We start from the raw sequence: 61,162 nt of genomic DNA on the forward strand, positions 1-61,162 counted from the left end.
ACGGCTTATAGTCCGGAATTTACGGTAAATAAGATATGTTTTTAATTTTAAAAACTTGCAAAAATGTCTAAAAACCTGTTTTCACTTTGTCATTGTGGGGTATTGTGTGTAGATGATAAGGAATTATTTGTATTTAATCCATTTTAGAATAAGGCTGTAACAAAATGAGGAAAAAGGGAAGGGGTCTGAATACTCTACCAAAGGTGCTTCAATAAAGTACTGAGTAATGGGTCTGAATACTTCTTTAAATGCAAAATGTATGTAAATGCAAAATGTATACATTTGTAAAAATGTATAAAAAATTGTTTTTGCTTTGTCATTATAGGGTATTGTGTGTAGATTGATGAGAGAGAAAAAAAACTATTCAATCCATTTTCGAATAAGGCTGTAACGTAACAAAATGTGGAGAAACTCAAGTGGTCTGAATACTTTACGAATTTACTGTATGTAGCTAGCTTGTTTAGCATGACCCAGCTCAGCAGAACCTCCGATGGTAATTATATTATCGGAGTATAAAGCCTCTTCACAAATGGTTTCTATCAAGTCAAAGCTATCACATCACTGGCACTGTTCTCTGATGAGGAGATTTTTAATTGCTATTCCAGTGAAACAACAGACACTAACTTGAACAGCAGCAAGTAAGGTGTGTGTGTGAGATACTACCAAAGTTACTTTTTTTGTCCAGTATAGCTTGTTGGCTTGAAATCATTTCTGATTTTATTGATCAAGTTCATTTAACACATAAACATTTACATTTCAATATTTCTTCATGTACACGGAAAATCATTGGGTAAAATTCTAAACAATTGTTGTGATTCATAGCATTTTTATGGAATCACAAACATAACATTAATGATAAAATAATGTTTCAGTATCTTTGTCCTTTAGTTAAAGTGATGTGTACTATATAGCATTGCTAAATGATTGTCCTTGGTATGTCCTTAGATTCTCCTTGAACATGTTGAGAGAAAATAAGCGTTTTTTTGCAAACATGTTCATATATTTTACAAATAATAAAATAAAAAGCATATGACAGTGATACGACTTTGAAAGTATTGCTACGGTGGCAATTACAGTTAATTTTTTACCAGAAGCACAAACTGCTTGCACAGTTGTGGACACTAGATTTGGCAATGATGATTATATGGTTTATTTACAAAAAAGTGCTAATATCGTTGCTGTGTAATCTTGTGCATAAAAACAGCTTAAATATTTCTATAGAGCAGATATATTTAATAGGTCAATAACTACAACAGTCCAATGTTCTCCATTCCTTTTTGAGTTCCTCTGTTATTCTGGTGCCATTTCATAAATAGCATTGATTTTCTCCTGGAACATTTTGACAACAACCCCCCTCTTTAGCTTCATGGTAGGTCCTGGAGAGAAGATGGAAGAAAGAAAGGATATTCAATCAGACTTACTGTGCTCTCAAAATGAGTGTCCCCTCTTTCCTGTGCTCCAATCACATTTGATGTACTCAACAGCTTGGAAGAAAGATTATATCATGCAATGGTATCCAGAGGAATGTTGTTTAGTTTGAAATAGTCACAAGACTGCCTCGTCAGATACTGTACGTGATGAACATTACTGGCAAAACATTTATTTCAGATACCGTACGTGATTAACTTCAGATATTGTGCGCGATAAACATTAGTGGCAAAACATTTACTTCTCTCTCGGCATCTTTGTAAAAGTGTGTTAAATTCTGAAAAAGCTAATTATGTATTGAAAATTACATACAGTAACGTCACAAGACTAGCTTTAGTTTAACAATCTAAGTTTGTTTAATATACAGTACCAGTCAAAAGTTTGGACACACCTACTGATTCAAGGGTTTCTCTTTATTTGTACTATTTTCTACATTGTAGAATAATAGTGAAGACATCAACACTATGAAATAACACATATGAAATCATGTAGTAACCAAAAAAGTGTTAGACAAATCAAAATATATTTTATATTTGAAATACTTCAAAGTAGCCAGCCGTTGCCTTGATTACAGCTTTGCACACTCGGCATTCTCTCAACCAGCTTCATGAGGTGGTCACCTGGAATGCATTTAAATTAACAAGTGGCCTTGTTAAAAGTTAATCTTAATGCATTTGAGCCAATCAGTTGTGTTGTGACAAGGTAGGGGTGGTATACAGAATAGCCCTATTTGGTAAAAGACCAAATCCATATAATGCCAAGAACAGCTCAAATAAGCAAAGGGAAATGACAGTCCATTATTACTTTAAGACATGAAGGTCAGTCAATTTGGAGCATTTCAAGAACTTTGAAAGTTTCTTCAAGTGCAGTAGCAAAAACAATCAAGCGCTATGATGAAACTGGCTCTCATGAGGACCGCCAGTCTCATGAGGACCGCCAGAAGACCCAGAGTTACCTCTGCTGCAGAGGATAAGTTCATTAGAGTTAACTGCACCTCAGATTGCGGCCCAAATAAATGCTTCAGAGTTCAAGTAACAGACACATCTCAACATCAACTGTTCAGAGGAGACTGCGTGAATCAGACCTTTATTTAATTAACCTTCATTTAACCTCTTAGGGCTAGGGGGCAGTATTTACACCGCCGGATAAAAAACGTACCCGATTTAATCTGGTTACTACTCCTACCCAGTAACTAGAATATGCATATACTTATTAGATATGGATAGAAAACACCCTAAAGTTTCTAAAACTGTTTGAATGGTGTCTGTGAGTATAACAGAACTCATATGGCAGGGAAATATTCTATATGTGTAGGGAAGTATTTAAACACTTGCTTAGGTCCAACCTCTGATCTTTCCAAGCATTTTTTATATGCTAAAACAGGATAAAAATTAAGAAAAATAAGAAAACATATCAAATCATACTACTGTATGTAAACGTTTCCCTGAGAGATTCCTTTACAGGAAGTGGCCTGTCTGACCATTTATTGGCTTTCTTTGACATCTCTTTCCAAAACAAAGGATCTCTGCGGTAACGTGACACTTCCCACGGCTCCCATAGGCTCTCAGAGCCCGGGGAAAAGCTGAATGTCGTCATTCCAGCCCCAGGCTGAAACACATTATCGCCTTTGTCAAGTGGCCGATCAGGGGACAGTGGGCTTAGGCGCGTGCTCTGGTCACCCCCGTCTTTCTTTTTTTTCCCTCTATTTACCGAAATGCAGATTCCCGGTCGGAATATTATCGCTTTTTTTACGAGATAAATTGCATAAAAATTGATTTTAAACAGCGGTTGACATGCTTCGAAGTAGGGTAATGGAATATTTAGAATTTTTTGGTCACGAAATGCGCCATGCTCATAACCCTGATTTACCATTTCGGATAGTGTCTAGAACGTACGAACAAAACGCCGCTGTTTGGATATAACGATGGATTATTTGGGACCAAACCAACATTTGTTATTGAAGTAGAAGTCCTGGGAGTGCATTCTGACGAAGAACAGCAAAGGTAATAACATTTTTGTTATAGTAAATCTGATTTTGGTGAAGGCTAAACTTGCTGGGTGTCTAAATAGCTAGCCCGTGATGGCTGGGCTATGTACTTAGAATATTGCAAAATGTGCTTTCACCAAAAAGCTATTTTAAAATCGGACATATCGAGTGCATAGAGGAGTTCTGTATCTATAATTCTTAAAATAATTGTTATGCTTTTTGTGAACGTTTATCGTGAGTAATTTAGTAAATTGTTAGTAAATTCCCCGGAAGTTTGCGGGGGGTATGCTAGTTCTGAACGTCACATGCTAATGTAAAAAGCTGGTTTTTGATATAAATATGAACTTGATTGAACAAAACATGCATGTATTGTATAACATAATGTCCTAGGGTTGTCATCTGATGAAGATCATCAAAGGTTAGTGCTGCATTTAGCTGTGGTTTGGGTTTATGTGACATTATATGCTAGCTTGAAAAATGGGTGTCTGATTATTTCTGGCTGGGTACTCCGCTGACATAATCTAATGTTTTGCTTTCGTTGTAAAGCCTTTTTGAAATCGGACAGTGTGGTTAGATTAACGAGAGTCTTGTCTTTAAATAGCTGTAAAATAGTCATATGTTTGAGAAATTGAAGTAATAGCATTTCTAAGGTATTTGAAAATCGCGCCACTGGATTCAACTGGCTGTTACGTAGGTGGGACGTTTGGTGCCACCTAGCCCAGAGAGGTTAACTAGGCAAGTCAGATAAGAGCAAATCCGTATTTACAATGATGGCCTACCCAGGCCAAACCCTAACCAGGACAATGCTGGGCCTATGGGACTCTCAATGACAGCCGGATGCAAAACAGCCTGGAATCAAACCAGGGTCTGTAGTGACGCCTCTAGCACTAAGATGCAGTGCCTTAGACCACTGCCCACTCGGGAGCCCGATGGTCAAATTGCTGCAAAGAAACCACTACTAAAGGACACCAATAAGAAGAAGAGACTCGCTTGGGCCAAGAAACACGAGCAATGGACATTAGACCGGTGGAAATCAGTCCTTTGGTCGGATGAGTACAAATTTGAGATTTTTGCTTCCAACCATAGTGTCTTTGTGAGACGCAGAATAGGTGAACGGATGATCTCCGCATGTGTGGTTCCCCCAGTGAAACATGGAGGAGGTGTGATGGTGTGGGGGTGCTTTGCTGGCGACACTGTCAGTGATTTATTTAGAATTCAAGGCACACTTAACCAGCATGGCTACCACAGCATTCTGCAGCAATACGCCATCCCAGCTTGTTTGCGCTTAGCGGGACTATCATTCGTTTTTCCACAGGACATTCAGCCAAAACACACCTCCAGGCTGTGTAAGGGCTATTTGACCAAGAAGGAGAGTGATGGAGTGCTGCATCAGATGACCTGGCCTCCACAATCACCCGACCTCAACCCAATTGAGATGGTTTGGAATGAGTTGGACCTTCAGTGAAGGAAAAGCAACCAACAAGTGCTCAGCATATGTGGAACTACAAGACTGTTGGAAAAGCATTCTTCATGAAGCTAGTTGAGAGAATGTCAAGAGTGTCCAAAGCTGTCATCAAGGCAAACGGTGGATACTTTGAAGAATCTAAAATATAAAGTGATTTGTTTAACAATTTTTGGTTACTACATGATTCTATATGTGTGATTTCATAGTTTTGATGTCTTCACTATTATTCTACAATGTAGAAAATAGTCCAAATAAAGAAAAATCCTTGAATGAGTGGATGTGTCCCAACTTTTGACTGGTACTGTTTATCTTACATCTTCCAGAAAACAGTTGCTTTCAAAATATTGATTTAATTGCTAATTGAGGTAAGACAGAATACAATATGGAATTTTATTGAATAGTTTGAGGTAAACCTCATCCCCGAGGAATGCTGGCTGTATATATGCTGTATATATTTCTCACACTGACTGACTCACCCAGTTCTCCCCCGGATATGGAGAAGTCTCTGTCCAAAATGATCCACTTCTGGACCCTCTGGGCGTTGGAGTTGGCCTTAGCATTTACGCGCTCTATGCCCTCCTGGATGGCCTTGTAAATAGCTGGCTCCTTACTGGCTATAATCTCAGAGGCCTTGGTTGCCATGACACCACGCTGCTGGCAGAACGCCAAGGCCTCTGGGGTCAACTCGTCCGTTGGATCGCCGTTGTCGTCGACTACACACTACGGAAGGAGAGTGGGGTCAAAGGTTAGGAGTGATCCAGGAATCTTTCTGACAGAGCCTGGTTCCAGATCTGTTTGTGCTGTATAATTCTATTTGAATTGCTTAATAATACTTAAGCAATAATTCTAATGCATGTCAATGAACATAGGAGTTGGCAATACTGTCCACATCTAATGTTTGAGGCCTTACTTTGAGTGTGAGCATCATAGAGAGGAATTTGAGCTTGTCTCCGAGCAACATTGCGTTGCTGATGATTGCGGTCTCTGCTTTCACTGCATCCTCAATGGGCACAGGTGGAATATTCTCTCCTCCTGCTGTTATGATCAGCTCTGCAGGACAAGATATGGCATACTTAGCTAGATATTTAGATCATAGATCTACATGATGTTCAACGATGATTATCTTGTATATCCAGGCTCAAGGTAGGAGTTACCCTTAGGCACAGACTTATGATCAGGGGAAGGTACACAAAATTGACCTTAGATCAGTGACTTGAGGAAAGAGCATCTTACTCACATCAAAACCCAACAATGGCAAGCCATGTTGTGTAATGGCTATATACAGTACATCTGGAAAATAAACGTTTTTCTTATTTTTTATTTCACCTTTATTTAACCAGGTAGGCCAGTTGAGAACAAGTTCTCATTTACAACCGCGACCTGGCCAAGATAAAGCAAAGCAGTGCGACAAAAACAGCAACACAGAGTTACACATGGGATAAACAAACATACAGTCAATAACACAATAGAACATCTGTATACAGTGTGTGCAAAGGAAGTAAGGAGGTAAGGCAATAACTAGGCCATAGTGGTGAAGTAATTACAATTTAGCAATTAACACTGGATGTGCAGATGAGGATGTGCAAGTAGAAATACTGGTGTGCAAAAGAGCAGAAAAAATAAAATATGAGGATGAGGTAGGTAGTTGGTTGGATGGGCTATTTACAGATGGGCTGTGTACAGCTGCAGTGATTGGTAAGCTGCTATGACAGCTGATGCTTGAAGTTAGTGAGGGAGATATAAGTCTCCAACTTCAGTGATTTTTGCAATTCGTTCCAGTCATTGTTAGCGGAGAACTGGAAGGAAAGGCGGCCAAAAGAGGTGTTGGCTTTGGGGATGACCAGTGAAATATACTTGCTTGAGCGCGTGCTAAGGGTGGTTGTTGCTATGGTGACCAGGGAGCTGAGATAAGGCGGAGCTTTACCTAGCATAGACTTATAGATGCCCTGGAGCCTGTGGGTTTGGCAACGAATACGAAGCGAGGACCAGCCAACGAGAGCATACAGGTCGCAATGGTGGATAGTACGTATATGGGGCTTTGGTGACAAAACGGATGGCACTGTGATAGACTGCTTCCAATTTGCTGAGTAGAGTGTTGGAGGCTATTTTGTAAATGACATCGCCGAAGTCAAGGATCGGCAGGATAGTCAGTTTTACGAGGGTATGTTAGGCAGCATTAGTGAAGGAGGCTTTGTTGCGAAATAGGAAGCCGATTCTAGATTTAATTTTGGATTGGAGATGCTTAATATGAGTCTGGAAGGAGAGTTTACAGTCTAGCCAGACACCTAGGTATTTATAGTTGTCCACATATTCTAAGTCAGAACCATCCAGAGTAGTGATTCTAGGCAGGCGGGCAGCACCCGCCTGCCTAGCATCACTACTCTAAGTACTATACCCTTTATCCTCCCTGTAATGAACAGGAAGTTGTCCTTGTCGTGCTTTCCCAGGTCTCCAGAGTGCAGCCAGCCCTCCTGGTCCAGGGCCTCCTCAGTCTTTTCTGGCTCATTCAGGTAGCCCATGAACACATGACGCCCCCAGAAACAGATCTCACCATTCCCATCCTCATCTGGCTTGTCCAACTTTGTCTGGCAGCCATTCACCACCTTTCCACAGCTGAGGACAACATCAAGATATTCTTTGTTGTTGACAGTTTTCTGTCAGCTCTTTATACGGTGAGACCGCAAAGCAAGAACGTATTAAATGTCACTTTTATATCTGATGGCTTATTGGTATCAATTCATGTTTTGCTATCACAATGCTAGCTTTGTCAACTACAAATTAATGAATGTAAACAGTCATTAAAAATGGCAGTGGACATCCTAGTTTTCCAGTTGCTGACCTCATGATCTTGAAGTTATTCTCCCAGGAGATGGTGTGAGGGCCGGTGCTTTCACTCATCCCATACAGCTCATACAAGGGGAGGCGAAGGCTCATGAAATACTCCAGGGTCTCCTTAGTGATGGGTGCGGCCCCTGTTAAGCAGTTCCTGCAGCGGTCCAGGCCCAGGGCCCAGTGAACCTTCTTAAAAACCAGGTTGTTTGCCAGCATGAAGCCCCAGGGCAACAGGTTCTCACTGGAATCCACAACAAACAAGGAGGAATACCACACATGGTGTAAAAGATTAAAGAGATTCTCTGTTACCTTTGTATACTTTTTAAGCAGTAGTTCTGAAAGTGGCACTCACGAGTCAAAAGCGGTCCCCGAAAATTGCGTACTACATCACTTATGTGCAGATATGTGCACCACGTCATTGCTCGCTGTCTCTCGTTTTGCTGTGTGTGCATCTTGCTAGCTGTCTCTCAAATGGTGAGGGGCTGATTGGCTAAAACTCAAATTGCTAAGGGCCTGGCCCACGTGGTGGAAAATGTAGGGAAAATGGCGCTGGAAAGCTTCCAGTGAACAAACTAGGGGTTTGCTGGCTAATTGAGGTAAGACAGTAATTCTGCTCATAGATTATGCATGTATGAACAAAACAAATTGACATATCCAGCCCAAAGCGGGAGGTTTAAAAAGTACTTACTAGTCGCCAAACTTGGCTGGAATTTAATCTAGTTTAGAATACAAAAAATGCTATTTGGGCATGAGTGAGGATGTATGTTTTTTTATTGTTATTGATAAGATCATGTCTATGGGTGAAATTTGACGCACTGAAAATCTGCATTATTTCTGAAGTACGGGTTTGATTGAACAACAAGAACCTGAGCTAAATCCTTACCCATTCATGGCACTGTAGCTGGCTTGCAATCCGATGGATTTAGCCCAGTCTGCCACTCTTTTCCTCATACCAGAGGACTTGGCACCAATGGCTTTCATCTTCTCCTGCATCTTCTCCCACACACGGGGAACTCCCAGGAAACTGGTGGGGCGCACCTCTTTCAGAGTAGTCCCCAAAGAGCCCTATGAAATCATATTGTTACTGGTTATCAAGTCATATCAAGTTACTCCAGTCCAAGTTACTCCAGTCCCACCCTTCCCAACCAAGTCAAAACCAAACCACCACAATTCAATCAATTGTTCCCAATGTAAATAGCATTTTGAAAGGAAAGTAATGCATATCATCCATTTCTGTAGTATACTAGTTATGGATTCTGACCTTCAGGGCGTCTGGTTCTGCGAAATACGTCACTGCTGCAAATCTCATGGCGATCCACATGTCGTTGACCTGGGCAGCTATATGGCTCAGGGGCAGGTAGCTCACCACCACCTCCTCACCATGTTTCAGATCTGGCGTTTTGCCTGCCGCATTTGAAGTCCAGGTGATCTGAGGAGAGAGTCGGTCACCACTTAGAGGAAAAACTATACACTACGTTTTTGTTTGTCCGTGGCATGAACAATACATGGACAAAATTGTGACTTTTTCACATACTGTATCCAGTGCTCAGCGGCCCCAGAGCTATCTCCACCATATAGTACTACTGTAATGTGTCTGAGGGAGCCACCACATTCTGTGAGGATGAAGGGGAGGCCAGCTGGATACTGTAGTACAGTAAATATACATGTAAATATAGAGGTTTTTCCTCAATAGAATTACTCACATTGTCATGACTCAGCATGACCCCTTTGGGGTTGCCTGTGGTTCCAGAGGTGTAGATGAGCGTACAACACTGGTTAGCCCTCTGACTGTCCACCACAGCATCCAGCTGTTCATCAGACACCTCCTCACTCAGCTTCATAAACTCAGCCCACTGTAGGAGGACAGAGGTTGAGTCAGAAACACCTGATTCACATTATAGAGCCAATCCGAATCGTACTGGCTTAGATATTTTCTATTCACATTATCCTTTTCAGAAGGGTTCCAACAACTATGGTGGATGTGTAACAAAGCCAGCCCAGGGCAGCTCGACTTGGCTCTGTTTGCTCAGTAATGTGAATGGATTAACAGTCTCACAGTTACAGTGTAGGAAAGGAAATGTTCGAGGAAATAATGTGTGCTACTAACACTGCTATCTATTAGGCAAATAAATCATGTTTTTTTTCAGCTGGCTAAACTTGATCTTGCTTATAGATATTCTTTCGATGCAAACTTACAGTGTACAAGTTTGGCAGCTTCTGTTGCAGTTCATCCTTGTACTGAACAATAGCTTTCAAGTGTGGAAGCTTGTCCTTAATCTGAAAGGTATGGACAAAGTAGGAATTTTAGAATTAATCATTTTGGCACAAAAACAAAAAACATTTTCACTTGATCTACTTACAAATAAAACAGCACAGTATTGGATTAATATTTTTTTTAAATGTTATATTATTTGCATAATTCTGTGCATATGGCTATTGCTATTTTTCAGTTTTCTCTGTATATTATTGTATACAAAATGATTGACGCATTTGTCTCACCCGTTTTTAAAATCTATTGCACACCTACTGTATATTACTTGACATGGATAAACAAACCAAAATGTATTCATGTTTTTCCTTATGTCTACTGTGTAATTTATTGTGATGTTAATGTGTCATATGTATTCAACTGACCGGATATACATGCCTCTCAAGGTTATTTAAGTAGGTGTGTTTCACAGTGGTGTATCACCTGACGAAGATCCAACTCAGATCGAAACATATTTTTTCTGCGTCTTATTAAATCACAATGGGAGTATACCAGAGTTGTGGACATTTTTATTTTTTATTTTATTGGCAGACACAACCAGGGGAACCGTGTAGTTCAGTATGTGCTATGGGGTCTCACCTGGAGGATTTTGAGGAGCTGGTTGTGGTTCTCCACTACCAGGACGTTAGCCTCACAGTTGTCTGCTACATACTGACACGCCTCGGGGGAGTTGGTGGTGTAGATGCCTGCAGCAAAACCCCTGGCACACAACACACATCAAACAACTTTCTTATTGAGGTGGTTTAGACTGTGATTGCTGTGTGTGATCAATACTTTCTATGAGGAAGCAGCAGGTTGTCCAAGTCACACAGCATTTACAGTATGAACAATAGTGCAGGGTAGTGCATGGTAAGATAGTGCATGCTAGATGTACACTGTTCCAAAAAAATAAAGGGAACACTAAAATAACACATCCTAGATCTGAATGAATGAAATAATCTTATTAAATACTTTTTTCTTTACATAGTTGAATGTGCTGACAACAAAATCACACAAAAATAATCAATGGAAATCCAATTTATCAACCCATGGAGGTCTGGATTTGGAGACACACTTAAAATTAAAGTGGAAAACCACACTACAGGCTGATCCAACTTTGATGTAATGTCCTTAAAACAAGTCAAAATGAGGCTCAGTAGTGTGTGTGGCCTCCACGTGCCTGTATGACCTCCCTACAACGCCTGGGCATGCTCCTGATGAGGTGGCGGATGGTCTCCTGAGGGATCTCCTCCCAGACCTGGACTAAAGAATCCGCCAACTCCTGGACAGTCTGTGGTGCAACGTGGGGTTGGTGGATGGAGCGAGACATGATGTCACAGATGTGCTCAATTGGATTCAGGTCTGGGGAACGGGCGGGCCAGTCCATAGCATCAATTCCTTCCTCTTGCAGGAACTGCTGACACACTCCAGCCACATGAGGTCTAGCATTGTCTTGCATTAGGAGGAACCCAGGGCCAACCGCACCAGCATATGGTCTCACAAGGGGTCTGAGGATCTCATCTCGGTACCTAATGGCAGTCAGGCTACCTCTGGCGAGCACATGGAGGGCTGTGCGGCCCCCCAAAGAAATGCCACCCCACCCCACACCATGACTGACCCACCACCAAACCGGTCATGCTGGAGGATGTTGCAGGCAGCAGAAGGTTCTCCACGGCATCTCCAGACTCTGTCACGTCTGTCACATGTGCTCAGTGTGAACCTGCTTTCATCTGTGAAGAGCACAGGGCGCCAGTGGCGAATTTGCCAATCTTGGTGTTCTCTGGCAAATGCCAAACATCCTGCACGGTGTTGGGCTGTAAGCCCAACCCCCACCTGTGGACGTCGGGCCCTCATACCACCCTCATGGAGTCTGTTTCGGACCGTTTGAGCAGACACATGCACATTTGTGGCCTGCTGGAGGTCATTTTGCAGGGCTCTGGCAGTGCTTGTCCTGCTCCTCCTTGCACAAAGGCGGAGGTAGCGGTCCTGCTGCTGGGTTGTTGCCCTCCTACGGCCTCCTCCACGTCTCCTGATGTACTGGCCTGTCTCCTGGTAGCGCCTCCATGCTCTGGACATTACGCTGACAGACACAGTAAACCTTCTTGCCACAGCTCGCATTGATGTGCCATCCTGGATGAGCTGCACTACCTGAGCCACTTGTGTGGGTTGTAGACTCCATCTCATGCTACCACTAGAGTGAAAGCACCGCCAGTATTCAAAAGTGACCAAAACATCAGCCAGGAAGCATAGGAACTGAGAAGTGGTCTGTGGTCACCACCTGCAGAACCACTCCTTTATTGGGGGTGTCTTGCTAATTGCCTATAATTTCCACCTGTTGTCTATTCCATTTGCACAACAGCATGTGAAATGTATTGTCAATCAGTGTTGCTTCCTAAGTGGACAGTTTGACTTCACAGAAGTGTGATTGACTTGGAGTTACATTGTGTTGTTTAAATTTTCCCTTTATTTTTTTGAGCAGTGTATAATGATAGGGGTGGCAGGTAGTGTAGCGGTTAGAGAGGTGAGCCAGTAACTGGAGGGTTGCCAGTTCGAATTCTGGGTCTGACAGGAAAAAATCTGCCGTTGTTCCCTTGAGCAAGGCACTTACCCCCCCCCCCCCCACAACAACATCTCCCCGGGCACCCAGTGTGTCAGCCCCTCCGCACCTCTCCAAAAACCTGTGTATGTATGTGTGTCTTTCAGAGGGGTTAAAAGCAGAAGTCAAATGTTGTTATTATTACCCAGCCAGGATACAGCCAATGTCTGAGATGAACCACTCTGGAGAGTTAAAGCCCAGAATACCGACACCATGGTAACGCTCCAGCCCCAACTACAGTAGAGGGAGGAAGAGATAGAGTCTGAAATAAACATTTATAATCAATAAGAATGTGGCACACTGCCTCATTTACTGTTGTCCTACATGATGCTTTGAAAACTACTCCAGTTCATTGCCTCTCCTTGACATTGGAGACGTACAGTAACTTAAGCATTGAATCTAACAGACCCAAGTGTTGGTTTTCACCAGCACCATTCTTACAAGGAGACAGACATGGCAATGGGAGAAAATGGAAATTATTTGTGCTGTGTAAACATTCATAATCCCCTTTCTCTGGAGGTAAAATTCTAAATAGTCCATAGCCCAGGGATCATCAACTAGATTCAGCCTTGAACCATTTTTTAAAATTAAGCAATAAGGCCCTTAGGCGTGGTATATTGGACTTATAAAATAAACCCCTGAAGTGCCTTATGGCTATCATAAACTGGTTACCAACGTAATTAGAGCAGTAAAAATACATATTTTGTCATACCTGTGATATACCCTGACTGTCAGCCAATCAGCATTCAGAGCTCAAACCACCCAGCTTATAATGAAAAGTATGAAAATGTATGCACTCACTAATGTAAGTTGCTCTGGATAAGAGTGTCTGCTAAATGACAAAAATGTCAAATGTAAAAAAAATTCTATTATAAATAATTTGTAGACCGCAGATTGACTGCTAGAAGCCCAAACAGATATGTTTGACTAAAACATAACAATTTCTTACATTTGTATACGATCACGCGTCTCTCTATTATCTGTGGGAGTACTTGGGAACAGTTTTCTTAAGTTAATTTCACTTAGCGCTCATTTCCTGGAGTTTTTACAGCCTTTTTTCCAACAATGAAAAAAAGACATATAGTTCTAAAGTACATATATTTTTTTTAGTTTAGAAAATTTGGGGGAACAAATAAAACCACCCGCTGGCCAAATTTGGCTCTCGTGGCTGCCAGTTTTCAGTGATGTTAACATATCTTCATTAGAATTCACTGGCAAAGTTCAGAAATACTCCTACGCCTCTGTATAGATACAGCCACTAAAAAATGCAGAACACACACATCCTGGTAAAAGTACATTATAACATAGAACTTTGAGAGATCCTTTTCCATTAAATTCCACGCAAGCATAGAACAGAGAGCAACTAAAGAGCACCGACACTGACACAACAACTACATCAATAAACAGACCTTGAGGAAGCTCTTGGCCGCCACTCGGCACTGCTGGTAATACTCTCTCCAGGTCAGGGTGACCCACTGCCCCTCTTTCTTAGATGCCATTGCAGGCAGGTCTCCATAGCTCTCCACCGTCTCCAGGAACATCTGGTGGACGGTCATGGGGGCCTTGCAGCCCAGCCCTGTCTCGGTCATCCTCAGCTTGACCGATTGATCCCTAAAGGAGCACCAGAGCTGCTCCGCTGGGGCCAGGTACACATCCGACAGCTTCAGGGGCACCGAGGCACCTGTAGTGAAATCAAATCGAATCAAACGTAATTTGTCACATGCGTCGAATACAGCAAGTGTAGACCTTAGCGTGAAAGGCTTACTTACAAGCCCTTAAGCAACAGTACAGTTCAAGAAGAGTTAAGAAAATATTTACCAAATAAACTAAAGTAAAAAATTATAAAAAGTAACACAATAACATAACAATAATGAGGCTATATACAAGGGGTACCAGTACCGAGTCAGTGTGCAAGGGTACAGGTTAGAGGTAATTTGTACATATAGGTAGGGGTGAAGTGACTATGCATAGACAATAAACAGCGAGTAGCAGCAGTATACAAAACAAATGGAGGAGGGGCGGGGGGTCAATGTAATAGTCCAGTGGCCATTTGATTAATTGTTCAGCAGTCTTATGGCTTGGGGGTAGAAGCTGTTAAGGAGCCTTTTGGTCCTAGACTTGGCGCTCCAGTACCGCTTGCCGTGCGGTAGCAGAGAAAACAGTCTATGACTTGGGTGACTGGAGGCTCTGACAATTTTATGGGCTTTCCTCTGACACCACCTATTATATAGGTCCTGGACTGCAGGAAGCTTAGTCCCCTCTGTAGTACCTTATGGTCAGATGCCGAGCAGTGCCATATCAAGTGGTGATGCAATTGGTCAAGATGCTCTCGATGGTGCAGCTGTAGAACTTTTTGAGGATCTGGGGACCCATGTCAAATCTTTTCAGTCTCCTGAGGGGGAAAAGGTTTTGTCGTGCCCTCTTTACAACTGTCTTGGTGTGTTCGGACCATAATAGATCTTTGGTAATGTTGTCACCAAGGAACTTGAAACTTTCGACCCACTCCACTACAGCCCCGTTGATGTTAATAAGAGCCTGTTTGGCCCGCCTTTTCCTGTAGTCCATGATCAGCTCCTTTGTCTTGCTCACATTGAGGGAGAAGTTGTTGTCCTGGCACCACCCTGCCAGTTCTCTGACCTCTTCCCTATAGGCTGTCTCATCATTGTCGGTGATCAGGCCTACCACTGTTGTGTCATCAGCAAACTTAATGATGGTGTTGGAGTATTGTTTGCCACACAGTCGTGGGTGAACAGGGAGTACAGGAGGGGACTAAGTACACACCCCTGAGGGGCCCCCATGTTGAGGATCAGCGTGGCAGACATGTTGTTGCCTACCCTTACCACCTGGGGGTGGCCCATCAGGAAGTCCAGGATCCTGTTGCAGAGGGAGGTGTTTAGTTCCAGGGTCCTTAGCTTAGTGATGAGCTTCGTGGGCACTATGGTGTTGAACGCTGAGCTGTAGTCAATGAATAGCATTCTCACATAGGTGTTCCTTTTGTCCAGGTGGGAAAGGGCAATGTGGAGTGCGATTGAGATTGCGTCATCTGTGGATCTGTTGGGGCGGTATACGAATTGGAGTGGATCTAGGATATCCGGGAGGATTCTGTTGATGTGAGCCATGACCAGCCTTTCAAAGAACTTCCTGGATACCGACGTGAGTGCTACGGGGAGGTAATCATTTAGGCAAGTTACTTTTTTTTTCTTTCTTTAAAAAAAAACTTTTGCTTCCTTGGGCACAGGCACAATGGTGGTCTGTTTGAAACATGTAGGTATTACAGACTCGGTCAGGGAGAGGTTGAAAATATCAGTGAAGACACCAGTCAGTTGGTCCACGCATGCTTTGAGTACACGTCCTGGTAATCCATCTGGCCCTGCGGCTTTGTGAATGTTGACCTGTTTAACGGTCTTGCTAACATCGGCTACCGAGAGCGTTATCACACAGTCATCCAGAACAGCTGGTGCTCTCGTGCATGCTTCAGTGTTGCTTGCCTCGAAGAAAGCATAAAAGGCATTTAGCTCGTCTGGTAGGCTCGCGTCACTGGGCAGCTCGCATCTGGGTTTCCCTTTGTAGTCCGTAATAGTTTTCAAGCCCTGACACATCCGATGAGCGTTAGAGCCGGTGTAGTAGGATTCAATCTCAATCCTGTATTGACGCTTCGCTTGTTTGATGGATTGTCTGAGGGCATAGCGGGATTTCTTATAGGCATCCGGATTAGTGTCCCACTCCTTGAAAAAGGCAGCTCTAGCCTTTAGCTTGATGCGGATGTTGCCTGTAATCCATGGCTTCTGGTTGGGATATGTACGTACGGTCACTGTGGGGATGACGTTGTCGATGCACTTATTGATGAAGCCAATGACTGAGGTGGTATACTCCTCAATGCCATTGGATATATCCCGGAACATTTTCCAGTCTTTGCTAGTATAACAGTCCTGTAGCGTAGCATCCGTGTCATCTGACCACTTGTAGTATGGGGACAGCAGGGGCAGCAGTTTCCTGCCATCAGTGGTAGTTTATGAAGTAATCTCAAAGACTAGTATTCCCCTGCCCTGTCCCCACAAGATGGACCTCAGGCAGGTACAGAATGAGAATGTGTTCTCAGTGAACTTACCTTGTAAAATAAGGGTTAAATAAAACAGAAGTCAGGGTGTGTGGCTATTTCTGAGAATCAGACTGGACTATCTCTATCCCACCCTCCTTCGCTGTCTCAGTGTGAAGCATAACCATTTGAACCCTCTTAACTAGAGCTGGGCTGCCTGTATCATATTGATTCAGAGAATAGAGGAAGCTATGGAATGTCCCTGCCTACCCACCAATCAGGTTTGAGTGGTGAAACTGGCTCTGATTAAATAGAAAAGATTGATTGCATGATTTTGATCAATGGGGGACAGGTAAATCATTTTCTTCCTCAAGAGATTAAATAACACATTTCCTCGATGGTCAGAATAACTGTATCCTTGAACTGATTATGCTTTTAGGCACATTTCTGTCAACCTGTTCCACAAGTTTCTTTATAACTGCTGTATTATGAACTACAAAACATAATCATGTTCCTCTTATAGGTGATAAACATCTGATCTGCTTCAGTTAAGTTGAGTCCATATCCTATTGAAAAAAACTCTAAGCTCTACCTATGATCACCATAAACAGCTATTACCTGAGAGAGGATCCCATTGAGGTCCCTCTAGTCCAGGTGATCTGGGTGGTTTGGCTGGTGCTTCAGGTATGCTTGCTGGGGTTATCATTGCAGGTTCTACAGCAGCTGTCTCCTGGCTGTCTTTGCCCTCTCCGTCAGAGTTTGGTTGTGGATGGTCTACTACTCCTCCATTGACGAGGGGACTGGAATGGTTTCTGTTCTGTTGGAGTTTGGCAATTGGTGGTAACGGTTCGGTTTCGCCAAGAGGAATGTCACTCACACAACTAGAATGAACCACATGAAAATAAAATATGCTTTAAAGAAACACTCAGTCATAAAATACTGTACCATTGTTTGGTGAATATTTAGCAATTATAAACTGGTACTTCAACTGTCCTGACAGAATTTGTTCTCCAGCATAGAAGATTACTATAACTCCACGTACCTCTCAGAACTCTTCTCTACGACAGGAACCCCATTGAGGACAATGGAATCCTCTTGTTCAGACATCTTGTAATTGCTTAAATAAAAGACGGAAATGATCTACATTAGATGTGCAGAAACCACTAGATCATGATGAACAAGCTTTAAATATCAAATGAATAAAATCTCTAAATAGTTTGTGCAAAGGCTCCTGATCTTCTACAGATTCAAGAGAAAAAGTGTAACCTCCTGGATCTTTATATGAGTGGGTATTGCAACATGACAGCGACAGGGGTAGTGTGTCAATAGCCGCTTAGTTCGATTGATAACGAATGGCGAAATTAAAGGGTTTGTACCAAAAACGTGTAACCATTTGCAGAGCTTTCTCCAATCTTTCACTTAAATATAGTAGGTTACACCAAGACGGTTGATTTTTAAATTAGAAAGTGACTGAGAAAGAGCGGATATCTCTGCTGAAAACCCCTTTTTTGTCTTATCTTCAAAGGCAGATCTCAGTCAAGGTCCTGTACAGTAGTTATCTCCACAGGCACACATAGTAAATGTATTTTTTTTTTTTTTACATATCTCAAATACAACATAGGCACAAAGCATGTAGTGCACATAGAGTAACATGTTGGGTTACTTGACCATGATACCTCATCATTATCTCTGACATGATGTCAATCAGCCTATGATGAAAAATGTCAGTGAAATTATGCCATCTTGTGTTTTATCTTGAAATTGAAGACAATTTTCACACATATCTGCTCAGGTTTAGCTATGACATTCATAATGATGACATGCCTTGAGTATACCATATTGCCAAGAAGCTGCTAAACATGTATGGAGAGAGAAAAATGGATGCTGTCACTTCAGATTCCAAACAAGTAGTTAAAATATTGAGACAAAGCTCATAACAGTGATATAACATTTTTATCTGGTTGATGAGGACATTGTTTTGTTTCACCACTTCAACAAGAAAAGAACAGAAGATCCGTCCAGATAGATCAGATAACTATGGTCAAAATATCTCTCGGCAAAAGTTAATCATAATTGCAAAACAATTGCCTAAGTTATGTGCCAAAGTAAACACTGAACTTTTGCACAGAATGCTGCAAACATTAGTGCTTACTGACGTTTCTGCAATAAAACAATGAACTGTAATAGATAAATTGGATAGAATCTCTATGCGCTCTTAAAGGATCAATGCACACGTTTTTATCTCATTATCAAAATAATTCTGGGTAACAATTAAGTACCTTAATGTGATTGTTTTAAATAAAAAATGGTTAAAAAAAAGAACAAAAATAGCTTCTTAGCAAGAGCAATTTCTCAAGCAAGAAATTTGATAGGACTGTCTGTGAGTGGTCTAAGTGGGAGGGGAAAACTAAAAACTAGCTGTTATTAGCAGAGAGGATTGGAACTCTTTCTTATTGGTCTATTTACTGCCTGGTGATGTCAGCACCAAAACTCTATCCCACCAAAACAGGCTGTAATTCCAGGCGGTCTTTTCAAACACTAAAAGGGCATAGCATCAATTTCACAATTTCACTGTATTATTCCAAACTCATAGAGTGTAAATATATATAAAACACAGATTAATCAAGTTTTTGACTGCACTGGGCATTTAACAGATTACCTATAAACAGGTAGCAAATTGACACAAAAATATACAATTCTGTATCTATGTTCCTACATGAGCAAGGCCTCAACCCATCAAGTAATGAGCTGTCCATTTCAAACAATGAAATATATTTTAGTATGTGTGTATCTCTCCAGCAGCATCAGCTCTAGAGTGACCCAGGCTAGCACTGTTTGTGTTGGCTTTAACAAGACAATAAAGAATAAGCCTGAGCCTGTGGGCAAAACAATAAAACCAGAGGAACCTGCTTGGTTAAGTTAAGTTCAAACATGTTTTTTACATGTATGTCCTGAGATGTAGGCCAGGTCATGTTTGTTTGTTTGCTTTGAACACATGTATATATTTATATATAGATTAGGCATCCAACGCATGCAGCTATTATAGGTTACTGGTCAAATCTTTTCACTCTGAACATGCCTCTGCCCCTGAAATTCAAACATTATATTGGATTTATACCGTGAAGGCTACTGTATCAGTACCAGAAAGCAATCTAAAAGTCAAAATCACAGTTACTCTTGGTTTTAATGGTTAGACAATTACATGCAATTATAGGCAACTTAACACCTCCCAGTATCAGTCAATGCTTTGCTGTAGATGCTGAATAAATAATCCTAAATATTCACCAAGGTTTATAATGCAATAACTGTCCAATTGCTTCAAACTGATTTCACAAACCAATACAGATGGACAAATGTATACCAAGCCAGCCAGCCAGCCAGCCAGCCAGACAGACAGACAGACAGGCAGACAGACAGGCAGACAGGCAGGCAGGCAGGCAGACAGACAGACAGTTCCCCACTCTGACATGTGAGCAAGGACTATAGGAACATGTTGCAAGAGCTGTCTGTGATTTGTAGATTGACTTGGTGGTCTGGCACATGAAAAAAGTAGCCTATCGTGAAAGAATTGAAAGCACACATAATAAAATGTATTAATTAATTCCAGAGTAGTAATATTCAGCAGAATATTATAATACCTTTCTATTGAATAAAGACAGAGCAGATATCCTACCTTGTTCAGAGACTTTGTTCAGACAGGGATAGACAGAGGCAGGTGCTATATGACATCACCTTGGCAGGAGAGAGTGCAGGGAAAACTTGGATGGACCTCGATGGGATGTGCACAACGTGGGACTGTCACCCAGGACAGCAGCTGATAAGCCTGTAGAGGTATTGTATGGGGGACAGTACTATCCAACTCAGGTCTGTATGCACTCTTACGTAATTTCCCCCCACACCTGAGGGTCAAATAGCTAGTTAACAATCCACCAGTAGACTTGAACAAAGGTTACCTTCTGCAGCAGTAGGTGCTGGAAACTCACAAGGACGCTGTGTGTGGGGGGGTAGCAGACTACATTACAGCCTATAGATCTAAGTTAAGCCTGTGTTGACATTGCTGTGCCTGTTTACGTGAATGTTAAACCGTTTAAAGACACATTTCATGAGAAATATTTCTGATTCTAAGAATATGAATTAAAACCATCACTTTAGCTCAAGACACTGGTCATTTTGACAGGACTAAAGCAAGTTATTGTGTCAGCCCTTATCAGTTCTAAATCATGGGGATGTAACATTAATTGATATAGCAAGATAGCTTTTGAAAGTTTATGAGAAAAGAGGAGACTTTGACCCACAATGCACAGATCTTTAATCGGAGGAACAAACATTGTGCAACAACAACTTGTTGTAATGTGAAACACCTCTGCATTGAAATAAGTGTAACAAATGAATGTCAACTAAGTTGTTTTCTAAGATTAATATATATTGTTATTGACCCGTATTTAATTTCCAGTGGTTAAATTCTGTATTTTAGATCAAAGTATCAGTCTTACGTTATGTCTTGAGGGGTGTTGGATTGTATGAGGTGAGAACGGCAATAATCTGAACCTGGACATGGTGTTTTAGTAAATGCAGGTGAGAGTTCAACCACGCGCTCCAGATATTCTGGGCACCAAGGTCATTTAGTCATACCACCAGTCACACCACACCTGCCCTCACTTATCATTGCCGCAGCAAGTCTGGCAGCAAGTCTGGAGATATGACAGAAATATTAACAAGGCTACAATATCAAAATAGCACATAGCAACAACAATATATACTTGTTGGGTCCTGCTTGTGACATCTCAAAAAACATTTGCTTTAATTTAAAAAAAAATAACATTGAAAATATTTTTGTTTATTTAAAAAAAAAAATTACATACAGGAAAACTGTACAATTGCATCAATCAACATATCAAATATAGCAGACTGAGCACAGCAGTGCAGATCACCTCAAGATAAAAACGAAATATTCAATATCTTTAAGTTAGACTAAATATTAGCACTTCACATACTGGTGGGTAATAACCTTCAATCTGGATAACGACACAAAACAAATCATATGACTAGAGAAATGTATCGACAAATATTACGAAAACAAGCAAAAGCCAAACATGACGGAGAGTAAACAAGGAGAACCAATCTCCAAAAGAAAACGTGACTCCTCGATGGATACAGACGACTTAAGCTTTTCACCACCGGGAATCTGTTAAAATCGATAAATGACAAACTGGGAATACTTGAACTAGTCAGTAAAGATATATAAGAATTGTAGGCGAGCCTCGAGATGAGTGACGAAAAAGATGCAACAATAGAGAAACAAACAAATAAGCTAAAAGGGACAGTCAATAAGATTGAAATGGACGTTAATGAACTTAAAAAGGAGAAAATCTTTCTGAGAAAAGCCTAACGGCTCATGTTCACTAGCAAGCGGTAAATTTCCCAGAGTGGCTCGATTGTGGGCGTGCTGGCAGCATATGGCAGCATATAGCAGCACGTTTGATTGTGCGTCAAGAATTCAGCATAGCAAGTTTGTATGAAGGTCTGGTTATTAAATGGGTAAATAGCTTAATCCATTCTCCATTTCAGGAATTTATTCACAGGTAAATAGTAATATGCTTTAAAACGCTCAGGTGACAAACACACTTTGTTGCTCTGTTTCCAGTCGTCCACATGGCTGGGAGAACCTATTGAAGTAAGTAAATACATTTTGAAAATGTAAAAAAAACGATGTATTAAATATCACCAGCTGCCTAACTTCATATTAGCTAGGTATCTTGATGTATTTATCACTGTAAAAAAACTAACTCCAAATGCATTTGTAGGTAGCTAGCTGACAGCAATGGAGGAGGGTGAAAGGATATCAGCCCCAACTGTCAAAGTGAGAGAGTAGGCTATTCTGGATAGGGCAGGTACTTTGTGTAGTTCCAGTCCATAGACGTGATGACGGCGATAATAGTAACATAATATTCAGTGCAGTCTAATTTGAGTATGAGGAAGTCATAAGTCATATGTTTCTTGTGAGGTTTTTGGTCCTCAGATTCAGAGAGCTGTGAAAGCCTGTTTGCAGATGAAGAGGTCCCAATGAAGAGCAGTGGTGCACATTTTTTTTGTGCCTTAGCACAACACAGCTGATTCAAATGATCAACTCATCTTCAAGCGGTATTTATGTATTCATTTGTGATGCTATCCTTGATATGATCCTGCTATTGTCACACGCTACCAGTGGCGATGTTAGCATGTAAATCTTGGTGGGGCAAACCAAAAAAAAGTGTGATGCATGCCAGCAAAGCCACTACACATAAAAACATAGCTGATATGACAGACTTGCTTAAACAAATGTGGTTTCTAATGACAATTGAGATGTACAAACTATGGCATAAAGGGACGACAAGCGAATAAGAGGCAATCCATCATTTCGGTTAAGACATTAATCAGCAAGCGGCAACGGACGTAGTCAATATAACTATTTGTTCAGCACTTTTGAAATGTACAGCATGTAATGAACAGGAGGGGAGACAAAGAGCTGGTTTCAAGTGCAGGGCGCAGCAGGTGTTTATTTGTAAAGGACCACAGGAGGAGGCAGGTAGCTGGATCCAGGGGCAGGCAGAAGGTCATACACAGGAGGTCCAACAAGGCAACAGTACAGGCAGGGAAAAGGCTAGTAATGTCGTCCGTGAGATCAGGAAATAGGTAGATAACAGGAAATCCAATAGGCTAAAGTACAGGCAGGGAATAGGCGTCGTTAGTGAGGCAGGCAAAAATGATCATGCGCGGGAGGATTAAATTACAGAAAAGCCAGCGGTCCGACTAGAAGTGTGTCACAAAACAAACAATACCTCACAATGATGGGGTGCAAAGAACTGAACTAAATAGTGTGTGATAATGACATACAGCTGTGTGAACAGGTGATCAGAATTCAGGTGATTGGGATCTGGAGAGTGAGCTGTGTTCAGGGGATCTATGTCTTTGAGAGTGTGAGCTGAAAAGTGGGCTGGAAAGTGAGTTGCGTTCAGGGAATCTACGTGTTTGAGAGTGTGAGTTGGAAGCAGACGTTACAGCAACAGAATTCAGAACATTGGCCTTACAGTGTTCTCCCTGTACAACAAGTCAAAATAAATGGGGCATATAAACAGACAATGAAAACTCTTACAATATTCGATGATTACATTTCTGTAAAACAGGTTATAGGCTATTTGTGCACCACCAAGTTAGAACAGTAGGCGAATTGAGAGGGGAAAATACACCAAATGATTAGGGTGAGACACATTGAACGCCGTTTGGGTCTTTGCGTGTCAAAAAAGATAACATCATGTAACACTATTTGACGCATTAAATAAGCTTTTTAATAACACAATTATATTACAGAATGTTGTGTTCTGAATTTGCACGTGCAAGCCAAGCGCCACAACTACTATCAGTAGCACTGTCAAAGCTGTACAAAAAAAAGTTGCCAAACAAGCACACCATGGGCCACGAACAATGTTAAAATAGATCAAATTATTAGGGTGAGGCACGTGGGCTACTAACACCTTACTACACAACATACACTTAGTATTACTTTCTTAGCTACCGTATACATTTCTCCCTTGCATATTATATCATTTATGCAGCAGCATACAATACATTTTTGGACTCACCTTGTGAAGGTGGTGCAGCGGTCCTTTGCTGGCACATTTTGTCATCAAAGTCTGGCATTCTCTGGATTTATGGTGGGAACTCTGAAAAAAAACACTCCATTGAATAGCAGACTAACGTTAGTGGTTTCTTTGCAACGCTTGCAGTTAGCCACTGATCCCTTCCAAACGACTCATTGTTGAATTTGCGACTTCCAACTTGTTGTGTAATCTTTATGTACAATGGCCGATGAGCATCGATACATTTTACCTAGAATTTCTCTCCATTATTTCTCTTCATATGACAAGGATTAAAAAGGATGTGCCAGTAGATTGTCGTCTTCATGACAACTGATGATGACTGCTAGCTAAGACTTTGAAAGTAAGATGTTGACATGATCAGTTCAATCAAAGCTACTGTAGATATAACGTGATTCGATGTCATTCTGTGGCCAATGACCTTGAGCCTTCTTGGATGGGCACTTCTAATATAACTCTATGGCAGAACCCAAGGGGAACATTTTTTCGAGCTCTAACCTTAGAATTGGGGATGACGTACTGTCCCATGAGTGACAGAAAACTGAGTCAATCATGACAGAAAACTGAGCCAGTCATTCACAATGCTCTGTATTTTCTGCTGGCTAGCCCCACCACCACAGAAAGCACTGAGCTATGCTGAAATACCTGCATTTTGGAGCTGCCTTACTCAAGAAAACAAAAAAGAGACCATGTTTGTATGCGGCTAAATTAACTCAGTTAAAATATATATTTATTATATTTTTTTTACCTAAAAGTGTGGTGCTCAAAACAGGTGGGGCTCCCCACCTGCCCTGAATGACGGGTCGCCACTGCATGCTACACATGCACATGTGTGTGCACATTCATCTATCTATCCAATGTTATCATGATTTGTTATAAGGGATATTATACTTTAGTAATCCACAATGACCTGGGGATGTAAAAGTCTAATAATGACATTATCTTCCATATTCCTACATATACCTTTTAACTGGAGATTCCTTCAAAAAGATTGCTTACAGTTACCGTGTAGGTCACTGCCAGGTTGGGTGACCAGGGCCATCTCGGACTGCCTCCTGGGGGAATTCAGGCGTGTGAAGGGTACCTGTGTCCTGCATAACTTCATGAGGATGGACACGAGGACCAGGAGGGGATCTGCAGCTCACCGCCGTGTGCCAGAGGAGAAGTCTGCTGCTCTGCAGGATGTTTCAAGGATGGAGTCCAACAATGCAGCAAGAGAGGCAATCAATGTGCGGGAGATCTTCACCTCCTACTTCTTTGAAGAGGGTGCTGTTCCCTGGCAACACCATAGACTACACTATGCACAAACAAAGGCTCTGCCATTTACTTAGCTATGTCAACTGCAGTTATACAATTCCCAGTTTCTTTCCCTTTGATTTCTACTTCTCAGGTGAGGGTGCTGGTTAGGTAATAGTGTGATGTCTGTACAAAAACAAAACAGGCTATTTTAAGTCACTGTTGGGGTTCGTTTCCTTGTTCCTTGTCAATCATTGGCTCATTGGTGAGTGTCCGGCACTGTTGCCGGACACTCTGGACGGGGCACTGTTGCCGGACACTCTGGACAGGGCACTGTCGTTGGAAGCTCTAGACGGGGACTGCACACTGAAGGCCTGATGCGTGGGGCTGGCTTAGGAGGTGCCAGACTAGGGCTAGTGCGAGGAGCAGGACGAGCTGGACTGGGCTCACGCACTGGAGGCCTGGTGCGTGGGGCTGGTACTGGAGGTACCAGACTGGAGACACGCACCCCAAGGCTAGTGCGAGGAGTGGGAACAGGACGTACTAGACTGGGCTGACGCACTGGAGGTCTGGTGCGTGGTTCTGGCTTTGGAGGCGCCAGACTAGAGACACGCACCTCAGGGCTAGTGCGAGGAGCAGGAACTGGATACACCGGGCCATGAGTAGGCAGTGGAGGTCTGGAGCGCACCTCCTGCACAACCTGTCCTGGCTGGATGGTAATAGTAGCCCTGCATGAGCGGAGTGCTGGCACAGGGCAAACTGGGCTGTGCAGAGGCCTGATGGCTGCCGTGCATAGAGCAGGCGTAGGGTAGCCTGGGCCTAGGAGGCGCACTGGTGGCCAGATGTGCTGCGCAGGCATCCTCCTTCCAGGCTGGATGCCCACTCTAGCACGGCACTTGCGAGGGGCTGGGATCGCTCGCACCGGACTGTGCGTGCGCATGGGCGAGATCTTGCGCACTTCCGCATACACCGGCGCTCTCCACTCCACACGCTCCCCATAATAAGCACGGGGAGTTGGCTTAGGGCTCACCCTTGGCCCAGCCAAACTACCCGTGTGCCACCCCCAAAAAAAAAATCTTGGGGGTGCCTCTCAGGCTTCCTTGCCAGCCGTGTTCCCGCATAGCGTCCCCAGTCCTCTTCAGCCTTCCTCCATGGTCCTTCTCCCGCTAGTATCTGCTCCCAAGTCCAAAACTCCTTATAGCTCTGCTGCTGCTCCTTCCTCCGCTGCTTGGTCCGTTAGTGGTGGGTAGTTCTGTCACGGGCGTTGTAGGGATTGGACTAAAACGCAGCGGGAATATGTATACTCATCTTTTTTTATTGAAGAAGGAAAACAAAAATAAACACGTATACAAAAACAACGACGAAACAGTCCTGTAAGGCTACTAGGCTATACAAGGAACAACTACCCACAAATCCCATAGAAAAACACCCCTACTAAATAGGACCTTCAATTAGAGGCAACGAGGAACAGCTGCCTCCAATTGAAGGTCAAAACAATAAACTAGACATAGAAATAGAAAAACTAGAAAATAGAACATAGAAATACAAAACAAAGAACACAACCCAAAAACCCCAACAACACAAAACAAACACACCCCTGCCACGCCTTGACCAAACTACAATAACAAATAACCTCTTTTACTGGTCAGGACGTGACAGATTTGTATCAGCTTTTCTTATAACCCCTCCCCTTCTATTAATACAACATAAGCATATTCAATTATTATAATACATCAAACATTTGGTACAGCCCCTATCATGACCCCTAGGTGAACCCCTTTCATCATCCATATTGAAAAAAATGTAGAACAATTAGACACCTTATAACCCACACCTACACAGTCATGTATCAATCTGATTGATGGATTGTGTTGTGCAGTAAGCAGGCTCAGGTGTATAATAGGCAAGAGAGCCAACCATGGAGAATATAAGATCCTTAATTATTTCTATAACTACTCTATATTGTTTGTCTTTATCTGTGTGCATGTTTTTCAGCACAAAGTACTCTGCAGCCACTTAGTGTAGACACCAGGTGAGGCCAAACACATAGATTCCTGTTGAACAATGTCTCTTTAACTACCTTTTTTTCTCAATAAGTGTCACGTCCTGACCAGTATAAGAGGTTATTTGTTATTGTAGTTTGGTCAGGACGTGGCAGGGGTGTGTTTGTTTAGAGTGTTTCGGGGTTTGTTGCGTTATGTTCTTGTTAATCTATTCCTATGTTAGTTCTAGTATGGGTTGACCTTCAATTGGAAGCAGCTGCTCCTAGTTGCTTCTAATTGAAGGTCCTATTTAAGAGGGGTGTTTTTCTATGGGATTTTGTGGGTAGTTGTTCTTTGTATAGCTGTAAGCCTTACAGGACTGTTTATCGTCGTTGTTTTTGTATACGTGTGTTTTGTTTTGTTTTTCCTTCTTTCTACCTAATAAAAAGATGAGTATACACACTCCTGCTGCGTTTTGGTCCAATCCATACGACACTCGTGACAATAAGTCTATCTCCTTCACTTCATCCCTCTCTCCTCTTCTCCCAAAATCCTCTAGGTGAACCCCTCCCGCATCTGAACTGGCTACATAGAGGGCACAGTATGATCAGAGGTGAGAGGTCACTTGGTCGGGTCAACAGGAAGTATTATTAAAGAGATGCTTTTAAGATAACCTTTGGGCCGACTGGGAGCCAAAGGCTGGTTAGGAGACACCACTAGAGACACTATTATGTAATTGTGATGAACTGAGAGAATATTAGGGTAGCACTGTGATTCATTAATCATATGCTGCCTTCCCTGCTCCTCTGTTCATACCTCTTTCTGTCTTTTACACCTCTATCGCCACATCCTCTTTCTTCCTCTGTTTTTATAATGCAGACCAGATGTGCATTGAAGTACAGATTGAACTTGTATTTATAATTTTACAATTATAATATTTATAATGCATGTATTATGTATTTATAACACTTGGATAATTAAATTCTTTCAATAAAGTGTTTCACATTCTCTACTGATTGAAATTAAGTCTCTCTTTTGATGAAATACTACACCTATTGTAACGGATTTTCTTAGAGAAGTGGAGGAGTCAGGCGCAGGACACAGGGATGAAGGTAAACAAAACGTGTTTACTAAAATGTATCAATCCATCTTCTCATAAAAAAATACATAGTTAGGAGAAACACCTCCAACTACACAAAACAGACAAACAATCACCGACAAGACAAACAGGAAATGCAGAGGTTTAAATAATGAACATAATTAGGGAAACTCAAAACAGGTGTACACAATAAAGACAAAACCAAACGAACAGTGAAACATCGATCGGTGGCAACTAGTAAGCCGGTGACGTCGACCGCCGAACGTCGCCCGAACAAGGAGAGGGGTCGACTTCGGCTGGAGTCGTGACAGTACCCCCGTGACAGACACCGGCCTCGGGGACGACCCGTAGGACGGGGAGCAGGGCGATCCGGACGGAAGCGATGAAAATCCTGGATTAACGATGGATCAAGGATGTCTTCCGCCGGTACCCAGCTTCGCTCCTCCGGGCCATACCCCTCCCACTCCACGAGGTACTGAAGGCCCCTCGCCCGACGCCTGGAGTCCATAATGGCTCGTACGGTATATGCCGGGGCCCCCTCGATGTCCAGAGGGGGCGGAGGAACCTCCCGTACCTCCGACTGCTGGAGCGGACCAGTTACCACCGGCCTGAGGAGAGACACATGGAACGAGGGGTTAATATGATAATCAGGGGGAAGTTGTAACCTATAACAAACCTCGTTCAATCTCCTCAGGACTTTAAATGGCCCCACAAACCGCGGACCCAGCTTCCGGCAGGGCAGGTGAAGGGACAGGTTTCGGGTTGAGAGCCAGACCCGATCCCCCGGTGCATAAACCGGGGCCTCACTGCGGTGGCTGTCGGCACTCGCCTTTTGCCGCCTGATGGCTCGTTGAAGACGTACATGGGCAGCGTTCCATGTCTCCTCCGAGTGCCGAAACCCTTCATCCACCGCAGGAGCCTCGATCTGGCTCTGATGCCATGGTGCCAGGACCGGCTGATACCCTAGCACACACTGAAAAGGGGTAAGGTTAGTGGAAGAGTGGCGTAAGGAATTTTGGGCCATCTCCGCTCAAGGGATAAATGATGCCCACTCTCCCGGCCGGTCCTGGCAATAGGACCGCAGAAACCTACCCACCTCTTGGTTGACTCTTTCCACCTGCCCGTTACTCTCGGGGTGGAACCCTGAGGTAAGACTGACCGAGACCCCCAGGCGTACCATAAACGCCCTCCAGACTCTAGACGTATATTGGGGACCCCGATCAGAGACTATATCCTCAGGCACCCCGTAGTGCCGGAATACATGGGTAAATAGGGCCTCCGCAGTCTGTAGGGCCGTAGGGAGACCGGGCAAAGGAAGGAGACGGCAGGACTTAGAAAACCGATCCACAACGACCAGGATCATGGTGTTCCCCCGTGACGGTGGAAGATCCGTCACGAAATCCACCGATAGGTGTGACCACGGTCGTTGCGGAACAGGAAGGGGTTGTAATTTCCCTCTGGGCAGATGTCTAGGTGCCTTGCACTGTGCGCATACCGAACAGGAGGAGACATAAACCCTCACGTCCTTGGCTAACGTGGGCCACGAGTACTTCCCCGTAAGGCAACGCACCGTCCGACCTATACCAGGATGACCAGAGGAGGGTGATGTGTGGGCCCAACAGATCAAACGATCGCGAACATCAAACGGCACGTACACGCACCCAACGGGACACTGGGAGGGAGTGGGTTCTGCACGTGACGCCCGTTCGATGTCCGCGTCAACCTCCCATACCACTGGTGCCACCAGGCATGAGGCTGGAATTATGGGAGTGGGCTCTGTGGACCGCTCCTCTGTATCATACAGCCGGGACAGTGCGTCTGCCTTGACGTTCTGGGAACCTGGTTTATAAGAAAGAGTGAAAGAAAAGCGTGTGAAAAACATAGCCCACCTAGCCTGGCGAGGGTTCAGTCTCCTCGCTGCCCGAATATACTCCAGATTTCGGTGGTCAGTCCAAATGAGGAAAGGGTGTCTAGCCCCCTCAAGCCAATGTCTCCACGCTTTCAGAGCCCCGACAACAGCTAACAACTCCCTATCCCCCACGTCATAGTTTCGCTCCGCCGGGCTGAGCTTTTTCGAAAAGAAAGCACAGGGGCGGAGTTTTGGTGGGTTACCCGAACGCTGAGATAGCACAGCCCCTATTCCAGCCTCGGATGCATCCACCTCAACTATGAACGCTAAGGAGGGATCAGGATGCGCCAGCACTGGAGCCATGGTAAACAGAGCCTTCAGGTTACCAAAAGCTCTGTCCGCCTCAGCCGACCACTGCAACCGCACCGGTCCCCCCTTCAGTAAGGAGGTAATGGGAGCCGCCACCTGGCCAAAGCCCCGGATAAACCTCCGGTAGTAGTTGGCAAACCCTAAAAACCGCTGCACCTCCTTTACCGTGGTTGGAGTCGGCCAATTACGCACGGCTGAAATGCAGTCAGTCTCCATCTCCACCCCTGACGCGGACAAATGGTACCCAAGGAAGGAGACGGATTGTTGAAAGAACAGACATTTCTCCGCCTTGACGTAAAGGTCATGCTCCAACAGTCGACCAAGCACCGTACGCACAAGGGACACATGCTCAGCGCGGGTGGTGGAGTATATGAGAATATCATCTATATACACCACTACACCCCGCCCGTGCAGGTCCCTGAAGATCTCATCCACAAATGATTGGAAGACGGATGGAGCATTCATTAACCCATACGGCATGACGAGGTACTCATAGTGCCCAGATGTAGTGCTAAATGCCGTCTTCCACTCATCCCCCCCCTGATACGCACCAGATTGTACGCGCTCCTGAGGTCCAATTTTGTGAAGAAGCGCGCCCCGAGCAATGACTCTGTCATACTGGCGATCAGAGGTAGCGGGTAACTGTATTTCACAGTAATCTGGTTCAAACCTCGATAGTCAATGCACGGGCGTAAACCTCCATCCTTCTTCTTCACAAAAAAGAAGCTCGAGGAGACAGGTGAAATGGAGGGGCCGAATGTATCCCTGTCCCAGAGATTCAGCGACATATGTTTCCATAGCCGCCGTCTCCTCCTGTGACAGAGGATACACGTGACTCCTGGGAAGTGCAGCACCCTCCAGGAGATTTATCGCACAATCCCCTGGTCGATGGGGTGGTAATTGAGTCGCCTTCCTTTTACAGAAGGCGATTGCCAAATCGGCATATTCGGGGGGAATGTGCATGGTGGAAACCTGGTTTGGACTCTCCACCGTAGTGGCACCTAAGGAAACACCTAAACACCTCCCTGAACACTGACAGGACCATCCCTTGAGAACCCTCTGTTGCCACGAAATAAGAGGATCATGAGAAGCCAACCAGGGAAGCCCCAATACAACGGGAAACGCAGGAGCGTCAATCAGAAAGAGACTAATACTCTCTTCATGACTCTCCTGCGTCACCATAGCAATGGGAACTGTGACCTCCCTAATCAGCCCAGACCCCAAAGGACGACTATCTAGGGCATGTATAGGGAAGGGAACATCAACGGGAACAATAGGAATCTATTGGCCAAAGACCGATCTATAAAGTTCCCAGCTGCGCCTGAATCTACTAGCGCCTTATGCTGGGAATGCGGGGAAAACCCCGGAAATCTTATAGATAACCACATGTGAGCAACAGGGGAGTCTGGGTGAGTCGTGTGCCTACTCACCTGAGATGAACCACCAGTGTTCCGCCTACCACCTCGACTACCAGGAAAACCTCCCCAGCACCGACCAGCAGTGTGTCCTCTGCGGTCACCTCTGGTGCATGGAACGGTTTTCCTTCCGGTCTCCCTAGTACCAGCCCCGCCCAACTCCATAGGTGTTGGGTCTAAGGGACTGGAGGATGGAACCAACGGACCCGATCCGGACGTCCGCGGGAGGCCAGCAGGTTATCCAGCTGGATAGATAAGTCCATCAGCTGGTCCAGGTGGATGGTGGTGCCCCTGCAGGCTAGCTCCCTACGAACGTCCTCTCGCAAACCACACCTGTAGTAATCGATCAGGGCCCGCTCATTCCATCCTGCACCAGCCGCCAGAGTTCTAAAATCCAGTGCAAACTCCCGAGCGCTACTCATCTCCTGCTTTAAATGGAACAAGCGCTCTCCCGCCGCTTTTCCTTCTGGTGGATGATCAAACACTGCCCGAAAGCGGCGGGAGAAGTCCTCGTAATTTTCCCGAGTCGGGTCTTCCACCTCCCAGATAGCGTTGGCCCACTCTAGGGCTTTACCAGTCAAACAGGAGATGAGGGCGCTCACTCTCTCGCGTCCCGAGGGCGGCGGCTGGACAGCCACCAGGTAGAGCTCTAGCTGGAGTAGGAACCCCTGACACGCGGCAGCTGCTCCGTCCTACGCTCCCGGGAGCGAGAGCCGAATCCCACCGGATCCAGACGGCGGTTGGATAGGATCCAGAGTTGTGCTGGGTGGTGGTGTGGCTGGGTCGACGGGACAGCCTTTCCTCTCCACTCTCTCCATGGTCAGCAGCATGCAATCCATGGCCGTCATTAGATCCTGGATCATTTTAGCCTGCTGCTGAACGTGCTCCTCTAGATGACTAGGAGAACTGGCTGCTCCTGCTGACTCCATTTGTGGTCGGTGATTCTGTAACGGATTTTCTTAGAGAAGTGGAGGAGTCAGGCGCAGGACACAGGGATGAAGGTAAACAAAACGTGTTTACTAAAATGTATCAATCCATCTTCTCATAAAAAAATACATAGTTAGGAGAAACACCTCCAACTACACAAAACAGACAAACAATCACCGACAAGACAACAGGAAATGCAGAGGTTTAAATAATGAACATAATTAGGGAAACTCAAAACAGGTGTACACAATAAAGACAAAACCAAACGAACAGTGAAACATCGATCGGTGGCAACTAGTAAGCCGGTGACGTCGACCGCCGAACGTCGCCCGAACAAGGAGAGGGGTCGACTTCAGAGTCGTGACACCTATCCTGTGTTTATCAGATCAATGCAAATGGAGGAAATTAGATACTGAGATAAACCCGTTTTAGGGTATTTATATGATGCATAGGAAGTGTGGTGTACTGTTTTTTAAATTCTATTTCTGTATATATGAGTTCCAAATCAGCCTTAACTAGTTAAATCATGTTTCTAGTCTATTGAATAGTTACAATGTGTAACCATTGATGTCCCAGGGCCAGGATTGGTAAACACTGTTGAAGTGTATAATATCAATACATACATGCAGACACAGCATCATTCAAAGACTGGAATTTGATACTCCTGGTATTGGATATGACTGAAAAATAATCTCACGTACATTCATACCTGAACGGCACATTTATTTGCCAAGGTAGAGTACATGATCAGTGAATATACTAAATGTACAGGCTACAATGTGGGGATCTCATGCATGGTAATAACTACATGTGTATATGACTTGTATGCTTGGCACAAAGTTATATTGTATTCTACTCAATCCATAGGCTTCATTAATGTCATTCAGACTGTTTTGAAGTTGATACAACTGGCTATGATAGCTGAGGTTCATAGCTAGGTTCTGAACTAATATGTATACCAAATGTTTTAGGGTCCATACACAGATCGGCTACATAGCTAGCTACACATCCATAGGCATACAGGTATTGTTATCCTCCACTGCACAATAAGCAAGAAAATAGTTAGCTAGCTACGTTACTTCATCTGCATTGCATGGAAAATATCAGCAAGGCAAGCTTACAAAATTGTACATTCAATGTTTGCGCCGCCCAACGGTCCCCCGCCCTCTCCGCTTTCCTTCCATTGAAAATTAATGGGAAGCAGTGTTTCACCACGTGTTAGTGAACACGGGGCACAGTGACCGTACGTACATACCCCAACCAGAAGCCATGGATTACAGGCACCATCCGCACTGAGCTAAAGGGTAGAGCTGCCACTTTCAAAGAGTGGGACTCTAACTTATAAGAAATCCCACTATGGCCTTCAACAAACCATCAAACAGGCAAAGCGTCAATACAGGACCAAGACTGAATCGTACTACACTGGCTCCGACGCTCATCGGATGTGGCAGGGCTTGCAAACTATTACAGACTACAAAGGGAAGGATAGCCCGAGCTGCCCAGTGACACAAGCCTACCAGACTGTGTGATCACACACTCCGTAGCCGATGTGAGTAAGACCTTTAAACAGGTCAACATTCACAAAGCTGCAGGGCAAGATGGACTACCAGGACATTTACTCCAAGCATGCGCTGACCAACTGGCAAGTGTCTTCACTGACATTTTCAACCTATCCCTGACAGACCACCATTGTCCCTGTGCCCAAGAACACCAAGGTAACCTGCCTAAATGACCACCGACCCAAAGCATTCACGTCTGTAGCCATGAAGTGCTTTGAAAGGCTTGTCATGGCTCACATCAACACCATTATCCCAGAAACCCTAGACCCACTCCAATTTGCATACCGCCCCAACAGATCCACAGATGACGCAATCTCTATGGACTCCACACTGCCCTTTCCCACCTGGACAAAAGGAACACCTACGTGAGAATGCTATTCATTGACTACAGCTCAGCATTCAACACCATAGGGCCCTCAAAGCAAGAAGTTCTACTGCAAAATCGAGAGCATCCTGACTGGTTGCATCACCGCCTGGTATGGCAACTGCTCGGCCTCCGACCGCAAGGCACTACAGAGGGTAGTGCATACGGCCCAGTACATCACTGGGGCCAGGCTTCCTGCCATCCAGGACCTCTATACCAGGCGGTGTCAGAGGAAGGTCCAAAAAATTGCCAAAAACTCCAGCCACCCAAGTCATAGACTGTTCTCTCTGCTACCGCATGACAAGCAGTACCGGAGCGCCAAGTCTAGGTCCAAAAGGCTTCTTAATAGCTTTTACCCCAAAGCTATAAGACTCCTGAAAAGCTAATCAAATGGCTAAACAGACTATTTGCATTGTCCCAACCCCACCCCCCATTTTACACTGCTACTACTCTCTGTTTATTATCCATGCATAGTCACTTTACCTCAACCTACATGTACATATTACCTCAATTACCTCAACTAACCGGTGTCCCTGCACATTGACTCTGTACCAGTGCCCCCTGTATATAGCTTCGCTACTGTTATTTTATTGTTGCTTCTTAATTATTTGTTATTTGACTATTTTTCTTATTTTTTACTTCAGTTTATTTTAGTAAATACTTTCTTAACACTTTTTTCCTTAAAACTGCATTGTTGGTTAAAGTCTTGTAAGTAAGCATTTCATTGTATTCGGCGCATGTGACAAATACAATTTGATTTGATATATTTGATTTGACATATAGCTTCATACTAGCTTTATGAGAGAAAATCTGGGACTTACTGTTATCTAAGAGAAAGAAGTAAAAGTTCCTGAGGGTGTAGTGAGGGAGTTCCTCCTAGAACGCTTCAGATCCCACACGAAGCTATCGACAAAATACAACTCAAACGAGTACACCGTTTCGGACAGAGATCTGAGCGACCAATCGTTGCCAAATTAGCTTTCTTTGAAGATAAAATAATGGTTAAAAGCTTTGGTAAAAGACTTGCTGGCATGACAATAGGCATGAATGATTGGTTCCCGAAGGAATTTGCAGAACGGCGCAAAGTTCTGTACCCAATTTTCAAGGAGAATAGATTAAAAGGGAAACGTGTAGCTCTCGTAGTCGATAAACTGTATATTGATAACCAAATGTTCTGAGACACAAAGACTTCTCCATGGCTAGTTTAAATATTACAAAGTTCCCATAGAGGAGTAGAATATTGAAACACCCAATATTGTAATAAAAAAATATTTAGAAAAGCAATAAAATACAACAATTGTTAAAGAAAAAAACTTCAACTACACTATACCATTCTAGATAGGGAATGTTGTTAAATAATTAGTATTAGACTTTCCATTATAGTATTTGATCATTTGATAAGACAGCATTAGAAGAAAGGATAATTAGCAAAAAAATTATTCTTCAAATATAAGGAACTGGAACACAAAAATACTCAATCAACATGATAGAGATAAAACACAGCAAACAGAGGACATAGAAGTCACAGTATGTGGTTATGTGCAGATGTATTGGGATGGAAGGGGTGTGTGTTTGGAAAAGTGTGGAGTTAAGTGAGTGAAAAAGGATAATGGTTGCAAATCCCAGAGCCCATGTGTGTCTGTGAGCAGGGGTTGTGAGAGAGAGTTTTCAATGTTGTGCAGATATGGGATATACTGTACATTTTAAAAGAAATTATAAATATAGTTTATTTATTGTCCTATCATGATGGAATGGCCTATACCCTAGACACGCACCTGAGCGACCCATACACTAAGGAGAAGTCCTTATCTGTTTTATGGGCCTACTGTAAGTAGCCTATACGCAGCCAAAACAGAAAGATGAATGCGGTCAGAGACTTACTAAAGCAGCAAGTTTGGTCCTACAAAGCCAAAGCCCCCTGATGGGAGAGTATTATATACAAGGAAATTCTCAAAGCTGCTAATGAGAACCTTGATGACCTTGTACCTAGCCGGTGGGGATTCCGGTGGGGTGTCCCCACCCAGGTAGTGGCAGTGCTGGCAACACTAGCTGCATTAACCCATGGGGAGGGGGTCACACTCGGACATTCATAGAGGGGGCATATTATTGTGGCTCTGCAGGCACAGAATAATCAAAGGTCTGACTGCACAGAGACGCTTGGGAAAATGGTCACAACGGGGGACCAGCGTGTGTGTATTTCAAGGGAAGGGGGTGTATCTGATCTCCATTACCTAGGACTTGACAATGGTTAATCAAATCTCCCCATTTTTGCCTGTTTTTGCTCAAATTTGCATGCGTTCTCAAACAGCTGCAACTGTATATGCATTCGTAAATCAAGTCCTTTCTTGAGTTGGGCTCTGGGATAGAACAACTGTTGAGCATTTGAGTTTATGGTTGTTTGTGGGGGAAAGGGGTTGAGTGTGTATGTGTGTATGTATGTGTGTGTATGTGTGTGTGTATGTATGTGTGTGTATGTATGTGTGTGTGTATGTATGTGTGTGTGTGTGTGTGTGTGTGTGTGTGTGTGTGTGTGTGTGTGTGTGTGTGTGTGTGTGTGTGTGTGTGTGTGTGTGTGTGTGTGTGTGTGTGTGTGTGTATACCCACAACTGTTGCTAGGTAACAATCTTTTGTTACAGTCTACATTATCAGGAACATTATTTGTTCATTCTGGAAATTAAGATAAGCAGGATTTTTAATATACACTGCTCAAAAAAATAAAGGGAACACTAAAATAACACATCCTAGATCTGAAGGAATGAAATAATCTTATTAAATACTTTTATCTTTACATAGTTGAATGTGCTGACAACAAAATCACACAAAAATAATCAATGGAAATCCAATTTATCAACCCATGGAGGTCTGGATTTGGAGTCACACTCAAAATTAAAGTGGAAAACCACACTACAGGCTGATCCAACTTTGATGTAATGTCCTTAAAGCAAGTCAAAATGAGGCTCAGTAGTGTGTGTGGCCTCCACGTGCCTGTATGACCTCCCTACAACGCCTGGACATGCTCCTGATGAGGTGGCGGATGGTCTCCTGAGGGATCTCCTCCCAGACCTGGACTAAAGCATCCGCCAACTCCTGGACAGTCTGTGGTGCAACGTGGCGTTGGTGGATGGAGCGAGACATGGTGTCCAAGATGTGCTCAATTGGATTCAGGTCTGGGGAACGAGCGGGCCAGTCCATAGCATCAATGTCTTCCTCTTGCAGGAACTGCTGACACACTCCAGCCACATGAGGTCTAGCATTGTCTTGCATTAGGAGGATCCCAGGGCCAACCGCACCAGCATATGGTCTCACAAGGGGTCTGAGGATCTCATCTCGGTACCTAATGGCAGTCAGGCTACCTCTGGCGAGCACATGGAGGGCTGTGCGGCCCTCCAAAGAAATGCCACCCCACACCATGACTGACCCACCGCCAAACCGGTCATGCTGGAGGATGTTGCAGGCAGCAGAATGTTCTCCACGGCGTCTCCAGACTCTGTCACGTCTGTCACATGTGCTCAGTGTGAACCTGCTTTCATCTGTGAAGAGCACAGGGCGCCAGTGGCGAATTTGCCAATCTTGGTGTTCTCTGGCAAATGCCAAACGTCCTGCACGGTGTTGGGCTGTAAGCACAACCCCCACCTGTGGACGTCGGGCCCTCATACCAGCCTCATGGAGTCTGTTTCTGACCGTTTGAGCAGACACATGCACATTTGTGGCCTGCTGGAGGTCATTTTGCAGGGCTCTGGCAGTGCTCCTCCTTGCACAAAGGCGGAGGTAGCGGTCCTGCTGCTGGGTTGTTGCCCTCCTACGGCCTCCTCCATGTCTCCTTATGTACTGGCCTGTCTCCTGGTAGCGCCTCCATGCTCTGGACACTACGCTGACAGACACAGCAAACCTTCTTGCCACAGTTCGCATTGATGTGCCATCCTGGATGAGCTGCACTACCTGAGCCACTTGTGTGGGTTGTAGACTCCGTCTCATGCTACCACTAGAGTGAAAGCACCGCCAGCATTCAAAAGTGACCAAAACATCAGCCAGGAAGCATAGGAACTGAGAAGTGGTCTGTGGTTACCACCTGCAGAACCACTCCTTTATTGGGGGTGTCTTGCTAATTGCCTATAATTTCCACCTGTTGTCTATTCCATTTGCACAACAGCATGTGAAATGTATTGTCAATCAGTGTTGCTTCCTAAGTGGACAGTTTGATTTCACAGAAGTGTGATTGACTTGGAGTTACATTGTGTTGTTTAAGTGTTCCCTTTATTTTTTTGAGCAGTATATATACAGTACCAGTCAAAAGTTTGGACACACCTACTCATTCAAGGGTTTCTCTTTTTTTTTACTATTTTCTACCTTGTAGAATAATAGTGAAAACATCAAAACTATGAAATAACACATATGGAATAATGTGGTAAACAAAAAAGTGTTAAACAAATAACAATATATTTTATATTTGAAATTCTTCAAAGTAGCCACCCTTTTCCTTGATGACAGCTTTGCACACTCTTTCCCAGACACAATTCTGTCTCAGAGCTCTACGGACAATTCCTTCAACCTCATAGCTTGGTTTTTGCTCTAACATGCATTGTCAACTGTAGGACCTTATACAAACAGGTGTGTGCCTTTCCAAATCATGTTCAATCAATTGAATTTACCACAGGTGGACTCCAATAAAGTTGTAGAAACATCTCAAGGATGATCAACAGAAACAGGATGCACCTGTGCTCAATTTAGAGTCTCATAGCAAAGGGTCTGAATACTTATGTAAATACATTTTCAAACATTTTTAAAAACCTGTTTTTGCTTTGTCATTATGGGGTGTTGTGTTAAGATTGAAGAAAAAAAGGAATGTAATGAATTTTAGAATAAGGCTGTAATTTAACGAAATGTGGAAAAAGTAAACGGGCCTGAATACTTTCTGAATCAAAGATAGCTAGCTACATTTTTAAGAGACTGCTTTTCAATTGGCATCTCTCCCCATTTTCAGTCACAGGTTGGGACTGGATTAGGTGTGAATAGTGCAGGAGGTGGGCTCATTACTTTTCCTGGGGATAGCTTCATGTGTGTCCTATGTACAAATTAGAATTGTGTAATAGCAGAGCATAAGAGTTGCCAAATCAATGTCACACTGAGTAAATTAGTTTATTCTTAATAAATGTTATTTCTGATGTTATTTAATGTTATTAGTTATATTCTATTCCAATATTATAGTCCAATTAATATTTTTTTATGGGAATAGAAAACAACTATTGAAAACCTTTTGCTCCTGAATGTCATCTTATAGACTGCTGGGATGTAAAATCTTGCATTATTCAAATAATATTTAGTGTAATTGTACATAATGTATTGTTTGGAAAAGGAACAACAAAGAAAAAGAGGGACTTTACATCAAATCTCCTCATAGTGCAGATATTAATGGTGACATTTATTTCCCTTTATAGTTTATTTGCCTATGCATGACCTTCACCCACATACCATTTTTTTTGCCAAACGTTGCTTTTTTTTGTCTCAGCAATTAGACATTGTTCCTAGGGGGGACAGTTACCCCTACTACCCTACTGTCTGCCCATGTTGAGACGCTGTAGCCAGTAATCCTCAAAATAGTCCGAATTAATCTAAAATAACTCAAGAAATCTGTCAATGTTGACGTTTTTGCCGAGATCTTAGGCGCGCAATTGTACATATAACTAAGATGTTTGGTGCATTATTTCTCTATGGGAAACATGTGCACAGTGTTGCCAACTAATTTTCAGGGTATGTTGCTAGAGGCAGGTTGATTTGTTGGTAAAAGTTGCTAAATGACGTCGTAATGTCATTGCGTGTTAACGTAAAACTGCGTCATTACGTTGAATCCACAATAACGTGACTCAAATTGACTGTCCATCTCGGCAAAAAATATGATTTGACATTTGTTCAGGTACAGACTCCTACTCTTTTCTGTACAATTTTGATTGAGACATGTTGATTGATGTTGTAAGTTCTGTTCAAGATCAAACATTCGTGACCAACTATATTCATTGGGTTTGGCTCGTCGAACCAGTACTACAGCTGCTGCTGCAGTCAACCAACAATGATTTTCAATTTGCTGAAATTGCTGCTGACGTCCCTCACAATGCACTTTTGCAGCCAGGCACGTGTGTTGTGACTGAGTGTGTGACAGAGAAAATCGGGTTTGTGTCATTTAGAGGGAAAATGCGTGCATTTTAGCGTTTGAGTCACTTTTCAAAAATTGCTAAAAGTTCCAAATACATTTTTAAAAGTAGCTAAATTTGTTGCTAGGTGCTGTATTAAAAAAGGTTTCCAGGGTAGTCTGAAAAGTTGCTAAATATAGCAACAAAATTGCTAAGTTGGCATCACTGCATGTGCATGAAAACGAATCGTATTTCGTTGAATGACAACAAAGACTCCCTACACTCGACCAATCACGGACGAAGGGGTGTAGACTTCGGCTCACGAACTGGCGTTGAGAAAAATGTGTGCCGAACAGCCTAAAAAACTCGTACCGAAGTCCAAAATGTCGCGCTAATATACGCACGAACTCTTCCCAACGGTTTCGGCTGGGAAGCATGCGGACTCCAAGAAGGCATGGCATTGCAAACACTGCAGTGGCAGTGCAGCACTGTCAACTGGAAAACGTCCATGAATCATTCTGACAATGCCAACCACTTGGTGAGTAGGCACTACTGTGCCTCCTGGAGGACACATTTGCCCATGATCATTGCGCTCTCCGTCATTAAACAAATGCTGACGACTAAAATGAGAACAATTAGGTTTTTTTCTCAGAATAACTACATCAGTTCGGTATGCAGGGCGTGAATGGCAAACACTTGTCCTGAAACATTGTGCCTGCGAAAATTCATAGCTATAAATTAGTGCAGCGCTGTGCAAATTCAGTTTGGAGAGTAGCAGTCTAACCTGATGTGAAGTGTGCTTTGTCCCTGAGGACAAAGTTATATTCAAGCATCGAAACGTTGTTTCAAAACGGTTCGATTTTCAGAATCGTGCGTTACATGATTGGTGTAAAATGTTGTAAGCATAACATTTTAGATTAGAATAACCATTCCATTTATAGCATACAGATTCCAGTGGCCCAGACATTATTTTAACTCGAATAATATTTCACCCTCCACGTTGAGGCGATATTCCGCGTTTGAGGATGATGGACGAGACGTACAGAAGAAGAACTTGCTGTCATCAGCAACAAACGTGGCGGCGCCCGCAAGGTTGACTTTATCGTCATTAATTCATTAAAAAATGACTTGTGTTTAGAAGCGACCATATCGTTAATACAAAGACCGCATTTCAATAGCCTGTATGGATCTGTGCAAAACTACATCAGTAAGTGTATCATTTTATTTTGAAGGATTCTTTCTCGCTGACGAAAGAGAAGGTCCACAATGTTTCGAAATCCGCGTCTCAAGCGATCGGTATTGACGTTTCTAAACGTTAAAATACAACGTCGGGATTGTAGTTCACATGAGGCAGTTGTGGGCGAAGTTAATGGCTGGAACTGTAGGGAGAAGGCAGAATGCCTCCTAGAGTTTTCGAAGGCTAGCTATTATCATATGTCGAATATTGACGTCAAACTGGGTTTTGGCTAACTGTTTTTTGGGCATGGAATTAGACCTACATTTGAGTGCGAGTAGTTTCCACAAATTAAAGTTTGCCCCAGACCTGCTTCCCATGTTCAGGAGACAGTATGAGAACAACATCTTAACAGGTAATAATGGAGTTGGATCTATGTCACAAGGTTTTGGTTGTTAATCAAGTAATATTGATCAATATGTTTCCGCTTTAGCCATTTACTTTGTTATTCTCATAGGGGGTGCATCAACCAACCACACATTGTTTCCACTAGTGGTGGTGGTAGTATCAAAGTATTTTGTGTATGTTTCTATTTCAACATGGTTCTTATTCTCTCTTTGCTTTCCCAGGAGCCAAGTTTCCTGACCCAGGCTGTTATGGCCACACCCAGTTCCACCTGGTCCCTAATAGGTATCGCAGGGACAAAATGGCCAAACTGAATCTGACTGACCAGATCAGATCGAGGTCTACCTGAGAGCTAATGGCATTGCCAGTCTATTCGCATGGACAGGAGCACAAGCCATGTATCAAGGTGTGTAGAGTCATTACTTGAATATCAGGTGTTATTCTCCTTACCACCCTAAGCATCAGTAACTTATAATTCATTTTACCATTCAGCTGTTTTCTGACTGCTCTTGAATACATTTATTCTTGATACATTTTAGTTGTGAATACCACCATTTGTTGTTAAAGGACATTTTGTAAACTTGAACAAAACATCATCATGTTTCTGGAGCCATGAGGATGTGGCCAGGTCATTTGTGTCCCAGGCTGTGATCACTATTGGCCAGTACTTCTCTTTCTTCTGTTACCAGCTCAACTCCCTGGCCCTGTCCATGAGATGGATGCTGTGAACCCCAGGAAGAACTTGTGCTGGGGGACAGACAGTATTCATCTGTATGAAATGAAGCATGGTGTTGTGGTTTGGCTGGATGACAGGGTCCTCAAGCTCCTGGTCTGGTTCCTACTGGGCAGGTCAGGTGGACATGGAGAGATGGTGTATGCAGGGTAAAATAAGTGTTTTTGTTGAACTGTTTCCATCTGGATTCAACAGTGGCAAATGTCAATTCATGTACATTGAACATGGGCAGTGTTTATGTACTGTGTGTATGATCTGGCAGAATGTATTCATGTGGAAAGTAAAAAACAGTTGCATACAGAGTTGATTGGTGTCCACATCACTAATACTTATTTGTATTGCTTTTAAATTTTATCTTATTAACACTTTGTTCTAGCTAGCTATTTGTGTAGGTAGCTATCAACATAGTTGTAAAGTGGCCACAACAATGCCTCTTCCCCCTCAGGAGGCTGAAAAGATTTGGCATGGGCCCCTCAGTTATTCAAAAAGTTATACAGCGGCACCATTGTGAGCATCTTGACTGGCTGCATCACCGCTTGGTATGGCAACTGCTTGGCATCTGACCACAAGGTGCTGTGGAGGGTAGTGCGTGCCTACGGCCCAGTACATGACAGGTTGAGCTCCCTGCCATCCAGGACCTCTATACCAGGCTGTGTCAGAGGAAGGCCCTAAAAATTGTCAGACTTCAGCCACCCAAGTCAAAGACTATTTCAGTGGGAAAAGATTGGCGAGTACCCCGCTTCGGTGATTATTGTTGAAAACCCTGCTTCCGGTGTTCTGCTGTTTGCCACTAGGTGTCACTTAGTCAATGTGGACAAACGGCACAACCACAGATGGAACAAGGAGCCAGATATTTCACCGGATGTATAAATCTGAAGCATCCGGTTGGAATTTCGACCCCTCACCAAATATGGTGAGGAGAGGAAGCCCAGTGGGAGAGTATGGAGCGAGATGGAACTGGGCTGACATTCTGCAGATTTTTTTCTCATAGAAGAAGAAAAGCTCGATCTCAATTAGTTATCTCTTCCCAAAACTAGAATCTGTTACAGAGTGCAATAAGTTTTGTAGGTGTGACCCTTTGCCAAAGTTCCCTAACGGAAATATGCAAATAAATGCTAGAACGCGCCAATAGGATCTCGGTAGCTTGTCCTTGGCTCTGCCCACCTTGCTTGTTCTGCCCACTCTGCTTAATTTTCTCCTATGAAAAACTACACATGAATTATCTGGTTAGTTATAAATATATTTGGCACAACCATTTATCAGGGATACTGACAAAGATGATTCATCATTAGGATTTTTATTTACCATTCACATACAACAGGAAAATTACATCTGAGTCAGGACAACAATAATATAGCATTTTAAAATGTATATTAAAGGCACACTGCTTTAACACTGACAGATAATGTAAAATAAACATCATATGGGGACTTCAAGGGATTAATTATATCAGCAAAGCAGAGAATTGACTTGTTTGTCAAATTACAAGGCACTGCACACCAACTACCATATGTAATTGATAAGTGCAGTTGAAGATAGGCTAGAAGAGTGCAAGAATAAGAAGACTTGTCAAACAAGAAGACATTGGCATTTATGTCAAACCCTAGGCACACATCCTGTTAGGCAAAAGTGAAGGCCTCTCAAGCAATCTCACCAACCGAACCAAACAACACACTGTGCTCAGATATCACTGCTATTGCACAACCTCATAGGTACTGGTAGTATGATGTTGAATGAAACATGGACAAAAACAAATATAAAAAGATAATTTATGTCAAAATGCAGAAAAATATATTGTTGCATTATAATTATTGACCCAACAATAAAACATATATTTTACGAATATGTCTCAGTTGACACATTCAGAAAGGGGGACATTTTGTCCTTGTTTTTGTGGAAAAGGTGTTCCTGCAACAGTTTGCCATAAGATGTTTTCTTGTTGAGTAAGGTTCTGAAACTACTTAGAATTGATTTTAAAAAATGTGCTATTGATTTATGAATAAGAAATGGTTTCAGCGACACTCAGAAAACAAAACTTAGCACTAGGAACATACATTTCTTATAGTTTATTTACCCTGTTGATGCTGTATCGGTTTAAGTCTTTCGTTGTCTCGTTGTGGTATTCTCATCCATTCCATTATTACCTTCCCTTGTCCTAAAATAGCAGAAGTTAAAAAGGAGCATCTTAGTCTTGAAAGGATACAGCATGTGCAAAGTAATGTAATTGTAAGAATCAGTCAAACAATACAATTCCCTTGAGGTATGATTAGCTTAAAAAATACTCACAATTTATGTGTTTGTTCAGCATGCACCCCATTTTCTGAGAATAAGAAAATATGAGGTTTTAGTTTTATACAAAGGATGACCATCATGTTATAAAGAACACATTGTACATGGAGGATAAAACAATGGTCCTGAAAGCTACTGCAAAGCTGCATTCACATGTGAAGGACGTCACGCTGCTTGCTTAGCGAGTATCGCTTCCTCCTGATTCGACTCGCATGTGACACGTGACCGCCCTCCCAAAATGTCTTACCAGTCGCGCCACACGAAAAGATAGCTGTTCACTGGCACGTTTCAGGCCCGAGGAGTAAGTTCCCCACATCCCGATGTGCTACACAGAGCTGTATGCAAAGCAGTGTGTATGTTATTACCTGTGGGCGAGTTACTGCTCTTCTGTGAGCTCCACCTCTCATAGAGCAGAATGAGGAGGACCAGGATGATCACCTCAGCCACGATGGCTATGAAGGGTTTCAGAGGCTCCATGAAGGTGATGACCCGAACTTCCACCCGGCTCACACTGGCCTTGATGTTATAGATGGCACTGCAGACATAGACACCAGAGTCCTCCTCTGTCAGGTTCATCACAGTGAGCTTGGTTGTGTTTCCATCCACACTGATCTTGTAACGAAGGGGGTCAGTAGTTGCATTGATGAGTTCCTGAAACCAAAAGAAAACGCTGTCACGAAGCCTCTAACACGAAGTGGTACTATTGATAATTGTCATAACTGTCAAATGAAATAACATTATGTGATTTAATAATGGTCAACTGTACGTTGAATGAAATAAAAACATCTTAGGTTACAATACGTAGTTAATAACTAATGTTGACGGCATCTCCCTTTACACATTGATTACATTTGGGCAACCTTCTCACCTGCTCGGTTCCGTTTGCTCTGTACCAAAGCCAAGTGTTAGGGGGAAGCTTGGTTTTACAGGCCATCGCCACAGAGTCCCCCACATAGGCAACAATAGGCTTGTCCTTCTTATCGTCCATCTCTGGGGCTGGAGGAAAAGGGACCAGTATCAAGATCAAAATGCTATCTACAGGCACACTTCATTATTCAATACAAATTGCCAGCGCCTTGCACAGATGGGTTTCTGTGCATTCTTGTAATGTTGAGAAGGATCATGTCACTATAGTTTTTATTTAATAAAAACATAGGTGTAATACTGGATGACAGAGAACATGTAGCCTAACTTGACATGCCTGTAGCAATACATGGCTATGATTGAGACTAGAGAATACGAAATATGATGTATGCATTGACTTATGTCATATAACATACTGTACCTGCCACATTGAAATCAATTTTTGCCTCGTCGGTATCACTAAAGATGCATGAGTAGTTCCCAAGGGTATCCCCAGTAATTCTGAACCTGTAAAATATATAATCATAGCTTCATTTTCACTAACACATGTCTAAGGAAAATATCATATCTAAAATATAGTTGTTTTGTCAGTCTAAGAAACATTCGCTGTCAAATGTCAATTAGGCACATCATTAGAAGATGTTGGCAAAGCATGGCATCTGACCTTTGGCCATGGGCCAGAATTGGTTACAGTCAAGGAAACCACTACTCTGGGATACAATATAACAGAGGCAAAGTGTATCATTTTAACTGCTTCAGTAGTGAAATTTAACCAAGTCCTGACGTACCAAAAGTGTATTTGCACAAAGTAATACATAGAGGTCTTCACGGGTCCACCCGAACCTGAATAGGTGAGACCTGACCCGGGACCCAAACTTTTCCCTCTGGTCCGGGTCGGGTCCTGTTTGATTGTCATCGGGTCCCGGACATAGTCTTGGGTCTATGTAACTACAGCTGATAAACTGGGGTGGACCCAAATGGACCTGCTTTGCATAGCCTATAGAATATACATTTTACACTAATAAGCTGAATTTATTGACTTATAGAAGGCCTAGCCATAATATAAAGACCAATTCGTTAACCTGAAGAGCAACTTAGCTGATAAACATGTTTTCTTTTGTCACTCTGGTCCAATCGGGTCTGGTCTAGACCTGGACCCGTTAGGGTACGGGTCTGGTTGTCGTCAGGTCCATTCGAGTTCAGGTCTGACTGTTTTCGGGTCCAGATCTGATTGTCCTCGGGTCAGTTAAGGTCAAAGTCCAACTTTTTGGACCCGAGAAGACCTCTAATACATAGCTGCCTAATTTGGAGAGTAGATACTGGAGATATTCTCCCAACCTCTATAATTAACATTCGGGTCCATAGACCATTGTACATATACATGTAGATGACAGGCAGTTACATTTCAGATTTACATTCTCTATCCCTCATGGAATAATGAATACATACTTACACTCTTTTGAGATTATATTGTTCATTCTCCAATTGTACAGTAAGCCGAGAGTTAGTAATTTCACTCCCATCTTTTCGCCAGTACCCGGTAATGTTTGGTAATTTGTTTGGATTACCGGTCCAGGTACATGCTAGCTCTAAATCGATGGGTTTCAAGATTTCAACTTTTTCAACCAGGCTGTCACCTGTGTTTAGAATTTTGGTGGGATTTCAAACAGATAGAAAGAAAGAAGCTAAAATGAGACATCTGTTCAACCCTATAATACAGCTAAAATAGATATGTAAACTTTACACAAAACATACAGATGAACATATACCAGAATTTCAGACAAAACATTTTCTAAAGTATCACAAGATGACTGAATGAAGAATGAAATAAACATGTAACACTACACCACTGTACACAAATAAATTGTGTACAGCAACAACACAAACTTGTGACTAAAACAAGAACTCTCTAGTAGTTACCTTTCAGGACTGCACTCTTAAAGACTGTTGTGATGGGATCCGTCAATTCCAACTGAGGATTTGTTTCTGCTATAAGGGAAATGAATGTAAACATTATGTTATTTGATATGACGAGTGTTACTGAGGGATGTGTTGTGTTGGATTTGCCCCAAACATAACACTTTGTATTCAGGACATAAAATTCAGTTTTACTTTAGTGCCTTATTGCAAACAGGATGCATGTTTTGGAATATGTTTTATTCTGTACAGGCTTCCTTCTTTTCACTTAGTGGTTTCTTTCCTCCCCAGCAACTAAATTATGAAGGACGCCTGTATCTTTGTAGTGACTGGGTGTATTGATACACCATCCAAAGTGTAATAACTTTACCATGCTCAAAGTGATATTAAATGTCTGCTTTTCATGTTTTATTAATTTATAAAAACAATTCCACTTTGACATTATTGGGTATTGTGTGTAGGCCAGTGACACAAATGTTAAATGCAGGCTGTAACACAATAAAATGTGGAAATAGTCAAGGTGTGTGAATACTTTCTGAAGACACTGTATGTACATACTTTTTCAAAGCTCAGTAGTCTAAACACTTAACATTGTAGGGTTGATCCAAGAAAAGAGTACATTTTGCATCCCTTTGCTATTTTAAGTAGAAATTCTGCACCAATATTGCGTTATAAAAGCCTGTTATAATTCTGCCATTTAATATAGACCACATATAAAATTCAATAAATCAAATTTTTAATATGAATAAATGCTTGCTAAAGTGCCAAAAATTCAGAATTTTGACATGTTAACCCGCTTACTCTCAAAATTTCTCCAAGTTTTCACCATCATTTTAAAGTGCTAGTTATGCAAGTTATTTTGTTGCTTTGACAGTCATTTCTGAAGATTATTACTTATTTATTAGTGATTCATTTACACTCACTGGCCAATTTATTAGTTACACCACCCCATTCACAAAAATAGATCGCGCCTACATCCACGTGGCCATTACTTCCTATATAAAGCAGGCAGATAGGCATCGAGGCATTCAGTTACTGTTCGATTAAACATTAGAATGGCCAAAACTAGTGACCTAAGCGACTTTGAGCATGTTATGATCGTCGGTGCCAGGTGTGCTTGATCCAGTATCTCAGAAACAACCGCCCTCATGGGCTTTTCACACACGACTGTGTCTAGGGTTTCCCGGAAATTATGTGATAAAAAAAATAACATGCAGTCCTGTGGGCAAAAACAGCTTGTTGATGAAAGAGGTCGAAGGAGAATGGCAAAAATATTGCAAGCTAATAGGTGGGCCACAAACAAATAAATAACGGCGCAGTACAACAGTGGTGTGCAGAACGGCATCTCGGAATGCACAACTCATCATTCCTTGTCACAGATGGGCCATTGCAGCAGACGACCACACAGGGTTCCACTCCTATCAGCTAAAAACAAGAAGAAGTGGCTTCACTGGGCACACGTTCACCAACACTGGACAATTGATGAGTGGAAAAACATTGCCTGGTCTGATGAATCCCGGTTCCTGTTGTGTCATGCTGATTGCAGAGTCAGAATTTGGCATGAGCAACATGAGTCCATGACCCCATCCTGCCTGGTGTCAACGGTACATCCTGGTAGCGTTGGTGTCCCGACATCCAATCTAGAGCAACTTTGTGATGCCATCGCGTCAGCTTTGACCAACATGCCTATGGAGCGTTTCCGACTTGTAGAATCCATTCACCAAAGAATTCAGGCTGTTCTGGTGGCAAAGCGTGGTCCGACCCGGAACTAGATGGGTTTACCTAATAAACTGACCGGTGATTGTACGCCTGTCCCTCATCTCGTTTTAATATTTTCAACTATTCCTTTAATTAAAGACAATTCTAAAGAAACATTGAAATAGTGTTTAAAGAAAAAACTTTTTGGCCATTTTGTGGTGGAAAACTGAGCGGGTCGAGCATAACACGTCAACCCTATTACCTATAGATAAACAGGGTAGAAATGTTTTAGCAATTTAAATGTTTTTGTGAAGCTTATATTCAATTGTCACTCCCTGTTGCACACAACAAGCTTCCATTACCCTTATCACAAGGGCAGGGGCGGAAATCCCGGGGGGGACGGGGGGACACGACCCCCCTTATCCTGGGAAAAATATGATTTGTCCCCCCCAATATATCACTGAAACATAACTATGTAATTTAAATAATATTAATAATACGCAATGAAAGCAATTGTGCTGATTATAGACACTTAATAGCTCGTTTTTAAGTTTCAAAAGATTGCGCCCCCCCCCCCACCCTTTGCCTCACAATGGTTTGATCCACTGCCAGTTCCTTAGCTTGCGAGGTAACGTAGAGGTCGTATCTACTGTCTGAAAGGCACTCAATGCACGTAACTGACGTGAGGTTAATCCAGTCAATCGCGCACACACACTAGCTGAATATGCAGAGCTAGCGCGCAAATATTAACTATTAAGCTAGCTAGTACCTATTCCATTTATGTGGCGTCGTCAAAGATGGAATCTTTGCTATCATCAATTTATTCCAAGTTCAGCATGCTTCTAATTAGTGCTTCAAAGTCCCTGTGATAAGGTTAGCGATAAACTGAACAGAACTACACTCTCTTCTACCATTGTTTTAAATATATTTAATGGTCTCGTTCCAAAAGCTAAATTGTTGCAAGGGAACTTTTATATATTTTATTTAATCTTTATTTAACCCGGGTAGCAAAGATTATAGCAAACACCACTGAATTGGTGCTCGCTAGCTTTGCAAATTCAGCTATTGTTAGAAGCCAGCCAATATGAAACAAACGATTAAAATTACAAAAGGTTGCAGCATATGTTGTGTAAATGGTGAACTCATACAGCTGTCAACGCTTGTCACTGCAATCCGTTTCACATTTGCTAGCTACCTTTTAGATCGAAGCCCATATAGAATGATAGAAGATAAGATGATAGAAGCCCATCTCCTACTGTAAATAACCTACATACTGTGTGTGTGTAGCCAACCAGGTAGAAAAATGGCAGAAAAATGGCAGAAAAAAGACGGACATCAGAGTATTTTTCAGTACACCAAAACGCAAAGTAAGAACCCTAGTAGCCTAATATCTCAAAGACTAGTTGATAAAATGTTCATAAGAAAAAAATGTAATTCTAATGGAAATGTTTCACAATGATGTCATTAGGCAGAGCAGGCAACAGATGGCACACAGACAGCAGAGTTGGGGACAGATATGCAGGGACAGACTGGCAGAGACACGGAGTCTCAGGTAAGTTTGTTGAGTCTTTGTTTGGCAACATTATGAAAGGTTCTCAATTTTTTTGACTTGTAAAATAGGAACATAATTGGAAAATGCCATGGATACCCCCACTCTCAACTTAAACTGGTGACTGAACTAAGATTTGTTAAAGGCAATGGTATTGCTGTTGTGATTAGTTGTGTAGTTTTGGGTACCGGTAGTTAGGAGTACGGCAAACACCTTATTTCTTTGGTTCCTCAATATACATTTACCATATTAAACGTAGGCTATGTGTTACAGCACTACTTTTGGTGTCCCCCTCAGGAATTGCTCTTGAGAAAATGTAATGTAATTGTCCCCTCCAAAGTTGATATCAGATTTTCGCCCCTGCACAAGGGGATTCATGGCTGATTTAAGATGAAATCGTCAACCCTGTTACGGTCACCCTTTATTTGATACTTAATAGGCACATGCTATAGTAATTTTTTATTTAACCACATGAGATGATTAAACATGTTTTTTATTAAGTTGAACATGTGGTATTTCTTTTACTAAGTTACACTACCCAAAAGGTACTCAATTTGGTGGAATGACCCAGTAATGTATATGACATACACCTGACATTTAAGCTGTTAACTCCCACAAAGGGTAGTCATGTAAAGCACAGTACACACTTCAAAGTCATTGCCAGCAGCACACCACCAGTAACAAAAAATTGTCTCAGTAATGGAAAAAATGGCATCTCTGGTGATCCATACAACAGACCCAATTATTGGTCCAATGTCCTGATACATAATACTGAAGGATTAGAAGCGTATTGAATACACCACACCAATGCAGCTACTGTGGAAATCTAATGCACATTTGCAGAAGTCCTGCTGCAGCTAAGACTCTCAGCCACACTTGTTCCACTGGCTACAAGGTCACATCACAACCAGCCAAGCAGAAAGACCTGTCTACAAAGCTGATACATATAAAATCCAGAATCTATATTTACTTGTATAGATGCCTCTCCAGAAGAGAGGAAACAGGATGAGCTGAAGGGAAAGGATCCAGGGCAAAAACATGGTTGTTTCAGTCAGTCAGCTAGTCCTGCGTTATCTGCTGCATAGAGTTTTTCTATAAGATCTCTCTCTCATCAGCTGCCTGCTGTTCCCCTCTCTCGCCCCCTTCCCTCCCCTCCTTTTTCTTCCCCTCAGCATCGGTGACGCAGCAAAGATATCAGCCTACTGCCTCCTCAGCCTGCTGGTGTTCCTCTATTATTCATACAGACACAGACCGAGGGTACAGACAGTCCTGTCCCATAGTGCAACAGCGACCTTGTCATGGAAGGTGCAAAAAAAGTACAGTACAGTGAGTATCATATGACAACCCTACACTACAGTACAAACATTTGGTTGAAAAATTACTTGGGGGGGGGTAAAGAGATATACAGGTGTAGGATGGCTGTAAGTCACATGGTACAGTATGCCTGTCATCTTGGAGATCACTGTCCAAAGTCCTTGTCCATTATTCCCGCCAAATTATATGTGCAATATCAGATTTATACCATAAACATCACCTGTGCTAATATTAGCAACGGTTGAGTTTACTTCGGTATTCATTACTATTTCTGTATTCACAATTGTTATATTCTAATGAAATGTATATCTTTAAAGTTGTTTACCTCGGACAAGACAGTATAGTTTAATGTATTGAGTGTAGATTTACTCAGTGGTATACAGACTCCACTCTGTCGGCGACAGGGCACTCAGGCTATGGTTGGTGATGTAAGGGGATTAAAGTCAAACTCACACACGTAGCATGAGACGAGTAGTGACTATAGCACCCTACCCTGTCTGTAGAATATAACACTGTACCAGTCTAAACCACAATAGTACCCATCTCAAAACAGTCCCTGTGAACATTCACTTTCATTACTTATATTAAATGTTTTAATTTATACCATCTTTCCCCAAAAGGATTAATCCAGATCATGGTGTTGGCAGAAATTCCTCAGATTTTAGTCACCCGGGCCATCAGTGACCTGCCATACCTTTCACAGCGCCATCCCTCAGTCGGAGGCCTCTCTCGGCTTAGCCTGCTTGGAGACCAATCGAATCCAGGGACTCAGTGACCAAAACTTAACAGAAAAAACAAAAGTGCTGTCTGAAAATCCCCTGGTAGGTTATTCACCCTGTTGAGGCTGATCGTGAGTAATCGAGCAGTTTGGTGAAGAGCTACAGTAGTAGAGCACTGTCCAGTCCAGCTCTCTACTGCAGTGTTCGACCAGAGGAATAGGAGACGTCACCATGTCCACCGAGGGGATGTCTAGAGAGGAGGCAGAGGAGTACCAGAAACAGGTGGTGGAGGAAAAGTAAGTCACTACTACTAGCCCTTATTTTACAGTACTGTAAAAGTCATACAAAGTGGTAATCAAACAACTGCAAAGGATGCTTAGGGTGAAAGGAATGCTTCAAGGTTGGGGTCAATTCCATTTCAATTCAGCCAAATACAAGAAGTAGAGATTGAATTCTTATTCAATTGAAATTAAATGTAAAATAGATTATGCTCCTGAATCTGAGGCCAACCGCATTGGAATGATTAAAATTGACATTTTGTATTAGATTTATTCAATAGCAAGCAAGAGTAGAGCATTTAGTTTCAAACTTTCCCTTTTTTGAAAAATGTTAGAAATTTTTTATTATCCTAGCTATGTGAAGTAAAAAAGCCAAACAGTTGTAAGGGAGATACAATGGCAATTTACACCTGTAAATGTACCTCTAGTCAAGAGTATTACACTGATAAAAATACAATTAAACATATTTTACAATTTCTATGAAGAATGCTTTACCAAATAGTAGGGGAGTCAAACTGAAGGCAGACTAACCACCATGCAGTCCTATATTACTTCACACCTAGATTATTTCAGAATTACTGTCTGTCTCCAATTGCTGAGAGTGGTGGGATTGACAGTGCTGCCATAATCTGGAGATTAATAAAAAATATATTTATTACTCTGCTGCCCCAGAAACTAAGTCATTTATATTTTTGTTTTCCTACATTATCTTATTTAGAGCTGACGCCTATGAAATGTGATTGATTGATATGAAAACTGCAATGGCAATGAATAATTATCATTGCACAGAAGCATAGAAACAGATTTGTATCTCTGAAAAAAAGACTGCACATTTTTACACAACCAGCATCACGCAGTGAAAATACAAGCTGTTTACCTTTTTAGAATTTTGTAAGAGTTAAATGATCGACTGTTGGACAATATATTAATACGCTTTTATAGGTTTGGTAACATGGTTTCTTTTCTTGTCTGAAAACAGGATGGAGAGAGATTCAGAGTTCTTGGTAAAGAAAGCTGAGAGAGCCACACTGAGAACGTGCTTAAGAGACAAATACAGACTACCAAAGGTAAGACAGTCTCCTGTCATTCTCCTCCATTCTCATGTCATATGAAACAAGAGGAGAAATGCTGATAAATACTTAGATAAAAATGCCCTCAATAGCAAAATGGCCTCAATATAAAAACATCCACATTTATAATTTCCTGTGAATGACGTAAGGTGATAATCTTATGCAATTTCTCAGTAAACGAGAACACATTATCACAAATGAGTAACATGATGCAACAGAGGCTGTGTCGGTCAGTGTCAGAGTGCGTGACTGAGTACATTTACAGGAGCACATGGCCTGCTAGTCAGATAGGCCTGAGTAGATTAAGGCATAAAAAAAGCCCAGTGACCACGGCTATCCTGCGTTTGAGCCCCAGGCCTGAAATGCCCTGCGTGCATGTGTGTGTATGCCATCTATCTCAGAGGCCCTGTCAGGGTCATAGAGGGTCACATGTGATGCTAAGCTGTTTTCTTTAGCTGTTGGACCACATGCCCGGATCAGGTGCCTTCCAACCCAAAATCTTACCTGGTCAGGAAATACCTATTATATGTAAAAACAAAAATGGGCCAGGAAGAAAAACTATAGAATTTTAACATGATAATATTGATACTGTGCCTGGGCATAATAATGCCCTCCTCAGCCAGTCTGAACAGTGATTCTTCTTCAGCCAGTCTGACCAGTGCATTGCTTGCTGTGTTTAGAGTGAACAGGACGCAAACCTGATGGAGTTGGCTGGAGACGACATTGACGTGCCTGAAGAACTACTCAAAATGGTGGATGAGGATGCCACAGAGGAGGAGGAGAAGGACTCTATCCTGGGCCAGATACAGAACCTCCAGAACATGGACATGGACCAGATCAAGGAGAAAGCCTCAGCCACCATGGTTGAGATGAAATCTAAAGCAGAGGAGAAGTGCTCTGTAATGTGATGTGATGAGAGGAAACACTGGTTCAGTTGATCTGAGATTAGTTCCTAAGCACCAAGTTTGACCAAGGATAGGACTTCCAAGGTTGGACTTCCCTGAAATATTCTAGCTTTCAAGTATTCTAATCTAGACTGTGGGTTTGGATTTATCTGAAACACATACCAGTAGTCCTACTTCACAAGCTAAATTTAACTAGTCTTAAATTGGTTAATCTGTCAATAGAGGGCCCTCTCTCCTGGAGAGATGACTCTTAATCTGTCTTTCTCAGAAAGCTGTGGGGAGGAGGTCAGGAAAAACATCACAGGGATGGCAGTAAAAGTATTTTTGTTGTTGTGGTTAATACGGTTTTCTGTTCTTTTTGTATACAGTAAACCTCATGTCTTCTTTGCAAGAAGGTACAATTAAGAGGATGTCATATCATCACGGTTATAAATGCTCTGAATTGTTTCATGTTAAAAAATACATTCCTCTGAATCTTTGGTAAAGCCTTTGTAAAACAGACCGTATGCAATTGGATTTTGTACTTGAGCTCGTTTGTAATAAATATAGAGATGCTTCATAAGAACCCCATGAAAAACAATCCATGTTCAGAGCTGTGGTTTATATAATGAGAGACAATGCCTCCATGTGGATAAAATCCTTACATTTTACTGAAACTGCTCTTAAAGTTTCAGGATATATATCTCTATAGAATATGAAAGAGGCTGGTTCACAGGCTGACTACACCGCTTGCGTCGCGTGCACGAGCGTTGCAAAATAAATGTAGAAATCTATATTATTCAATTATTGCACTCACACTGCTCGCGCGCCAACGAACGTCTGCGTTGCCAAGGGCTAAAGTAGAAGTCAGTTCTATTTGTGACGCAGATCGCGCTGCAAGTCCTGCCTCTCCCATCTCCTCATTGGTTTATAGAAGCAGGTACCCACGTGCCATCTCCTCATTGGTTATACCCACGTGGGTGACTGAAAGACGAATGAGGTCAGTGGCGGTAATGCACCTAATTTATGAAAGTTGCCAATCACAATATAAAGTCAAGAGAAGATAAAGCCTAGAAGGAGGAGAGATGACTGGATTAATTGTCAGAGTAGAGGACCTTGTGCATTTCAGGTAAAATAACAACTCAATGTTTATATCCCAGGACAAATTAGATAGCAACAGCAAGCTAGCTAAATAGGACAAATTAGCTAGCAAATGCAAGCTAGCTAGCCAAATTGCCATAAATGTTTAATGCTTTTCGACCTGTCCCCAAATTAATGGAATTGGTTCAGAGTTTCTTTTGATATTTTAACCTGCATGTCGTGATCGCGTTTGGTGTAGGGGGACAAAATAAATGTATGCACAATGGCGAACGCGCGCAGCCGGTTTGGGTTCCGTGTAAGACCGGTTTAGCTATTCAAATCTCAATTGTACACATTATATGAGAATTATCTAATAAAATGAAAGATATTTGCAAAAACCACAACCTTTTCAAGGGATATGTAACAGTTTGACATTATTAAGTCTTATTTCTGCAGAAACAGGAAATGTGGATCATAATAAATAGAAGTTCTTTGTAGGGGTTGATACATTTTTCATTAGGGCAAATCAAGTCTGACATTTTAAAGTCGAATTTACTAACTTTAGAAGCCTTTTTAAACCTTGAATACACTACAAGTTTGCATTTCCTGTAGTGCACAAAAATTATCAGCAATAAAAGAGTGCTTAGATTAAGATCCTACATCTGTAGTCAAAAGTACAAAATACATGTAATATCCATTTAAGGCAGGCACATAGAATACACCAGGATTTACAGAGCAGGCCTACACTAGGTAATGTCAGTTTCCTCCCCAAAATCCCCCAATGCCATAGCCTGGTACCAGATCTGTTGACCATCGGAGTTGGCAAGACAGCACAAACAGATCCTGCACCAGGCGACCAATGCCCCAGAGAGGGCCTCATCACTTGTGGTGAAGCTGCAGGCTATTCATGAAGACAGTCTGCAGCTCGTTGATGTCATCCGTGGTCTCTATGGGAATGCTGGCTGTGTTAGTGGAGTTCAGTAACACTGAGTCACTAGTAGTAAAGCAAGAGGAGCTACAGTTGTCATACAGCTTGGAGCTCACACAGCATGAGCTTCCACAGCTCCCTGTAGAGGCTCGTACACATCCAGGTAAAGGTTGGAGCAGTGTGGGGAGAGAAGGCCATGGTCTTTGGGGTGAGGGTGGTGGAGGTGCTTGGCTCTGGGGCTGTGTTAGGGGCTGTGGGGCAGGTCTGCAGACAGCTGTTCCTCATGGTGCGCTGTAGGTCTATGGCGATCAGGTGCTTGCCGATGTTGACGTCCGTGGTCCAGTCCACCAGCTCATCCACAGCCTTGAAAGAGTCCTGTATACATACTGTGAACCCCAGCTGATCCTACAGAGATCAGAGATCAGAAATCAAACAAAAGGGGCAAATACAGTATAATAAAGTAGTAGTAACGTGAGAATGTAGAAAGTGGTGATTATTTTTTGTACGCTTCTGTAGAGAGCTGAGACGTGTGTACAGGCAGTGCTGGGGCAGACTGCTGGAGAGCAGGAAGATGCCAGTCTCCTCTGGTGCCTTCCTTTTCGTCGCTTTGGGGTCAACATATAGGAAAAGATTATAGAAAGTATTCATACCCTTTGAATTTGGTTGGTTGTGTTACAGCTTGAATTTAAAATGTATTAAATTGGGATTCTGTCACTGGCCTACACACAATACCCCATAATGTGAAAGTGGAATTATGCTTTTAAATTAAAATTATTTTACAAATGAATTAAAAATGAAAAGCTAAAGTGTCTTGAGACAATACGTATTCAACCCCTTTGTTATGGCAAGCTTAAATAAGTTCAGGAGTAAAAATTTGTTTAACAAGTTCCGTAATAAGTGGCACGGAATGACTCTGTGCAATAATAGTGTTTTAATAGTTTTTGAATGACTACCTCATTAATATACCCCACACATACAATCATCTGTAAGGTCCTACAGTCGAGCAGTGAATTTCAAACACAGATTCAACCAAAGACCAGAGAGGTTTTCAAATGCCTCGCAAAGAAGTGCACCCATTGGTACATGGGTAAAAAAGCAGACATTGAATATCCCTTGAGCATGGAGAAGTTATTACTTACACTTTGGATGGTGTATCTATACACCCAGTCACTACAAAGATATAGGTGCTCTTCCTAACTCAGTTGCCGAAGATGAAGGAAACTGCTCAGGGATTTCACCATGAGGCCAATGGTGACTTTAAAACAGTTACAGTTTTAAATGGCTATGATAGAAGAAAACTGAGGATGGATCAACAACATTGTAGGTACTCCACAATTCTAACCTAGTTGACTGAGTGAAAAGATGGAAGCCTGTGCAGAATATAAATATTCCATAGTGTGCATCCTGCTTGCTACAAGACACTAAAGTAATGTGGCAAAGCAATTCACTTTTTTGTCCTGAATACAAAATGTTATGTTTGGGGCAAATCCAATACAACATATTACTGAGTACCACTCTTCATATCTGCAAGCATAGTGTTGGCTGCATCATGTTATGAGTTTGCTTGTAACTGTTAAGGACCGTGGAGTTTATCAGTATAAAAAATAAACAAAACGGAGCTAAGCACAGGCTAAATCCTAGAGGAAAACCTGGTACAGTTTGTTTTCCACCAGACACTGGGAAACTATTTCACATTTCGGCAGGACAATAAGCTAAAACACAAGGCCAAATCTACACTGGAGTTGCTTACCAAGAAGACCGTGAAGGGTGTATAGTAGTTACAGTTTTGACTTAAATCTACTTGAAAATCTATGGCAAGACCTGAAAATGGTTGCCTAGCAATGATCAACAACCAATTTGACAGTGCCTGTAGACTTTAAAAAATAATAATGGTCAAATATTGTACAATCTAGGTGTGCAAAGCTCTTAGAGACTTACCCAGATAGCCTCACAGTTGTAAATCACTGCCAAAGGTGATTCTAACATGTATTCACTCAAGGGTGTGAATACTTATGTAAATGAGATATTTCTGTATTTCATTTTCAATAAATTTGCAAACATCTCTAAAAATGTGTTTTCACTTTGTCATTATGGGGTATTGTGTGTAGATGGGTGAGGAAATACAACATATTGAATCCATATTAAATTCAGGCTGTAACACAACAATATGGAATAAGTCAAAAGGTATGAATACTTTCTGAAGGCACTGTAGAGTCTCTGCAGTCTGCACAATGCCACCTATGCTCCTAATGTTGTTTCAGTAAACCCTAAGAAAGGAAAATGCTCTCATTGGTATTGAACAGAGCTGGGAAGAAACATTATGGCATCAGTGGCATATTGCGTTTAAATTCCTTTCCCTATCCTCCTATCCCTTTGGTGTTCACGGATCTGAAAAGCTTCGATGGATGGATTGGATTAGGCTATTGGATTAGTTACACCTTTTCAGATCTGTGAACACTTGAAGGGGTAGGGGATAGGAAAGAAACGGTGAGAAATTGGTGACAGGAGTTTGGGGAAGGAACAAGTTTGCATAATTGAACTGGGTGAAAGACTGTAGCATCTCACCAGGGAGAAGTTGGTGACGTGGGCCTGGCAGAAGGACATGTCCTCTGGTTTCTTCATGATGTGGGTGTAGATGACCAAAACGTCGGAGAACTCTGCAGCGAAGCCCAGCTTGAGCTGAGCCCCACACTCAAAGTCCAGAAACATTATCTCAGGCAATAAAAACACATTACATCCACCATAAGTACATTGAGCCCCACCTGTTTTGAGGGGGGTGGGGGGGGGTGCCTGTTTTACATGTTATTTTTCCATTAATATGTGTCACATATCAGTTTGGAAACAATGTAAAAAAAAAATCATTGAGTTCATAAAGCTGCATTCAAACATGAGCTGTGTTCGAAATACTCATACTAACCACACTAACTATACTATTTGTGATGTAAATTGGGTATGTAGTATGCTTATTGGTCATAGTATGGATATGGTTAGTATGCCAAAAGTTCCCGGGTATCGTATAAAATTTGCCAAAATACGAAGTATACAAGCAGTGGACACCATTTCCGTGCTTTTAGGGCAGTTGTTCAGAAAATGGGCGTGGGTTCAGAAC

General features: G+C 42.5%; 3 protein-coding genes and 1 long non-coding RNA gene across 7 annotated transcripts; 2 read left to right on the plus strand and 2 right to left on the minus strand.

The window, feature by feature from the left end:
- Positions 1-691: 691 nt before the first annotated feature.
- On the minus strand, positions 692-20,561 carry LOC106580039 (long-chain-fatty-acid--CoA ligase ACSBG2). Of its 2 annotated transcripts, none has more exons than XM_014160599.2 (15): positions 20,266-20,561; positions 17,635-17,709; positions 17,211-17,473; positions 13,966-14,237; positions 12,702-12,790; positions 10,561-10,681; positions 9,909-9,989; positions 9,416-9,565; positions 8,974-9,141; positions 8,596-8,777; positions 7,720-7,953; positions 7,276-7,493; positions 5,791-5,930; positions 5,357-5,600; positions 692-1,376 (listed from the first exon to the last, which is right to left on the minus strand). In XM_014160599.2, exons 2-15 carry the CDS (start codon positions 17,697-17,699, stop codon positions 1,291-1,293), a joined length of 2,313 nt encoding a protein of 770 aa, XP_014016074.1. In that variant the 5' UTR covers positions 17,700-17,709; positions 20,266-20,561; the 3' UTR covers positions 692-1,290. The 2 variants fall into 2 exon arrangements, with proteins under 2 accessions (XP_014016074.1, XP_014016075.1); XM_014160600.2 differs by having other exon boundaries at positions 20,325-20,347.
- A 20,278-nt stretch (positions 20,562-40,839) lies between these two features.
- LOC106580038 (uncharacterized) lies at positions 40,840-43,765 on the plus strand. 3 transcript variants are annotated; one of them, XR_001322789.2, is made up of 3 exons: positions 40,840-40,937; positions 42,955-43,136; positions 43,420-43,765. It is a non-coding gene; the product is annotated as an uncharacterized lncRNA (long non-coding RNA). The 3 variants fall into 3 exon arrangements; XR_001322790.2 differs by lacking the exon at positions 40,840-40,937 and adding an exon at positions 41,329-41,689; XR_006760867.1 differs by lacking the exon at positions 40,840-40,937 and adding an exon at positions 41,746-42,740.
- Positions 43,766-44,744: 979 nt separating this feature from the next.
- Positions 44,745-53,044, minus strand: emb (embigin). The gene is made up of 8 exons (XM_014160594.2): positions 52,751-53,044; positions 48,537-48,605; positions 48,070-48,253; positions 47,038-47,123; positions 46,621-46,748; positions 46,118-46,403; positions 45,750-45,783; positions 44,745-45,618 (listed from the first exon to the last, which is right to left on the minus strand). Exons 1-8 carry the CDS (start codon positions 52,818-52,820, stop codon positions 45,558-45,560), a joined length of 918 nt encoding a protein of 305 aa, XP_014016069.1. The 5' UTR covers positions 52,821-53,044; the 3' UTR covers positions 44,745-45,557.
- Positions 52,978-56,646, plus strand: LOC106580037 (complexin-4). The gene is made up of 4 exons (XM_014160598.2): positions 52,978-53,106; positions 53,715-54,109; positions 55,071-55,158; positions 55,842-56,646. Exons 2-4 carry the CDS (start codon positions 54,045-54,047, stop codon positions 56,067-56,069), a joined length of 381 nt encoding a protein of 126 aa, XP_014016073.1. The 5' UTR covers positions 52,978-53,106; positions 53,715-54,044; the 3' UTR covers positions 56,070-56,646.
- Positions 56,647-61,162: the final 4,516 nt, after the last annotated feature.

This window comes from Salmo salar, chromosome ssa20, assembly GCF_905237065.1.
Source record: "Salmo salar chromosome ssa20, Ssal_v3.1, whole genome shotgun sequence".
NCBI classification, from domain to species: Eukaryota; Metazoa; Chordata; class Actinopteri; order Salmoniformes; family Salmonidae; genus Salmo; species Salmo salar.

Excerpts from the sequence above, each read along its gene's own strand:
- LOC106580039 (XM_014160599.2), bottom strand. The coding sequence starts at position 17,699 with ATGTCTGAACAAGAGGATTCCATTGTCCTCAATGGGGTTCCTGTCGTA. Across the intron at positions 14,238-17,210 it reads TCAATGGGATCCTCTCTCAG|GTGCCTCGGTGCCCCTGAAG; the intron begins GTAATAGCTGTT and ends ATTTCACTACAG. Across the intron at positions 7,494-7,719 it reads AATAACTTCAAGATCATGAG|CTGTGGAAAGGTGGTGAATG; the intron begins GTCAGCAACTGG and ends TGTTGTCCTCAG.
- LOC106580037 (XM_014160598.2), top strand. The coding sequence starts at position 54,045 with ATGTCCACCGAGGGGATGTCTAGAGAGGAGGCAGAGGAGTACCAGAAA. Across the intron at positions 54,110-55,070 it reads AAACAGGTGGTGGAGGAAAA|GATGGAGAGAGATTCAGAGT; the intron begins GTAAGTCACTAC and ends GTCTGAAAACAG. Across the intron at positions 55,159-55,841 it reads ACAAATACAGACTACCAAAG|AGTGAACAGGACGCAAACCT; the intron begins GTAAGACAGTCT and ends TGCTGTGTTTAG.
- emb (XM_014160594.2), bottom strand. The coding sequence starts at position 52,820 with ATGTTTTTGCCCTGGATCCTTTCCCTTCAGCTCATCCTGTTTCCTCTC. Across the intron at positions 46,749-47,037 it reads AATTGATTTCAATGTGGCAG|CCCCAGAGATGGACGATAAG; the intron begins GTACAGTATGTT and ends CTTTTCCTCCAG. Across the intron at positions 46,404-46,620 it reads GAGCAAACGGAACCGAGCAG|GAACTCATCAATGCAACTAC; the intron begins GTGAGAAGGTTG and ends TTTTGGTTTCAG.